This window comes from Antechinus flavipes, chromosome 3 (assembly GCF_016432865.1).
Source record: "Antechinus flavipes isolate AdamAnt ecotype Samford, QLD, Australia chromosome 3, AdamAnt_v2, whole genome shotgun sequence".
NCBI classification, from domain to species: Eukaryota; Metazoa; Chordata; class Mammalia; order Dasyuromorphia; family Dasyuridae; genus Antechinus; species Antechinus flavipes.
In genome coordinates this window covers 479,996,505-480,067,844 of record NC_067400.1, presented here as the reverse complement: position 1 = coordinate 480,067,844, position 71,340 = coordinate 479,996,505, and the positions used below count along the sequence as shown (strand labels likewise).

General features: G+C 37.1%; 4 protein-coding genes and 2 long non-coding RNA genes across 12 annotated transcripts in view; 3 read left to right on the top strand and 3 right to left on the bottom strand.

Moving 5' to 3' along the window:
* The window catches only part of LOC127554843 (uncharacterized), a 9,575-nt gene extending 8,396 nt beyond the window's left edge, over positions 1-1,179 (top strand). The window contains exon 4 of the long non-coding RNA XR_007952089.1: positions 331-1,179. This is a non-coding gene — a long non-coding RNA (uncharacterized LOC127554843). The remainder of the gene's footprint in view (positions 1-330) is intronic.
* Positions 1,180-6,084: 4,905 nt separating this feature from the next.
* On the bottom strand, positions 6,085-9,654 carry LOC127554833 (40S ribosomal protein S4). The gene is made up of 3 exons (XM_051986733.1): positions 9,569-9,654; positions 9,220-9,327; positions 6,085-7,136 (listed from the first exon to the last, which is right to left on the bottom strand). Exon 3 carries the CDS (start codon positions 7,127-7,129, stop codon positions 6,338-6,340), a length of 792 nt encoding a protein of 263 aa, XP_051842693.1. The 5' UTR covers positions 7,130-7,136; positions 9,220-9,327; positions 9,569-9,654; the 3' UTR covers positions 6,085-6,337.
* A 6,704-nt stretch (positions 9,655-16,358) lies between these two features.
* PUS3 (pseudouridine synthase 3) lies at positions 16,359-24,789 on the bottom strand. Of its 3 annotated transcripts, none has more exons than XM_051986725.1 (5): positions 24,696-24,789; positions 23,718-24,150; positions 23,044-23,612; positions 22,148-22,338; positions 16,359-22,044 (listed from the first exon to the last, which is right to left on the bottom strand). In XM_051986725.1, exons 1-5 carry the CDS (start codon positions 24,734-24,736, stop codon positions 21,755-21,757), a joined length of 1,524 nt encoding a protein of 507 aa, XP_051842685.1. In that variant the 5' UTR covers positions 24,737-24,789; the 3' UTR covers positions 16,359-21,754. The 3 variants fall into 3 exon arrangements, with proteins under 3 accessions (XP_051842685.1, XP_051842687.1, XP_051842686.1); XM_051986727.1 differs by having other exon boundaries at positions 23,718-24,389; positions 24,696-24,782; XM_051986726.1 differs by having other exon boundaries at positions 23,718-24,114; positions 24,696-24,779.
* Positions 24,790-28,394, top strand: HYLS1 (HYLS1 centriolar and ciliogenesis associated). Its single transcript, XM_051986732.1, has 2 exons — positions 24,790-24,888; positions 26,127-28,394. Exons 1-2 carry the CDS (start codon positions 24,875-24,877, stop codon positions 27,067-27,069), a joined length of 957 nt encoding a protein of 318 aa, XP_051842692.1. The 5' UTR covers positions 24,790-24,874; the 3' UTR covers positions 27,070-28,394.
* A 3,950-nt stretch (positions 28,395-32,344) lies between these two features.
* DDX25 (DEAD-box helicase 25) lies at positions 32,345-60,127 on the top strand. Of its 3 annotated transcripts, XM_051986728.1 has the most exons (13): positions 32,345-32,424; positions 33,210-33,273; positions 36,962-37,024; positions 37,266-37,310; positions 37,813-37,948; positions 39,400-39,492; positions 39,580-39,682; positions 42,862-42,976; positions 43,277-43,454; positions 47,329-47,566; positions 56,068-56,230; positions 56,784-56,972; positions 59,732-60,127. In XM_051986728.1, exons 1-13 carry the CDS (start codon positions 32,362-32,364, stop codon positions 59,791-59,793), a joined length of 1,512 nt encoding a protein of 503 aa, XP_051842688.1. In that variant the 5' UTR covers positions 32,345-32,361; the 3' UTR covers positions 59,794-60,127. The 3 variants fall into 3 exon arrangements, with proteins under 3 accessions (XP_051842688.1, XP_051842689.1, XP_051842690.1); XM_051986729.1 differs by lacking the exon at positions 36,962-37,024; XM_051986730.1 differs by lacking the exons at positions 36,962-37,024; positions 37,266-37,310; positions 37,813-37,948 and having other exon boundaries at positions 32,396-32,424.
* LOC127554841 (uncharacterized) lies at positions 59,769-70,925 on the bottom strand. Of its 3 annotated transcripts, none has more exons than XR_007952083.1 (6): positions 70,724-70,925; positions 69,756-70,065; positions 65,887-65,948; positions 65,637-65,793; positions 63,089-64,138; positions 59,769-60,199 (listed from the first exon to the last, which is right to left on the bottom strand). It is a non-coding gene; the product is annotated as an uncharacterized LOC127554841 (long non-coding RNA). The 3 variants fall into 3 exon arrangements; XR_007952084.1 differs by having other exon boundaries at positions 64,032-64,138; XR_007952085.1 differs by lacking the exon at positions 65,887-65,948 and having other exon boundaries at positions 65,637-65,836.
* Positions 70,926-71,340: the final 415 nt, after the last annotated feature.

Sequence of the window (71,340 nt, the reverse complement as noted above, 5' to 3'; positions counted from 1 at the left end):
AGCCTAAATTTGTCTCTTTGCAACTTTTAATCATGGCTCCAAGTTTTATCCTCTGGAACCAAACAGAATAAATCAATACCCTCCTTTTTTGTTACCTTTTATAATATGAGATTAATCATTTACAAACACATTCAAATAAACAAAAATTTTAAGGATTATGGTATATAAACTATAAACTGTTATTTATGTTTTTAAATGTGTATATTAAATTTAGTAAAGTAGTATTGCCCTATTTTTTCCATGTTTTCTTTATTAAATTGTTATGTATTTTTCATGTTTTTATTGATCTTTTCTTTATTTTTCACCTTTATTATCTCTTCTACAATGCAGGCCTCCAAATACTTGAAGAAAGCCATCAAGTTCCTGAAAGTCTTCTGTTTTCCAGAATAAACATGCCCAGTTCCTTCAACTGTTCCTCTTATGCCATGAATTCAAGGCCCTTTACCATTATGATTGCCTTTATTTGGATGCTCTCCAGACTATGAAAGTTCCTCCTAAAATCTAATGCCCAGAGCAAATCACAGTATTCCAGATGTGGTCTGACCAAGAAAAAGCACAATGGCCCATGATGCAGATATTTGAAATAATCACTAATGGACATTTGTATAGCATATATGAATCACTTATTTACTCACAAATATAAAGAAAGATACCATGGGTAGAGGTAGAGAGACACAGAGCCAATCTAAGGGCTTGGATAGATCTTTTATATACTATAATGTGTCCTAGCCACTCTATTTTTTAGCCAGTACTATATGGTTTCAATAACTGCTGCTTTATAGTAATAGTTTTAGGTCTGGTTCTGCTAGGACACTAACCTTTACATTTTTTTTTTTTTTTTATCAATTCCTTTGATAATCTTGATTTTTTATTCTTCTACATTAATAAATGAAATAAGATGAAGAGGAAGAAAAAAAAGATGGAGGTCTCTATAAATTGTCTCAATTTTTTCAGTGAAATATGAAGCAAGGTATTCAGATGAAGAAGGCTCTCAAGATAGGGGAGGGACAGCTGTAAAAAACTTGAGAAGGGATGAAAAGGTTTGGAAAAACCATTGTGATGAACTGGGATAGCAAACTAATTAGGAAATTGTTAAAGGATTATCTTGTCCTGTCAATAAAAAGTTATTTTTTTAAAAAAAAAGGATTGTAATCAGATAAATTTCAGAAATCATGAACATGAATGTGAAATATCTATGAGTGATGGCAAGATCAAGGATCTAATTATCTCTCTATATAGCCAATGTATGATAGGATGAAAGAACAGGTAATGGGAAATGGGTAAGATAAGGACTTGGAAGATTAGAGTATTGGAGGGAGTATCAATATATTTCTTGAAGTTTCTAATATGAGAACTGGAGTCAAGAAGGACAGAAAGACTATGAGTCAGGCACTGTACTCACTGAAGAAAGAAGAATATAATAGAAGTCTGTAGAAAACAGTTTCCAGAAATTTGATAAGATGATAACCCTATTAAATGAACCTCAAAGCAGAAGAGATTACTCTGATCGAAGAGTAGAAGAGTGGCAATGAGGAGCAAGGAGTAATCCAATTCCTTTACCACAACCAGGGCAGTCGGGTACATGAGTTTTTACAATCAGTGTGAGAAAGGAAGCCAGGAAAATTGTGTCATCAGGAAGGTGTCAGGTTTCAGTGAATGCAAAAAAAAAAAAAAAAAAAAAAAAAAAAAAAAAAAAAATATATATATATATATATATGAAGGAAGCAAAAAAGTAAAAAGTTTTAAGATGGTAATATGTTGCTTATAGTGCAGACATTCCAGAGAGCACAGTGATAGGGTAGCTTTAGAATGGGAATTTGAGGGGGCTGGTTTATGGCAAATGAAAATGTGGAAGCAGTCATTAGAGGTTCAAGAAGATTTGGACATCATTTGAGAACTCATAATCACTGGGTTGAGGCAAATAGGATGAAGTATAGAAGTATGTTAAAGTAGGAAAAGAATGCAAAATAGAAAAGAGATTGAAATGTTGGAGGCAAGACAGGCCCTGATGAAGTAGAGGTGGCCACAGACAGTGCTTGCCTGGATAGTAAAAGGAAGGGCAGACCTATAGATAAATCTTTTTTTTCCCCTAAGGCAATTGGGGTTAAGTGATTTGCCCAGCATTACACAGCTAGAAAGTGTAAGTATCTGAGGTTAGATTTGAACTCAAGTCCTCCTCCTTACTTCAGGGCCTATGCTCTATCCATGGCACTAAACAACTGCCCCCCATAGATAAATCTTAACTCAACCACTACACTCTAAGAAACTTTATTCTAATCTCCCTGACCCCAACAAGTATTCACATACACAAAAATACAAATATAAACACAACAGCTGCCAAGGTCTTCACATCAATAACTAGCAAAAAATTACCTTGAATTTTTTTAGTATATTATATATGTACAAATAAATATAAATATCAATAAAACATAATTACAGAGACAAGTAATTACATTGAAATTATCAAAAAAACTTTAAATATTTAAAAGCTTACAGACTACAGGTTAAGAATTCCTGTTCTAGAGAGTAGTATTAAAGACTTTTGAACAGGAGAATTACCTGGCCACTTCTGAATCCGAAGGAAATTATTTTGGCAGCGGCATTTAGAATGGTGCCTGGCTGGGAAGATTGAAGTCTGTAAAATTAAGAGACTGAAAGGTTGTGGTGGTTTGTCATTTTTCAGTCATGTCCAATTCTTTATGACCCTACTGGAGCTTTCTTGGCAAAGATACTGGAGTGGTTTGCCACTTCCTTCTCCAGCTCATTTTATGGAACTGATGCAAACAGGGTTAAGTGATTTGGCCAGGATCACTCTCTACACTTCACCAGGATGGCAGTGCTCTCAAAACAATAGGTGAATACGGAGAAGTGGGTTTAGGTGGTTAAAAAAAAAATGAGCTCCACTTTTGATATGCTATTTACTATTATGCCAATGGGAAATCTAGGTGGAGAATGGGAGTTTAGGAGATTAGAGCTGAATTATACATTTGAGAATCAATTTTGTTGAGATCATTGAACTAGTAACTAGAACTGAAAGTATGAAGAGAAGGCAAGCTCTAGCTAGAGCTGTGGATTAACATCTATAGCAAGAAATCAGCAAGGTCAAAAACTGCAAAGGTGATATAAAATGGGGATTAAGAAAAACCCATTGGATTTAACTGGTAAGAGATATCATTAGTAACAGGAGAGGAGTAATGAGGGTGGAAGCCAGACTGCAAAGGATTGAAGAGGTCCAACTCATGGAAACAGTGAAGTAAATAAGATTGTCAGTCACAAGACAGGAAAGATCAATTCTTTGGGAAAGATAGAATAGAATTAGGAATTTCAGAGTCCATATTGGGTGCCAATCTCCTCTAATCCTTTCCCCCAGATGACAGATATACAAGTACACAGTTTTCAAGAAATGGGTGTCCAGAATTCTCCTCCATATTCTAGATTCTCTCCATCTTAGCATTTAACATCCTTCTCTCTTGTGTATGTAACAAAATTATCTATAGCCTAAGTTTTCCTAGCCCCAACCCTTAATTTGGTTGTGACATTCTTATGACATGGTATTCCTGTGGCATTTAGAACTAGAGGACACCTTGAGATCATCTCGTCTGGCCAATCAATGAGAATCAGATTGGTTTTGGTTTAAGATAATGTCAAATTCAATTGAAAACAAGGGCTACTAAATCATACATGAGGATCCCTGTGGGTCACATATTGACTTAGAAATTCATCTTTATATAATTCTTTATTAATCTATAAATATATTAAAATCAGATAGGAACTATATTTTAATCTGATTCTGGTCACATTCAGAAGTGTTTTGGGTCACATATGGCCTTCAGGCTGCATGTCTAACACTTCTTATATAGTCCAATCTTCTCATTTTATAGGTCATATTGTTGGAAACTTAGGTGGAGATGAAGGAAAGGAACTTCAGTGTTTTAAAATACCTTCACTTCTTAGTTAAGGATCTTTCTTTTTGGAAAATGTGAAAAATGATTAGATATAATTTCTATTAAGATTAAATAAACAGAAGTCCAGATTGTCTGGATCTCCATGCCAATACCACTTTTTTCCCCCTCATTTCTCTTTTTATTATTAGGAGATACCGTTTTCCAGAGCTACTACTGGGCGTTAGCCTAGCAAGCAAGCTGTGCTCTGAGCTCACTTTTATAGATGAACTCTGACGCATTTAAATTACAGACTGGTTTACACCAGCTTCAAGTAGTCCGAGTACAGACAAGGACCTACAGGAACCAGGTTCAAATCAAAGCACTACTATGAATCAAACTTGCCTCACTGTTGCTCCGTCACCACTACTATAGGTATCAAGGCTTAGCCTCACAGCATGGGGTCTCCTAGAGAGATCCTAGTATATACTTCTGGTTTCTCTCACAGAATAAAGGTGGCTTTTTGCCTACAACGAACCTTCTGTGGACTCCGATTCTATTTTTCAGTTAACAGTTGGTATTCAACCCCTGCAAGCTCTTTAGTCACTTAAGTTTAACAAAATCAGTGAATTGACTTTCTTCTCATAAAGAGGTACAACCAATGAGGAAAGAATAGGTTTTCTCCCTAAAGGGCAATTAGTTTCCTTTGACCAGGAGACTATGAAGCTCTGGCTTTTCTTTCCAGTCTATGTATGGGGACAAATCCTTATAAAACTATAAACAAGTTACCAGCTTCATAGCTTCAATCTATGAAAATCAAAGATGGACAAAAACCCACATGTGCTTAAGACTTCATAATAATTGGCAATCATGCCAGTCTATAACATCTGGGAACCTTTTAAGAACCATTTATCTGGCATACTTTTGTAGCAGATTCTTGTTCAGATTGGAAGTGATTGACTCTGAAGTCTCTTGCAATTCCTAAGATTCTGCAAAGTCACTTAATTTCTCAGTTTCATATTCATTTGTAATGTGTACATGTACTATATCAAAAGAGATAATGTAAATGTGCTATATAAATTATAAAAAAATTCATCTTAGATGCTCCAAGTCATTAATCAGAGAAATGCAAATTAAGACAACTCTGAGATACCACTACACACCTACCAGATTGGCTAGAATGACAGGGAGAGAATGCCAAATGTTGGAGGGGCTGTGGGAAAAAACTGGGACACTGATACATTGTTGGTGGAATTGTGAACAAATCCAGCCATTCTGGAGAGTGATTTGAACTATGCTCAAAAAGTTATCAAAGTATACATACCCTTTGATCCAGCAGTGTTACTACTAGGTTTATATCCCAAAGAGGTCTTAAGGGAAAGAGACCTATATGTGCAAAAATGTTTGGGGCAACCCTCTTTGTAGTGGTCAGAAACTAGAAACTGAATGGATGCCCCTCAATTGGAGAATGGCTGAATAAATTGTGGTATATGAATGTTATGGAATATTACTGTGATGTAAGAAATGACCAGCAGGATGATTTCAAAAAGACCTGGAGTTACATGAACTGATGTTGAGTGAAATGAGTAGGACCAGATCATTATATACTTCAATACTATATGATGATCAATTCTAGGACGTGGCCCTCTTCAACAATGAGATGAAACAAATCAGCTCCAATTGAACAGTAATGAATTGAACTAGCTACAACGCAGCAAAAGAACTCAGGGAAATGAGTGTGAAGCATCACATAGAACCCGCAATCCCTCTATTTTTTTCTGCCTGCATTTCTGATTTCTTTCACAGGTTAATTGTACACTATTTCAAAGTACAATTCTTTTTGTGCAGCAAAACTATATAAACATGTATGTGTATATATATAGTATTTAACATATACTTTAACATATTTAACATGTATTGGTCTACCTTACATCTGGGGGAGGGGAAAACTTGGAACAAAAGGTTTTGCAACTGTCAATGCTGAAAAATTACCCATTCATATATCTTGTAAGTAAAAAGCTATAATAAAAAATTTTTTTTAAAATTCATCTTAGCAGATGCTTATATATAAAACAATCCAAAATTTTTTCTTTAAGTTTTATTGATTTTTGATTTTACATCAGCCATTTTGAGATGTCCTCTCCCCATCCTCCAGTGAGTCTTCCCAAGTAAGAAAAGCAGTTAAGTAAAACCAACACAGCTCTATGTTTTAACATTTATAGTCATAGTACATGTTCTAACATTTTATGCAACATTTATAGTCACAGTACCCTCATCCAAGGAAAAGTAGAGAAAGGCATTTATGGCTTACTCAATTTCACTTTATAAGACTGAGTAATTTAAGCTACTTATTTCTTATTTGGTATATTTTTATAGGGTAATCACATTTTTGGTTACAAATGGTATTGTAACATCTCAATTTGAATGAAACCCTACATATTCTTATCTGCAATCATTTAGCCACTGCTCTGCTTAGCTGCCAATCTCTTGTCTCTCTCTTCAGCAATTGTAAGGCGGATACCCTTTCCTCGGGGAAGAGAGATCCAAGGCTTATTACCTTTGCCAATAACAAAAATGTTTGAGAGCCTAGTGGCAAAACTATTGCCATTGGCATCTTTTACATGGACAACATCAAAAGAGCCAGGATGCTTCTCCCTATTTGTGATCACACCAATTCGACCCAAGTTGGCCCCACCGGTCACCATACATAGGTTACCAGTATCAAACTTGATGAAATCAGTGATCTTGCCTGCTTCTAAATCAATCTGAACTGTATCATTCACTTTAATGAGAGGATCTGGATAACGGATAGTACGGGCATCATGGGTTACCAGATGAGGAATACCTTTTGTACCCACAAAGATTTTTCTCACTTTGCATAATTTATATTTAGCCTCCTCAGCAGTGATACGGTGAACAGCAAAGCGTCCCTTTGTATCATAAACCAGACGGAAATGTTCACCCGTCTTCTCAATGCTAATGACATCCATGAAGCCAGCAGGGTATGTAATATCAGTGCGGACCTTGCCATCAATCTTGATGAAACGCTGCATGCAGATCTTCTTTACTTCATCTCCAGTCAGGGCATACTTGAGTCTGTTCCTCAGGAAGATGATGAGTGGGAGACACTCTCTCAGCTTGTGGGGACCTGTGGATGGTCTTGGAGCAAAAACTCCTGTTAACTTATCCAGCATCCAGTGCTTTGGAGCTGCTACACGCTTCAGATGCTTCTTGGGACCACGAGCCATGGTTATACTATATGTGGAGAAAGGAATTAATTTCTTTAAATTCCCAGTTTTGCAAATGCATAAAATGTACAGGAGATTCTAATAATTCCTTTTTATTTCCTCTTTGCAACTTACACATTTTAAATAGTTTCGTGTACCTCTCTATATGACTATTTTACTCCCCAGAGAGGACATTCTAAACTTGCTCATATTTCTAACCTTCTTAGCTGAAAAATGGATCTCTTACTTAGAAAACTGAGGTCACTGGATATGAGCTCTCTCTTTTCCCTTTTCTCTGTCTCAAAACCCCTTTTTTCCCCCTTAATGAAAAGACAGGTCTTCTAGCTAAGGCTAATCCCTTTATGTGTGCCCTTGACTGATTTACTTCCTTTTTCAGATCACTAACTTTAATCATCTCCTAATCTTTTTAACCCTAACTGCTGATTCCTTCAATGAAGCTGTCAAAATATACTCAAGTTTTTACATTCTTATAAAAGTTTAGCTAGATAGTCCTGGTATCAGAAGGATTTGAGTGCAAATCCAGCCTCAGACACTTACTAGCTTTTTGACCCTGGGCAAATCACTTAAATCAACTTCCTCAACCAAAATGAAGTTTCACTAGATTCTATCCCCTTCCCCCCAAAAAGACTATCACCTTTTCTTCCCCATTCCCATCCCCATTCCAGAAAAAAGCTCACAATGGCTTCCAACTTCACTCAACTGAAAGCACTCTGTCCAAAGATATCGGTGATATCTTCGCTGCCAAATTTAATGGCGTTTTCTCACTTTTCAGCCTTCCTGACCTTTTAGCTGCATTTGACAATGCTGTATGTATGCTTCTTCTCTTCACATCTCTCTGGGTCAGGTTTAATTAGTACCTTTTATGCAGTTAATTCAGATCTACTTAACCAGCAAACTATAAATTTAAGTTCTCATCCCTCCGTTTCTGTGAATAGCACAAGACTTCATGGTTCCCAAGACCCTAAATCTGACATTGTCTCAATGTTTCACTTTCCCAAATCTATGTCCAATCAAACAGAAAGCCTGTTTCAACCTCCCAAATTTCTCTGGCATGTTGCCACCTTTTTTTATTCATAAATGCTTCATCTTACTTTAGGACTTAATCACCTTTCATGGATCATTGTAATAACCTCTAAACAAAGACAAATTCTAAAGTGCTTTGTTATTGTTGTGTCCACTTCTTTGTGACATCATTTGGGGAATGGTTTGCCATTTCCTTCACCAGCTCATTAGCACATGAGATGCTGAGGCAAACAGTATTAAGTGACTTGCTCACAGTCACAGTGTTTGAGACCAGATTTGAACTAATAAAGAGGAGTCTTCCTAATTTCAGGCCCAGTAATCCATCCATTACATCACCTATCTGTCCCTTTAAATGCCACATAAAGGTTTATTCTCATTATTTTAGGTAACTTTATTCTACCTTCTTCACTTTGGTCATTCACTGACAAAATTGCCAAAGTGATTTTCCTCCTTTGATCATTTCACTGCCCTACCCATATTCCAGTGGCTCTGATAAAAACTCCCTTATTTAAAATCCTTCACAATCTTTGAGCTTTATTATCCCCTTCTCATTATACTCATTCCCCTTTCTCCTCCAGTAGCCTTTTAAGAGCTAGCACAGAGCTATTTCTCATACCCCCATCACTCCTTCACACTTTTCCCATATTCCTGGCATGTACTCACTTCTCCCTTTTCAGAATTCCCACTTTCTTCCAGGACTCTGGGCTACTACCACCGTTTACAAAAGCCTTTTCCCAACGACTATCTTAAAACTTAATTATTTACTCTACGTATATCTAAGCTTTAAAATGCCACACAAATTCTGGGACTGGGTGTAAGACTGATCTACTGGCTTAACTTTTTTTTGAGTATTTGACAAAGTTTTTTTTAGAATTAGGTACTTTCGGCTTTTTGTTTCTGTATGGCCATGACCCAGAATAGTAGTTGAGATAGAGTGCTTAATATGTTGCTTAAGATTGTGGAAGCTAAAACTCGGGAGGGAAAATAAATTCACGAGTTAATACCACTACACTATAAATCGGATGGGAGAAGGGAAGGACTTCAATTATTTAAATATTTGAACTTACTTGAGATAGAATGGGAAATTTACTCGACTATTGGATCAGAGACTCCGTCTCAAAAGCTGTGTGTGTTTGGCCACGTCACTTTATTCCTCTGGGTCTCAGTCCCTTTACCTACAAAAAGGAGGTCTGGTTATCGTCCATTTACTCACAATGCCCCTCACCCCACCCCATCCCACCCCCGTCCCCGTCTCCGGGCCGAGGGCTGTTTGGGCCTAGATCACCACCCTGCCTGAGGAGTGAAGAAGAACCATCCCTGGCGGCTGAGGGAGGCATGAATCTGCGATCTAGGTGGGCTTCTCGGCACCCCAACGCCCCCCATTTCCATTTCCAACGAACCCTCTCCCAGACTCACTAGAAAGACGACCAGCCGGTCCCAGGGCCGCGCGGCAAGAGATCACGTGTCCCCAGAAACGGCGTTCCCAGGGATCCTAGCGGGGCTCTGGGGCGGGCGTAGAGGGGAGATAAACCAATAGGAAGGAGATTCGAAGATGACTCAGACACACAACCAATGGTTTTGGGAAAAGGGCGGAGAATTAGAAGGAAGTTAGAGCGGGTTCCACATCCTGTTTAAACCCCGTAGGACGGTTAACGGCTATTGAGAGCGTGGCCTAAAAGTGCGCTTGCGCCGGGGTGGTTGGCTCCACCCTAACGGCGACTTCGTTCAAGAAGGCTGGTTGGTACTTACTGGACAGCCGCTGGGAACTGGTGAGAAACTATTCTCGAGAAAGGTCTGGGTCGGGCAGAGACAGGATTAAGTTTCTTCCTTGGGACCTTGAGGTTTCCTTTTACGTTTCCCCTGGCGTCTTCAGAATAAAGCCCCCTCCTCTCCGAGACTGGCCTTGGACCAGAAATCTCCGAAGGGCTTATTAAATAGAATCGCTCCGCAGGGAAGAGGCGGTCGTGGTGCAGCCGGAAGGATGCTGGATTGGAACTCACGACCCTGGGATTTTGATTTGTTGTAAGGGTTGGGGTCTTTTTTTTAGGTGAGAGGAGGGATGACACTAGACTTGGAATTTTGTATTTTTGTGTGTGTGATCAATTTTGTAGCCAATAACAAATTGGCAATGTAACTGGTCAAATCGCTTCTCCTTCTTGGGCCGCAGGTTCCTCATCTGTAAAATGATGCGCTTGAATTAGATAGTTTGTGAGGCCCCTCCCTTCCCTTCTAAATTTTTGATTCTGGTACTTCTGGCTTCTTTCTTGGGTTCTGTTGCTGCCAGCTAAGACCGGGAGAGGCAGCTTGGGGAGAGTAGAGACCATTGGTCCTCCCGTCTCCTCCTATTATTTGTATGGCCTTAAGCTGGTTGCTTTATCCCCGCCTTTAGCCCCAGTTAACTGCTTGCTTTATCTGACAGGGAAACGCTTTTAACAGCGCCAGGCAATACCAGCCAGGGCATTGGTCCTTTGGCTCTAATTGTCTTTTGGAACTGAGGCTGAGGCAGCCTCAGGGGACTGAGAGGGAAAAGTGAGAAAGTGTTATTGAAAGAAACGAAGTCTCTGGGGTCTTAGTGGTTTCACGATTTAAAGACAGCAACTCCCTATAAAAAAGGAACAGATTTTTTGAGATTTTATTGTCTAAAATGGATGTTAAAAGCCAGGAGAAAAACCTTTGTTGCCTCCAGCACCCACTTATTTTTGAACTTCCCTTCCCTCTTTAACAGTTTTTTCCACTGAGGATGAGATTTTGTAAGTAGCAGGTGCTTAATAAATGTTGAGTTGAATTGAATGTAAACATCTGCCCACAAGATAAAGCTAGGGTAAGATGTAAATTGAAACAAAGCTTTAATCCAGATTTTTTTTTTTTGACCTTCATTTTTTTTTAATTGCTTTTTATTTACAAGATATATGCATAGGTAATTTTTCAGCATTGACAGTTGCAAATCCTTTTGTTCCAACTTTTTTTCTTCTTTCCCCTCACCCCTTCCCCCGGATGGCAGGTTGATCAATACATGTTAAATATGTTAAAGTATAAGTTAAATACAATATATGTATACATGTCCAAACAGTTATTTTGCTGTACAAAACGAGTCGGACTTTGAAATAGTGTACAATTAGCCTGTGAAGGAAATCAAAAATAGAGGGATTGGGAATTCTATGTAGTTAACTCAGATTCTTTAATTGACATTTTCCTTTCCCAAAGAAAGGGAGACATTTTGGAACAATAAAAAACAGGATTTGCCTCTTAATGCTCTAGTTATTCAGCCAATAAACATTTAATGCTTGCTATGTGCCAGGCACTTTGCAAAGTACTAAAATACCCAAACAAAGGCAAAATGTAGTTCAATCCTCTCAAGAAACTCCGTCTTAGAGAGACAATATGCTATATTCAGGTCTTCAAATTACCCAAATCTTCCCCACAAGCAAACTCAAAACCTCCCTACCATTTACTTTGTTTATGCTCACTCTTTCCCAGATAGCTTTGTATAATTTACTGACACCAAAAAGATTAGCTATCAGTCAACATTTATTAAGCACTTAACATGTGCCAGGAAGTTTTTTTTTTTTTTTTTTCCCTGCAGTATTGCCTCCTGAATCAAAGAAAATTAATGTGATTTTGAGATGTTAAAATAACATTTTACATAACGATAGTTTGCTATGGGAATTTATGCTGTTGAAGGTGAAATAGAGGAGTCTAGAAGACCTATGCTAAAACCTAGTATTACATCTGTGACCCTGGCCAAGTCACTCAACCTCTCTTCTTCATTTATAATTATCTACCTTACTAAGCTGATATGTCTCAAATTAATGTATTTAAAGTGCTTTGCAACATTAAACCAAAGTGCTATGTACATGTCAGCTATTATTATAGAATTAGAAAGCAACAAGACTTGAATACTGGCTCTTAACATAACTTGCCTAACATAGTAGGAACTTGATAAATGCTTGCTTGTTGACTGAGTGAACAAGCCATGGTATGGAGGAAAAAAGGCCGTGGAATCAAGACCAATGTTCATGATCAATCTCTGCAACTTAGTTCCTCTATATAACTAATGGGAAAGATTGCTATTTTTCTGGCCTTCAGTTATTTCATCTTCAAAATGGAGATAAGAATTCCTTTCCTTAGAATTTGTTGTAAAAGAAGGGGGTTTTGTTGGATTTTTTTTTTTTTAGGTGAGAGGGTGGCAGCATGGTATGGAAAATTATCTAGTATGCAAACTACCAGTTTTCCCAGAAATTCTTAACAAAAAGAGTTCTTCCTAAGTTATATTTTCAGGTTCATCTAACACATTGGGTTTTTGGTTCCATTATATCTTTTAAATCTTGTCTAATTTGTTTCATTGATCTTTTCTATTTTGTAAGCAATACCAAGTCGTTTTGATGACTGATGCTTTATGATACAGTTAGAGGTCTAGAATTCCTATGAGAAAAATGTAATAATTAGTCTATGAAAATGCTTTGAGAACCATAAAGTGTTAAACATTAGTTTTTTTATTTTTAGGATCATAGGTTTAGTAGCCAAGAAAAATTAGGTCCCTGTAGTTAAATGACTTGCTCAACTTCACAGAGGTAGCAATAGTCAGTTGGTTGTCCATCATTCTTGAAGAGAAATGACATTACTGTGTTAGTCAAGTTATATAGTGTGGCTGATCAGCTCAATCATTCAAACTCAGAATGCTCAACCCCAGGTCACAGACAAATAATCTATGTGAACATTCGGAGTAGCTTCTCCGATTCTGCACATGTTGCATTTTGTGGGAGGAGGGCTAATTCAGTTCTGCTTTGCTCATGGAACACAACATTTTCTCTGATGAGGGCACACCATGCTGGGAAGTCCTGTGCCAGTGTGTCCCCTTGTCATTACAGTACTAAAAATCTAGAGACCTTCAGTGTCCTTGTGACTTTCTCTGAGTACCTCGTGAGCACTTGGCCCGTGTGAATTCTCCATAAAATAAGCTTTTTGGCAAGCATACATTTGCTATTTGAACAATGTGGCTACCCCAACAGAATTGCACTCTCTGCAGTATAGTTGGAATGGTTGGCAGGTCATCTTCAGGTTCTTCTTAAGACAGTTCAAATGGAAGCAATGAATTCATGAAGAACATTTGTTAATAAAATAGTTGACATTTACATAGTGCTTTTCAGTTCTACTTCATGATCCCATTTGGGGTTTTCTTGGCAAAGATACTAGAGTGCTTTGCTATGTCCTCCAGCTCATTTTACAGAGGAGGAACTGGGTAAACAGTATTAAATGAATTAGGATCACCCAAGCAAGTGAGTGAGTCCAGATTTGAAGTCAGGAAGAAGAATCTTCCTGTTATTTTCCATTTTAAGGATCTGGAAACTGTTTCACAAGGGACAGTGACTTATATACAAATGATCATACAGCTAGTTAGTGACAGTGTGATTCAAACCTAATTCTTGTTACTGAAAAATCATGGCTCTTTTCACTAACCTAGGACAGAAAAGACCTTAAGTATTGTCATTTGCATAGGTGGAAAAGGTGCCGATACTAATGTGAGCTGATCAAATACTTGTAGTGGCTTCTTTGCTGTCTTTGTCTCTTGTTTGCCTTCTCTTTTGTGTTCAATTTGTAATTTGTGAGGTTTAAAATGAAGCAGAACTTGCCCTTTTCTATCCTATGACATAGTATTGAGTATTGTCATGATTTATCACAATCTAATAGATGGAATTTAATGGCATAAAAAATTAAGAATGGGAGTTACTTAATCATGAAGCTGTGTGCCATACCAGCATAATCAACAAGCTTATTGTGGCTTACTATGCTTAACCAAAAAAAAAAAAAAAAAAAAAAAAAAAAGACTTACCAAGTAGCCTGAACATATCTGTTGATCCCTTATGGCAAATTTATAGAAGGATTTAAACAAGAATCACACAGTACAAGAAGCTATGAGCAGATTATAATCATATTCTACAGAAGTTTTGCCATAGAAAATGTTAGAAATTTCCTCAAACTTTTATGTCAGTTTGATATAGGTACAGTGCTTTTTTCACAACTCTCAATAATTCAAGTATTATTATCCATGTTTTAGAAATGAGAAAACATGCAGAGTATAGGCAACCTAAAACACAGCTAAAAGTCATCAGTGCCAGGACTTCTACTGTGATCATTCAATTTTTTAAAATTATTTTTGTGTTGAGGCAATTGGGGTTAAATGACTTGCTCAGGATCACACAGCTAGGAAGTGTTGTGTCTGAGCAACCTAAAACACAGCTAAAAGTCATCAGTGCCAGGACTTCTACTGTGATCATTCGATTTTTTAAAATTTATTTTTGTGTTGAGGCAATTGGGGTTAAATGACTTGCTCAGGATCACACAGCTAGGAAGTGTTGTGTCTGAGACCAGATTTGAACTCAGGAACTAAGGTTCTTCTGACTTACATCATCCCTTCTCCCTCTCCCCTCCCCCCAATCATTCAATTCTAAATCTTTTTGCTACACTGTCCCTTTGTTATTTAAAATTTCATAATCCCTCTGACTAGCTTTGAGTAGCTATATTTCACTTGTAATGCAAGACGGTGATGGGGGGGGTTGATGTACAATGTTCATAGATAATATTATATACTTATTTTTAGATCATAGCATTTATATAATGCATATTAGAAGCAACTGTTTAAATGCTACTCCAGATTCTTTTGGAATATAAATGTCAAAAGTTTATTAAAAATATGATAGGAAGTTGGGGGACAGAAGACAAATATTATTGTAACTTCAATTTGAAGATTGTTTGAAAACCTTGCTCAAATGTCTAATCCATCCCCAAATCCTCTTTAAATGATAACCTTTCCTCTACTTTCACTAGAAGAACCAAGCCTATCAATATCTCTCTTCCTTCAGATCTTTTAATCCATTTCCTGCTTCTTCAGTCTTTGTAGAAGTAGCCTTTCCTATTGTCAAAAGCTAACATTTCTATTTGTGTACTTGACCATATCTTCTCCTGGATTATAGCTATATCAATCATTCCCCTCTTCCAATCAGTTAGATGAAGCAGTAGATAAAGCACTGGGCCTGCAGTCAGGAAAACTTGAATACAAATCCAGCCTCATATGGCTTCCAATGTTGCATTGGAAGTCACTTAATGTTAATTTGCCTCAGTTTTCCCAAGTGTAAAATAGACAATAACACCACCTACTTTTCAGATTTGTTGGGAGGATCAAATGTAATATTATTGGTAAAGTAGTTATCACAGTGCCTGGCACATAGTATGTGTTAATATGAGTGCTAAATAATGGTGTTTTTAATTTCCCTATCTGTAAATAGCAAAGAAAAGGTAAACATACTCAGATCCTCATCTACCCTTAAACAGGGACTGTACATTGCTACTTCCTATTTCTCTTCCCTCTTCTATTGATAGAAGTTCTAATTATATGTCTTTAGTTACCTTTATTTCTAATACTCTGGCTTCTGATCCCTATGATATACTGAAAACACATTCTGAAAGTGATCTCATAGGTGCTGATGACTTAATAAGAAGTGAGACTGTTTTTCTTGGCCTCAAAATAGCTTTTAACATTATTCTCCCTTTTTTCCCCCCCTCAAAGATATTCTTTACATCCTTGGCTTTTATGACATGTCTCCTGGTTATCCTAATGTCTGACCATTCCTTCCAGTCTTTGCTAAAGCACTAACTTCCTCCTAAACCTTAAGTGCCAGTGTTTGGCAAAACTTGATCCCTCACCCATCTCTCTACACTTACTCTCTTGTGACTCTTGCCTGTTTCATACTTTTTTTTTGTCTATTCAAATAATTTCCAAATCATTATATTGTGCTAGATAATGGGTGTGTGTGTGTGTGTGTGTGTGTGTGTGTGTGTGTTGTGTGTATATATATCTACAGGGGTGTCCCATCATTGTCTCAAACTAAATAGCATTCAGAATTGAAATTATTACTTCTTATACTCAAATGCATATTTGATCTCATTCTATTTGATGTAGATTGTAATCTATCAGAATTTCCCTATTGTCAATTTCCTCTCAATGTGAGAACACCATTGAAGAACACAGGATAACCAATGAATCACCTCATATGCTATAGCCCCACCTTACTTTTTGCTCACATATTTCTTAGTAATTGTTTATTAATGTGTTGGAGCTTATTTGCACCTGCCATGCTACTTTCCATTGCTTTCTGAGTTTGATACTTGGGTTGCATATCTTAGAGACATAGTCATACTGGTAAATATATTGGTATTAAAAACAGAGGCTTTTATTTGGAGGGAAGTTTAGGGTCAATAAAAACTTTGCAATTTCCCAAAGACAGATCTAGCAACCATAAAATTGACAGAAAGACATGGAGAATACAAGATCCTATTGTGTTGTTTGTTTCTTGATTTTTCTAAAATTTGGTTAACTGGAACACTAACTTAAAAGCTCTCAATAATATCTCTTGTGCACCTCAAAATGATAAAAAAAAAAAAAAGATTCCCCAACAATTAGAATAGAGAAATCTCATTTTACCTTTTGAATTAATATCAGGTAAAGCAAAAAACAGCCAAATGTTTCCGTTGTCATGAAGGAGAAAACAGATCACACAGGGTTCAAAATTGGTGAGGGATTTCCGTGCTAAGTGTGGAAGTGGTTAATTGTGGAATTGAGGAATCATAATGATTCCACCTTGCAACTCAGTTCTGGATTTGCTCAGTTCCTTTTCTATTTTATCATGGGTCTAGTCCAGTGTCTGTCTTGTGAAAAAACTTTATTCACTTGTGGCAAGTGCATTGTTTGAACCCAGCCCTTTGTACATTGAGAAACTAGATGACTTCTACCTGCTGTTTATAGATCCTTAATAAGGACTTGGGTTATGCTGACCCAATCAGATCCAAAGATTGACACAAAAAGTTTTCTCACATTGTACATCTCAAGCAACTTTTCTTGAAAATTGGCCTAATACTGATCTGTCATTTACTGTTTCCATGTTCCCTTGATAATTCACAGACTCTTAAGTGGAATAGGACACCCCTTTTTGCTGAATTCAAGGAATTACATCTGTTCACTCTACTTTATCCATCCCAGCTTGGAAAATTTCTAATCTTTCCTCCAATTAGAAATCATCATAGTCTAATGTACTGTTTGTTTTAACTTATTTTATTCCGTAAAAAAATTATCTTCCCTTGTATTTAAGAACCAAGCCTAAGTTAAGGAGGTCTGATATGGGTTTATGGGGCAATTGACATTAATTATTAATAAATTATTAATTGATGTGCTTAGAAGATTGAACCCTTGTTTCCTTAATCATTTCATATTTCATCCAACACAGTGTTCTTAAATAGAACTTAATATTTACAATTGCTTAATTGTATTCATGAGTCTGCTAACCTTCCTGTAGTGAGAGTGCCTCAATTCCTAACAGTAAAAAATACTGTGCCATGAAGCTTGAGAATGATTACTATAGAGCAGGGTGTTGGCATCTGTGGATTTAGATTTGGGAAAAGGGGAAAGAGCCATATTTACTTTAAAACCTCTAAATGAAATTTATTATTTATTTCCTTTGATTAGAATAAAAATATTTGTAACATGCTTTGAAAACCTTAAAGTATAAATGCTATTATTTTTAGCAATTGATTACTTTAAAACATTATTCTGAGAAGTTGTTCATAGGTTTTAACTACCTATGGTTAACCCTTGCTGTGTCGGGTAAATTTTTCCAGATGTTCTTCTTTGGTGATGAACGATTGTATCTTGCCCAATTAGACTGTAAGCTCCTTGAGGGCAGGAACTGTCTTTCATAATTGTATCCCCAATGTTTGGCACAGTGCTTAGCTTATAGAAGGCACTTAATAATGTTTGTTGACTAAATCTGGGGCCCTGAGTAAAATTCATGATGAAATAATCAATCCATCTGTAAGCGTTTTATTAAGCATTTCCTCTGCTTCCCTGAGAATACAAATTTAAAAGAATCAGACAATCCCTATTTTCAAACAAACCTGAATTCTAAGGGCAGGAAGGGTTGCATAAGTATATATGTAATACAGAGAATAAAAGTAGAAGGGGAAAGCACTAACAGTTGGGAAGATTAAGAAAGGCTTCAGTGAGGTGTGTTACTGGAATTGTGTCTTTAAAAAAGGCAGAGATGAGAAAAAAGTTTATTGCAGGTGGCCAGAATGAGTCATAAAAATGGAAAATGAAGTAACATGAGGAATTTAGAAGGCCACTTTGGCTAGATTGCAGAGCACAGGAGGGGAGCAATGTGCATTGAGGTAAGAGAGGTTGTTGGAGCCATACTGTTTGATCTTAGTAGAAATAAAGAGCCATTGGAGTTTATTAAAAGTGGGAGTGACAAATCTATGCACCAAAGGAAATGACTTTGGCATCTATGTAGATAGACTAGAATGGGGAGAAACTAACAGTATGGAGAAATCTGGCAATTAATGAGCCTGAACCAAGGTGTGAATAAAGAGAGAAGCACAGCTTCAAATTATGCTGCAGGAGTAGAAATAGCATTATTGAGCAACAACTTGGGTGGTGGTGGGTGAGGGAGAAAGGAAGTGAGAACTAGGACTACTGTCTAGAAGACTGGTGGCGATTTCAGTAAAAATCGACTTTTAGAAAAAATGCATTTTATCAGGAAAGAAGTTTTGTTCGGGGCATAATTGAAATGGTTCTGGAACAACCCAATTCAATTGTCCAAAAGATCTTTGGTGAAGCTCAGGAGAGTGGAGATAATAAGATAGCAAAAACATTAAAGGAAATTGTCAGCATTATAAAAATTCAGAAGAGAGAATGTGACAACAATTTGTCAAATGCTGCTGTGAAATTAAGCTTAATGAGGACTAAGATAAAACCATCTGATTGGACAATTTAAGTTAACACTGGTAACTTGGAAGAGAGCAATTGTCATAAGTTTGCAAGCCAGACTACAAAAGGTTAAAGATGAGAGAGGAGATATATGTGAAGAGCTTTTTTTCCCCCCAAGAAATTTGGCTGAGAAAGGGAAGATAGAGACTAGGGTAATTTTTTTTTTTTGTTTTGTTTTATTTTATTTTTTTAAGAGGATAGGGAAAGCTTGGGCATATTTGAAAAATTGCAAGGAAAGAACCAGTGGTTGGGTAGTGAGGTGATGCCATAAGATGCAAGTGAATTGAATTTAAGTGAAGGAGGGCTATGCAAAGTAACCTGCCACACTTCCCCCTCCAGAGCCATCAGGGTCCAGTGGCCAGTCTTTAAAAGACCAGTAGGATGTGGAGAGAGATGATTAGAAGATGGTTAAGAAGATAGTAAGGTTTGAGATCGAAGATTATAGAAAGAGGTTGGCCGTGGCAAGGAAAAGGTAAACATCTTCAGTCTGAAGAAGTTTAGGGATGGGAAGATGATATCAATTTTTAAAATCAAAAGAAAGGGAGAAGAAAGAATTTATATCATATATAGCCTATTTTCTCAGGAAACGAGTTGTGGGAGTTTTAAGATAGATTAGCTGCTATAGAGAATGAAATAAGTTAACAATTGAGGAGTAAAAGAATTATTTTCCTGTAGGGGAGGGTCCAGGTAAAGTTGGATAACATGAATTTTGCTTTGCAAACCCAGTTTGCTTTGCAGTCTGTTTGGTAGCACTTGAGAAATGCAGAAAAGGAATGGTGGGAGCAATCCAAATCTAGAATTTGGAAAGGGATTGGCAATACTAAAAAAACACACTGTTAAGGGTTGATGGCAATGTGGCATTCATTCACTCAGGCATGTAAGTTACAAGATAATGATTTGAAAGAGAATTCAGAGCAGGGAATAATGACTATAGAGAAAATGCCAAAAGGTAAAGGGATCAGAGGTCACAGTTGAGAGCAAATAAGTTTAGGGAGGGCTAAGACAGAATAATGTCAGATTTTGATAAAAGAAGCTTATCATATTTACCATCCTTAAGGAGTGTGAAGAAGCGTCAACATGCACAATGAAATCCCTAGTACAAGGGCACAAATTAAGGGGGAAGATTGATCTGAATTTGAAAAGGGGGGGAAAATAATCTGGGGCCTCAGACACACCAGCCATCTTGCTTTGAATAAAATGGAAAACGTTGATGCAGTGAAGTTACCTTTAAAGTTACACCTTATCATTCACTCAGGAAAGTGACGTACACAAAAAATGTTGAGGGAATGCACTCATATAAATAACATAAAAGACATCACACATAAGTACATCTTTATGTATTTGTGTGTCTTTGAAAGTCATTGTAAATAAGTTGAGCCTAGAAATGAATAAAACAGGCTAAATTGTTTTGATCATTTCTTTTAGTTACCACCCATTCCTTATGAATTTCATCTCCTCTAAGCTTACTGTCATCTAAATTCATAATCTGTCAATTTTGCCTCTCTTTTTCTCCCACAACCCTCTCCTTTATGCAATCAATTGCCAAAACCTCATTGTCCAACCCTCTTTCTCCATTAACAAAGACCCCAACCTAAGTCAGAACCTTATTGTTGTACCCTTTTAATGTCCTGACCCAGTTTCCCAATTGTCCTACTTAGTTATTCTGCCTCAGGTTATAGCCTTTCCCTCTTAATGTTTGATGAGATAAAGGTCTACCTCAGTTGCTCTCCCCAAAACTTCAGGCTATAATCATTCCCTCTTAAATGGTTGATGAGATGAAGGTTTTATATCTTTAGGTTATAGACATTCCTTCTTAATGTTTGACAGGATAAAGGTTTATCCATTTTAGAATCATTAGAATATCAGTAACCTCCCTCCATTGTGTCATCCTAGGGGCCTCCCTCACCATTAAGTTATCCCCACCTAGGTACCTCCCCCATTATGTATCACTATTCTTGTCATCCTATAAAAAAATTTGCTGTCCTAGGACTCAGGGCTGGATTCTTTGAGATGATAGTCTCATCCAGCCCTGGTACCAAGATCCGTCTGGTCCCAGTATCTCTCTCCATTTAGTAAACTATTGAATTGGTCTCTAACTTCTGTCTTGCTCAGTTTCTTTGGCATTACATTATCTTCCTAATTCATCATCTTCACATCAGACCTTTGTCTTTCCAAACCGTTTTCCACATAATTGTAAAGATTACAGCCACAGAATTCCCATGTCATGATGCTGCTTATAAACTTTTAGTAGATTTCTATTGCCTTTCACTCCCAAAATTTAAGAATTTCCACAATCTAGTTCCAATCCATCTTTTTAACCCTATTTCACTTTTTGTGCTCTTCATTACACTCGGGAATGCTCAGATAATTAATGAAAAGTATAAACAGTAGGATTGACCTTTTTAAGAGTAATTTCCGCCCCCTTTAAATAGTTTCTTTAATGAATGTGAAAACAAAGGCACAAGTCTCTAGGTGTGGGAAATATTTCCATTTATATTGCTGACTCATCCCTGTTCCCTGTTGGTCCAAGTTGTGCTTTCATCAACCACTAACTTCATACTTGGAGCAAAGTAAGTTCAGTTTAAAAATGTAAAATTTTGATTTTGTTTTTAACCTAAAGCTTTATGGAAAACCAGCAGATAAAATTCTGAGAACATACTCTTTCTTTAAAAAAAAAAAAAAAAGTTTATGTATGCTAGCTCTTCAACGAAAATTCATTTTGGTTAGTCTTTAAACTGATTTGCCCCTTCATTTTTCATTGTGTTTGCTAAGACCATGTACCATTTTTAATTCCTAGTAACACAGATCTTCTTGGTTAGTTTTTCTGAGGTGTTTTCTTCTGCAGTATCACTGTGGTCCCTTTTGATTTTTCTTTCCTCCTCTTGGCATTCTTGTGGTTGCTTAATTCGTCCCTTTCTAACAAAGTGCCGGATCCGGGACTCTAAGCCTTCACATCTAGGACGATCCAATAATGGCTTATAGGTTCGTGTTTTCACTCCCTCTACAAAGGCACTGATCTGCTTCTGGACAGAAGGTTTGACATCTTTCCACTGGACCACTTCATTTCTTTTTGATCCTAGTGCACAATTAGCAACTTTAACATAATGAAACCTCCAGTCTTTCTAGTAATTTTCTCTTCCCCCCTCCCCCCCAATTAGTTTCAAGTTTTTCTAACCTACCTGATCCAGAGGATATGGCAGCAGTGTCAAGTCCCTGAAGCATGCTGTATAACATGTGAGTTTTAACTGCATAATTAGCCCACAGTTGCTGCAGATGTGTGACATTAAACTCCTGAACTTCCTGGTCATAGATCCATTTGATGTTCTCAAATTTACAATCATGTAGAACTAAAGGAAATTCCACTGCCATGCTGCAAAGAGAAAAGATCATTTTTTTCTTCAGCTTTTTATAAAAGTTAATATTAAGCGTCTGCTAAAAGATAGAATATTTTCTTGGATGCTATCGAAAGATACCAATGAATTTGTTCCTTGTCCTTGAAGGTAGTTTATAATCAAAATAGAAATAAATCCTTTTTTTTAGATATTTGGATTTGACCTATATTAGAAGAAAATTCCAGTATTGATCCAAGTTATATAAAAATGAGTTAACACCACAAAAGCTAATTTCTTTGAAATTCGTTTAAAACAAACACACACATACCCAAGACATCTGTTAATTGAAACCTGACTATAAAAAGTGGGACACAATGGGGAGTTCTACATGTAGTAAAGACCATTGATTTGCTCTCAAAATAAGGGATAACAAGTAGGAAGTACACATAAGAAAATGTATTAAAAGTGGCACAGTAGGACAATATAAATGAAACTCACTGAAAAAAAAAAAGTAAAATGACAAATTAATGCTTGCTTCCAGATTCACTTGAATAAATAGTACATCCTCATATCATTAATCTAGAAGTTAAAAACTTATGAGTATTTATTTGGAGGAAATTTTTTATTTAAGGTGCTTGGCCCAAATGTATGTTTGGGAACCGTTAAATGTAAGAAACTAATGAAGAGAACAGAATATCCAAATAAAAACATCTTTATGTAAAATTGTTGGAATTTTCCATTACCTGTACTGTGGTTTTTGGGGATTTTTCTCTATGTTCAGAAGTTCATCAATGATCTCTGGTTTCTCCATTCTCTGGCCAATCAGAAAAAGAATGGCCATCATACAGCGTACCTGATGGTAAAGAAAAGCCTGCCCAATCACTTCAAATTGACACAACTGGAATGGTTCCTGTTGAAGTTTCTCCCCTGAATCCTGCAAGGCCACTAGTTGTACATTAGCAGACAGGATAGTCCTTTGGAAATTTATCACACCATTGGCCACATCCATTTTACATAAGTTCCGGAAATCATGAGTACCAACATATTTTTGAGCAGCATCATTCATGGCTTCAATATCTAGATCAGCACAAGGGAAAAAATAGCGATAAGTCCGTTCAAGGCAGCTGAACCGGGCACTAAAATTGGATTCTACAGGGGCCCAAGCCAGTACCCGGATGTCTGGAGGAAGGACCCGATTGAGAATATGGGTATAGCGAATCTCTTCAATAGTGTCATTGGTACTGTCTTTCAAACTCTGATCTTCTGGCTTCTTGCTCCCTAGAAGTTGGGAGCGAAGATTAAGAGAAATCACCTATAAAATTAGGAAAAGATCATTTTACATTTACAATAAACCTAACTTCATAGCACACATAACCAACACCATGGCATCTTACAAAGATTAGAAAAAACTACCCACCTGTCCAAAGGCACTAACTCCTTTGTCTGTTCGCCCACATCGGTGGTAGTTGGATGTCTGTCTGCTTTCTACTAGCCGAGTCTTGATTAGTGCCTCAAACAGTTTCTCTTCAATGGTATTGCTTGTGTTTTCTTGACTGGCAAAACCCTGATATCCCCAGCCCAAATAAGCTATCCTTAGAGCTACATGTCTTTGGCCATATGCACTGAAGTTAAAAGCACGCTCGTGCCGTTTCTTTGGTTTCCCAATTTCAGTGGAACTTTGTCCTCTGATGTTTGGGCTTTTCTTCTTGTCAGCCTGTTCCTGTTGTAGCCTCTGTACCTCTCTCTCCAGTTCTTGTATTCTCTTCAGGAGTGTCTCAGTCTGATTTGTGTCTATGTTTCCTTCCATTGTATGACTCCGAAATGTAAAAAAATATATAGTTTGTCTCTGCCTTAAATAAGAATTTAGAAATGAAGTACTTCATGGGGATTACTCTAGTGATTATATCATAGGTATTATTATAGTCATACTTTCAAATACATCCTTAGATTTCATTATCTTCTATATTTTGAAGAACCCTGTCCTTTGCCCAGTGTACATGAATCCAAGAAATTAACAATTATGAAGTAATTTAGCCACTTGTTGACTATTTCAGACATTGTACTTCATCCTAAACTCTGCTTTCTGAACCTTTCCATTGGATATGGGGGAAGGAAAAGAAGAAACAAAACAAGGGAAAGCCCATTACTACCTATATTTGAAAGTTTGTTTAGAAATAGCTAAAATGATGTTTCGAAGTTCTCTCAATTTTATCCATCTGTTTAATTTATCTGAATTTTTAAAAATGGGTCATTGAAAACATACTCTCTTGATTTTTCAAAATTCTACTTAATTATTAAAAATGTCTATTTAGTCATTAGACCTTTTAGGATTCTACTTATAAAATGTCGCTACTTATATACTACCTTTTTCCCTTACTGAGATGTTTTCACTTACCAATATTTCAGATGAAGATTTCTGAGTGCCTTGATCCACATCTTTTCTCAAGTATTCAGCTCCATCTTCAAGGTGATAAAATAGAAGGCTAAACTGATTGAAAGAACTTATCGATGGTTATATTCCACATTGGAAGCAAAGCTCAGAAACAATTAAGAAACTCATCTTAAGTAATTTCAATGGCAGAAAAAAGGTAATTTTTAAGTTTTCTAAAACACTGTCTTCCATGTCAAGTATTAATACTAACTTTGGTAACAGCCTCTACAAAAGTCATTCAATCCTCTACTTTTGAAATTCTTCCTCAAAAATAACATTCAAATGAAAATAATATTGTAGGGATAGCTAAATATAGGGGAAGACACTGAACCTCTATCATTAATAATATCTATCATGATAGTATCAGGTGGTAGCAACACAATTGGGCTTTTGGACTTAGAATAACCTCAGTAGTGTTTTAAGATGAGCAGATTGGGTAAGACAAAGATCATGATCTTTGTGCATAATAACAGCAGTAATGTAGTGTTAAGAGCAAATTGTGAAAACAGACTTGGCTACTTTAAACGAATATAATGATCCAAGACAGTTTACAAATGACTCATGATGAAAAATACTATTAGTCTCAAAAGAGAACTAACAAATTGTTAAGTGCAGATAGAACATATTGCTTTTCGGTTCTTTTCTTGCTTTTTTTGTCAACATGGCTAATAAATCTGTTTTGCATAACTAAAAAGACAAAAATGACTATAGAAAGCTTTAAGTTACATGCTTAATTTTTCACATAAAATTTTAATATTTTTTCCTTAAACTCTGAATCTTGAGATTGTCATTTGTTACATATTCTTTTGAAAAATACAATGTCTAAGTAAACAGGGCTGTTAAAAATTACTTTTACAACCTTAAACATTTAACATTTTTGTCCTCAGAAAATTATTAGACTGCCGAGCATCATTTCTTACTCTTTATCCATTCATCCTTTGTAACAATTGTTGATAAAGGGTGATCATTGTTTAGGTAGAAAAGTGATTAAAATGTTGGGAGTATATGAAAAATCAAGTGTAGATAAATCAGGAACTAAGTGTGAAAAATAATAGCAATGAAATACATCTAGCATTGTATGCATTATAAGGTCAAAAAAGTAGAAAGTAAAGATGGTATTGTATGAGAGTAGCGTGTGAAGGTGGACAAATAACACCCCCCAAAATTTATTCTGAATATCTTAAATACTGCAGATATTTACATCTACTATAAATGTGTAAATTGTTGATTTGTCAGAAGTTCAAAATATTGAGAATGCTCACTTCCAAAGCGTTAGGCTTTTGTCTAATAATTTTTTGTCAGAAACAGGAAACTGACTAATTAGTGAATATAGCATATTAACATTAGAGCTGCTTTGTCAAATACTTAAGTGTTCTTAATTGTTATCTTTTACAGAAATGCCTACAACATAGAAGCAGCGATGGAGAAACTCATGGGACCTAATAAGCAAAAATGGGCCACTATGGATCCAGAAGAACGTATGGCAGCCGCTGCTATAGCCTTTACCCAGATCTGTGCAGGGCAGGGTGAGGGAGATAACATAAGAGAAGCCAGGTCAAACCAGTATGATCCCTATACTAAAGCTTCAGTGACCCTGGGCAAGGCACGTGCTCTACCTGTGTATCTGCGCTGTGCACAAGAAGATGTTACAGTTTCCGACATTGGTTCAGACACCTCCCAAACAGTCAGGAAGCCAGTAATGAAGAGGAAAGTGCTTCGTAGGAAGCCAGATGGTGAAGTACTAGTTACAGATGAGTCTGTTATAAGTGATTCAGGGTCTAGTATAGAAAATGACATGGAGCTCTGGGACTTGAGGCAAAGACTAATGAACTTGCAGCCCTGCCAGGAAGAAAATGAAACTGAGGCTGAAGGTATGGATAGTTCAGAAAAGTTGTACCCACAACATTCCTACCATGACATTTCTCGGGAAGAAGAAGAAATCATTTGCTTCCTACAAAGAGAAGCAATGGAATCTCCAGTTTATGAGCAAGATCTGATTGTTTCAAACCGACCTAAGTCATTCATCCTCCCAAAACTGGATCAGTTAGGCCGAAACAGGGGAAAGATAGACAGAGTAGCCCGGTACTTTGAGTACAAAAGAGATTGGGATTCAATGAGGTTGCCTGGGGAGGATCAAAGGAAAGACCTTCGTTGGGGTGTTCGAGAGCAAATGATCTATCGGTCAGAGCCCCAATCCAAGCCTCAACACATATATGTCCCCAACAACTACTTAGTACCAACCATGAAGAAAAGATCTGCCTTACGTTGGGGTGTGCGCTGTGACCTAGCAAATGGTATCATGCCCCGGAAGCTCCCTTCTCCTGTTTCTCCTTCTTAGTTCTTTACTGTCTAGTTTCCTACTAGATCCTTCAGGATAATCTGTGACTACCTAGTTTGTTAACCTTTTCCATAAAGAGAAACAACTGACTTTAAAAAGGCGAACAGTTTTAAGGAAGGACTTCATCCATCACTGGCTTTTTTCTTTCCATTCTAAACAGTGTCAGATGCCAAGTAACTTCCAAATTGCCATTCACAAACCCAGCACTCTTAAGACAAATCATGCCAGAGAAAGAACCAAGCTTGTAGTCTTTTTGTCACATTTGATGATAAGCACTACTTGTATTCTATGCCTTTTTCCCATTTGGCCAAACTGAATTGTTGTGTGATTTTATTAGTCAATTGTCACTCTGATTTTTATAGCTGCTGGGATTTAAACCTGTCTTAATAAAAATATTTTAGAAATGAATAAACTTGCCCATATCTCTACCAGGTACTTCCTAATACAGCAAGATTATATTGAATTAGAACTCCCAATTAAAAGAATTCTGTTTCTGCCTACATTCCCCATCAACCAGCTCCCTTTCCTCCAGATTCTACAAGAGCTGAGGGAATGAAGGTAGGGAATAAGAATATAAGACCTGCTTTTCCACAATAGCTCCTGAATAAAGGAAAATAGAGTAAGTCAAAGATCAGATTTCCTATTGCTAAAAGAAACCTATTAATATGTCCAGCCATTGAGACTTCCTAAAAGCAGCTTTTTATAATGTATAGATGTACTGTGTTGCAGGTCAGAACTCTAATCCAGAATTCCTTGCACAGAATAGACACTTAATAAATGTATATTGAATTTAATTTGTTAAATTGAAGAGTGTAATTTATCAGTTTGGTCACTTCAGGCTGATTAAATCTATGTAACCCTATTGATTCCTGTGGCCAATGCATATATTATAAAACAAATTGTACTTAATTAAAATTCCAGAATACTTTTGTATAATTTTGACTACAAATTGTGGCATAAGCAACTAATTGCTCTTCCCATTTAGTTACCATTTAAATGGTAACTCTTTAACCTTAATTTCTTTGGGGGTAAGGAATAGGCAAGGGAAGAAAATGAGAATCTTCATGTGAGCATCTGAAGCCAGAAGTATACTTTAAATCCTCCCTTATACCCTTCATTTTTTTTTTTTCTTAAACCAATGGCATTTTGCTTTAAGCTGTTATAAGCCTAGGCTCTAGGCTTGTCCAAATCTTTTATTAACATTCTTTTCCCTCATAAGTCTCCCCATTGATAATGTGGCCACTTGTGTTAATTAACATGGTTTGTAATTTTACTATGGAGTTGTTCAAAGGGCGAGTTTTAAAATAAAAACCTAAAATTCACAATCTAGTTTGCATTTGAATCAATTAACATCTAGAAGCTTTAATGCCAGCTAAATTTCCCCTTCACAAGATTTTAAAATTAAAAATCATGTTTCTCCCAGAGCAACATACCTCTTGGTTTTGCAGTCTTACTACTAGCCAAGTTTTAATTCTATTTCAAAATCTTTAGTCAGACCTCAGGCTTTTGGTTCAGTGATAGATTTGGTTCAGTGGTTTCACAGTAACAATTCACGGGTAATATCGGTTTTCTAGAGAATTTGAAGACTTAGAATTAACAGTATTCATTTGCCTGGCTGTAATCAGACAAAAGTCCTAAAACATTTTAAGAGCTGTAGCTCATAATGCATACAGCCCCCTTCCCTCACCAAGGTCTCCAGGAACCATCAGGAGTTCGGTGGTCTTGGGTGAAAGGAACTCCGTAAGGAAGGACTCTGCTCCTCAAAGCTGGGAGCTTTCATGGGCTTGCACCTACCGCAGCATAAGGTTACAGCCGCCCGTTTACTGTACCTCCGGCAGGGAGAATTAACATGAGGGCAGCGCGTGGTGGTTTTCCCAACCCCAATTCCCTCTCCTCCCAAGAACTAGGAAACTAGTATAAAAGACACATGCCCAAGAGCAGGCCGTAACACACTTACCTTATAGCAGCGAAAGCCTCCAGGAAGTACTCTGATCTACAGGAAGTGATTTCAAGGCTTCAGCACGTGGAGTTCTCAGGTCTTGATGGGAAATGTAGTTCGAAGAACCATAGCGGTTGGGCTGAAGGGAGGAGCTTACGTTTTTTTGCAGCCTAGGACGCATATCTCCCTATCTCCGCCCAACTCCACTCCTGAGGTAGCCGCATTAAGAAAAAACTCTTGGTGCTATTTTGGAAGGTTCTTTTAAGGGTAACATTTACAAATTCCTGCTATAAATTTTAAGACAGAGGTATTTGTACATAGTAAGTGGGGAGAATTCCTTTCCAAGATAAGGACAATGAACTTTAATCGGTGTTAAAATTAGAGTAGGGACAGTGAGGAATACTTGTGATCAATAAGTAGGGAGATTTCAGCACCCTGGAGAGATCATGTCCAAGTTCTCACAAAGGGCCCAGACACTTAAGATTTCAAAACCACAGATAAAAGAACTTAATGCGTTACAATATACTATTACAAAAGTGAACCTCTACAACACCCACTCTCCTTCAATGAAGAATCTGCCTTAGGTTATGGCCTCTGCCTTTGATTTGAAAATATGTGCAATTCAACTAAAAGATGAGCATACTTCTGTAGAAACTGAGCCAAGGAGATTGTTAAAATTCAAATTCGACTTAATTCCTGAAAATAATCTAGCAGAAACTAGGCATAGGACAATATCTCACAGCATCTACTAAGATAAGCTCAAATCTTGACATAAAAAATATAAAAAGAATGGATCAGAGAAGAAATTATCTCTCATATTGACAGGCCATATGTGTCATGTTGACATATATGTCAATCAAACAAGAGATAGGTTTACGAGAAGTAAAATGCATAATTTTGAGTACATAAATGAAAAAAAAATTACACAAAACCAATGCAGCTAATTTAGAATAAAAGCCGGAAACAAGGTGGGGGATAGGGGTGGGGGACTGTCGCAAGTTTCTCTGCTAAAAAATCTCATTTCTAAAATATATAGGGAACATTTAAATTTGCAAGAATAAGTCATTCTCCCATTGACAAATGATCAAAGGATATAAATCGTTTTCAAAAGAAAAAAATATCAATAGTTACATGAAAGAATAAGAAGTGTGAATTAAACAAATTGGTTAAGATAAAAAACAAGAAAAATGAAAAATGTTGGAGGGAAACTGAAAAAACAGGTATGTTAATACATTCTTAGTGGAGTTGTTTACTAGTCCAACTATTCTGGAAATAAATTTTGAATTCACAAAAGGCTATTAAACATTTGAACCCAGAAATACTGCTACTAAGGTTATATGCCAAAGAAAAACAGACCCTATATGTACAAAAATATCTATTTTTGTGATGACAAAGAAGTGGAAACTGAGAAACTATCCATGGCTGAACATATTATGGTATTCAAATGTGATAGAATACTATGCTGTAAGAAATGATAAAAGAGTTTCAGAAAAGCCTGTGAAGAACTTATGCAAAGTGAAATGAGCAGAACCAAAATCATGTAAATAGTAACAGCAATGTTGTAATGATAATCAACTTTGAAAGGCTTCCTAATATAATCAACATTGATCTACCATAGATCCAAAAGATTTGTAATGAAACATGTTATACACCTCTAGGTAGATAGATGGATGGATAGAACTGATGGAAATGCAAACAATATTTTTTCTGCTTTTTAAAAATATAGCTAATGCAAAAATTCATTTTGTAACATTATATATACATATATATATATATATATATATATATACACACACACACATATATATATGCAAATGTAATAGGTCTTGTTTTTCTTGTTTTTTCCTTCAGTGAGGAAAGTAGTAAGAAGAAAAGAATTTGGAAGTTAAAAAATTATGTTTATGTGCTGTTTTTAAAAATTGCATTTCCCTCTTCAACCAGCTTCTTTTTTAAAATTTTTGTAGTTGTCTTCTATTTTTTTTTTTACTTTTAAAAAATGTATTAGTTTTTGACATTTACTTTTGTAAAATTTTGGTTTTTTTCTCCCATCTTCCTCTTATCCCTCCCCAAGACAGCAATCTGATATAGCTTATACATGTATGTACAATTATCTTGAATGTATTTCCATATTAGCCATGTTGTGAAAGAAGAATCAGAACAAAAGAACAAACACAAGAAAGAAAAAATAACCCCAAAAGTGAAAATAGTATACTTTAATCTGCATTCAGACTCCATTATTCTTTCTCTAGCTCTTTTTCATCATTGTATTGTTTGTTGCTGTGTAGTGTTCTCTTAGTTCTGCTCATTTCACTCAATATCAGTTCATATAAGTCTCTCCTGGTTTTTCTGAAATTTATTTGCTTATCATTTCTTATAGAACAATAGTATTCCATTAGCTGTTCAGCCATTCCCCAATTGATGGACATCCCCACAACTACCAATTCTTTGCCACCACAAAAAGAGGTCCTATAATATGGGTCCTTTTTCCTTTTTTATGCTCTTTTTGGGATACAGACCTAGAAGAAGTATTGCTGGGTCAAAAGGGATGCACAGTTTTATAGTTCTTTGGTCATAATTCCAAATTGCTCTCCAAAATGTGCAACCAACTTTTGATCACCTTGATCCTTTTAAATTCCATCCTCCTTTTTTACAGAGCAAACTTTATCACTCTTTTTTCTCTAAGTTCCTTACTGGCTGTTTTGCATTTTATGCAGAAATTTAGCTACTGGCAGTCTGAAGTGTATGTGTGGGTCCTAATAACCCATTTAGTCACAGATCAAGGTCATCATCTGGTTCTAGGTTTGGCTTTGGAGAAAGTTTTCTTTAGAGCAAAATCTATCACACTCCTCAACCTGTAACGCTTAGTGCCCAATCTTGTTACCAATACCTCTGAGACTTTTATTTTTACATAAACATGAAGAAATCGGACTACATCAGGTTTTCTTAATCTTTTTTTATGTCGTGGATCCCTTAGGCAATCTGATGAGACTATGGACTTCTCAGAATCATGTTTTGAAAATCCATAAAAGAAAATACATAAGATTCCAAAGGAAAGGTCATTATTAAAAAAAAAAAAAAAAGACAAATTCAAGGTCGCGGGTGAAGAGTGTCTGGTCTACCTACAATCCAAGGTCCAACTCTAAAAGCGTAGGAGACGACCAAGAGACACAGGTGAATCCTCCCAATCCACGTGTGGCGTCGCGCATGCATCCTAGTGAACTTTCTCAGGCGTCTATCCCTTCAGCCAGCTCATTGGTCTAGGCGCGGGGGCGGGGCACGTCCTCGTGCCAGTGTTGGAAGCACGTGCTGGGGGGCAGGAGCCGCAGCGGGAGCAGCGGCAAGCGGCGGGAGCTATGGCGTCGTTACTTTGGGGAGGCGACGCCAGCGCAGCGGAGAGCGAGCGACTCAGTAGCCACGTAACGGCCCCCCACCCCTGAGGCTGGGGCAGACGCGGGGCTTGAGGTTGGGCGGGAATGTTAGAGCAGGGATAACCACCTAGGGATTTGAGGGCATAGTGTGAGCTGGGGGAGGGGGACTAGGAGAACCCTGGAGGGAGAAGGAAGGGTTCGGGAAGAGGAGGAGGAAGCGAGAGGGATGGGAGGAAGACTGCCCCGGAGGCGACAGAAAGCACCTGGGGTGTGAGGGAGACCTTCCTGGAGGCAAAATGGGATGGGGGAGTGAGGAAGAGCGGTTCCAAGGAGCCGACCTGGGACAGTATCTGGGGAGGAGACAATGGGAAGGGGAGACCGAGTCTGGCTATCCCTGTGAGGAATGACCCGGAGCCCTTGCTGGAAAGAAGCTGCTTGTCTTAAGAACCCAGACCGTAGGAAAGGGGTGCAAAAAGGTGCACGTTGGAATCGCCCCGACTTATCTGCGGGTCTCATCCTAGTTCCACCTTGTAAACCAACGAGCAGCAGCTACCTGCAATGATCTGTCCTACCCCCCAAGGGAAAGATCCCCTGCAGTTTGGGAATAATGACTAGAAGAATAATGACTAGAAGAAAATATGTGAACAGCTATCTAGTTCAGCAGAGAAATTCCGCCTGTTAGGACAACCATGACCACAGGCCACTCTAATTAAATTAGGACCGCATCAGGGTCATTGCATCCTTGTTGATTTTTAAGTACAAACCCTTCCAGCCCTGAGTACTGAGCTGACATTCCCTAGTTGAGACTGCTTGAAATTTATGTTTTTCAATAGTTATCAAATCTCATTCCCCGGAAGAGTCTTCGGGGTCTTAAGAGTACCACAGTCCCTGGACTAGGTGAGTGGTGCTAGGATAAAGTTTAGTGATAAGTGTAGGCAAATGTATTGGCTATTTGATGTGTGTCCCTTCATTTACCATTTGAGAACTTCCTTCTTGTAAGACACTGGAACTCTAGTTAATGTCCTTATAGCTCTAGTCCATAAACTCTAGTCTATGTCCTCCAAGATATCGAAGCTGTTGTTGAGAGGGAAAAAAAGAATGGCAATATACATGAAACAAGAAAAAAAAACTAAGCAGCAAAGTATCTGCAAGAACATGGATATGATGCAGACCAAATTGGGAACAAGGGTAAAACATTAGTCAAAAGAGGTAGGATTAATTAACATTTCCTAAAGAAAATATGAATGAATGAAAAAGTATTTACTAAAAGGCTAAGCACTGAGAAAACAAATAGAAAAATAAGACAGGTCTGTGTATTTATATACATATGCGTAAATATATATATGGTTTTATTCTATTATATAACAAAATATATCTTTTTATAATTGTCATATATATGCTTTATTATATATTTTGTTATATATTTTTCTGTTATATGTGTGTATCAGCATATCCACATATATATAACTTTAATATTTTTAAATTGCATTAAGACTTTTGAAAAATTTGTATATTTATATATACATATATGTTTTTTTCTATTTGTATTATAGATGTACTTGCATTCATATATAAATATATGTTTATGAAGGAATTTATATATTTTCATATAAATTATATATTTTAAATATGTATAAAGGCATACATATGTGCATCCATAGGAAAAATTCATATTATAGTTGAGAGGCAAACATAGTAAATAAATGTAGAAATAGACTGGGGAATGGACCTGTGATTGTGATTTCACTGATATAGGAAACTCCATGGTGAGAAAGCTCTCTCTACTAATGCAGGTTGGTACCTTCTTTGCCACTTATAGTTTTAGAGAATTTCCTAGAACACTGAACTGTTAAGTGACTTGCCTAAGGTCACACAGCCAGTAAGTGTCAGAGGTGGAACTTGAACTCATATCTTACTGGCTTGGAAGCCAGTTCTCTCTCCACCATACCATGATTCCTCTCCAGTTAGGAGTAAACTGTTCTTTCATGGAATTAGTACAGTTCTTCTAGTTATTGTTTCCACTTGCACAGCTACCAAATGTTTTTTTTTTCTTTTTAATCACATTCATGCCACCTATCCTGTGTATTTTCCCAGAGAATTGAAATGTATTATCTAATCTGAGTTAAATGAAGATAAATTAAAATTAAATAATGTATTAAATTCTCCTTTGAAAGTACTTTGAAAGTGCTACATGGGAGAATTCAAGCACAAATGACTATAATGCCACTCTAGTACTTCATTCCCACATGGAGGTAGCTACGTTTTCAAACTACACCATTGGAGTACAAGCCTCTAATGAAGGATATTTGTCTGAGGACCAGCATAGCTAAATTCAGAAAGGCTCGTTACTAGAAGGCTGGCAGCAGGGTGATGGATATTTTGGCCAAGGTATTTCATGAAACAAGAGAAACAACTGTCTGGTAAGGTGCAGAGGAGTTACAAGTGGAGGGAATATCCACCTTGACAAAAAAAAAAATGCATCCTTTTAAGTATTGAATTAAATATTCAAGCTGATCATATATTTTGTTAGCAAAACGTTAATTAAATAGCTTCAGCTTAAGTCATTTTGGGGAAAGAGGAGAAATATCTCTCATTCTTTGCTATATCGGCATAGCAGTTATTTGAAAGTACCCAAGGAAATAGACCTGCTGTAAGCATTTGGGGGCTGGGGGTGGCGGGGCGGGGCGGCACTACAAAAGATCACAGTTTACCTCTCTGTAGCAAAGTAGTCACAGCTTTAGTTCCATTCAGGAACAATTGCTATTATTGTCAGTGAACCGAAAGGGGAAACAAAATAGCAATCCTAGCTAAAAGAAAACTTGAGCCTTGGATAATTACTCTGCTTAGGCAAACATTTTTGGAGATGGCTCTATGTTTGAAGATGAATGTTAACTTTAAATTATGCCTAGTTGCATAAACTCTTGTTGCTAAAATAAGAAATAAACTTTATTGCTTAAATGATTAATCCATGACAATGTAGGAAGGCCTACAAAATCAGACAGTAGACCAAAATAAATTGATTTCATGTTATATAGGTTTTTGTGGGGAAAGGTGTTTCTGGAGAACTTTGTTGTGTTCTTAAGGCAAACATTTGCCCAAGTTCTAGAAAAAAGGAAAGGGATAAAGATGAGGGAAGCAATTTTAGCAAATATAAATTTTACAGATGAATGAACTTTTCTGGTTTGGAGTTTTTATGTGAGTATAGGATTCGTTCATGAGATGCAATGTGGTAAACAAAAAATACTAGATTTTGACTAGAAAGTTTCACTTGAATCCTGGCTCTAGAACTTATTAGCTGTGTACATGGTGTCCTGTACAGTGATAGAAAAGTTCAGAAAAGAAGGGAGGATTTGGGGGGAAAGAGAGTGAGTTCTATTCTGAACATGTTGCATTTGAAGTGGCTAAGAAGCATTCAGTTGTAGATGTCCTAAAGGCAATTTGTGATAAGGAGCTATAAAAAAATAATTCTGTATATGTTGAGATGGAATTCCTCTGCAGAAAGATGAATGATGAATTGAAGGATACTCATGGGATTACCATGTCAGATAGTATAGAATCATAAGAGAATAAGTATAGAACTTTGGGGAATACTCAGTTAGTGGGCATAACGCATTTGAAAATTGAGCACAGATAACTGAAGAAAAGTCATCAGCCAGATAGAAGAAAAACTAAGAGAAAATAGTATCATAAAAACCTAGATAAGAGAAAGTATGAAGAAGCTACCATATCAAAGGCAACAGAGACAGCTAAATTGATGGAGACTGGAAAAGAGCCATTAGATTTGTCAATTAAGAAATCATTGGTAACTCTGGAGAGAGTTGGATATAATGGCTTATTAGGTGGGATATAGACATTCCTTATGTTACATGTAAACCAGGAATATTACTTACAAAACTCACAGGATTGATGTATACAAAGTGCTTTATATCCCTTAAAGCATTATATAAGTGCAAGTTATTAATTCAACAAAAATTTGAGTATTCTTTATGTATAATGTCCAAATGAACAAAAGGAATGTTCCTGTGAGAAATTAAATAGTAATAATAACAATGCAGCATGTTATAAGACAGTTGTGATAAATGCTAAATGTAAGCCACAAGTAGTAAATGCCATAAGAACAAAAAAGAAAATATGGTAATCAGATGTGATTTCATAGAAGGGATTAGATTTGAATGGTGTAGAATTTGGATAAGCAGAGAAAAAGCAGGAAAATGCTTCCAGCAAAGATACAGAAAAAGGAATGTTCTTAGCATGTTCAGAGGATATTGAATAAATCAATATAATTGGAGTACACAATTCACAGAGGATAGCAATAGAAAGTAAAAAGGGAGAGTAAGGCCAAATTAATGTAGGTGTTTTGCTTCTGTTTTGTTTCGAGATTGTATCTCCCCATCTCACCTAGGCTGGAATGTGCAACAGCCACTCACATGCCCAATCCCCAAACTGCTTGGCACAGAAGTTTTAACCTCTCTTTTTCTGATCTGGATCAGTTCACCTTTCCTTAAACAGCCTGGTGCTCCCAGGGGCCCAATATATTGGTGTTGGACTTAGTGTGGACTCCTGATCAACTTTAGCCCTCTTGCAGCTCAGAACTCCCAAACTCAAGCAATCCACCAGCCTCCTCTTCCCCAAGTAACAGGGATTACAGGTATATACAACCTTGTCAAGCCCAAATGTAAAGTGATGAACTAAAGAATTTAAATTTTAATCTGTCAGTAATGGGGAGAGATTGCAGATTCTTTAGTAGGAGGGTGACATGAAAGCAGTGCATTAATTGGCTTATAGAACACATAATAGAGGGGAAGAGGCTAGAGTATATCCCTTCCCAACATTTATATATCTTACCTTCCCTTTTTTGGGGGGGTGGGGGGAATATTTTTTCCTTTCAGGTGCTTCCATTAATATTTCTGAAGATGATGAAGAAGAGGATATGGGTAAAATGTTTATTTGCATATATGTATTTGGCATTTTGATTTTAGTCTATTTAGCTTATTCTTCACAGCTTTTGTGTGAGGTTAATCTCCATTTAAAAATTCCTTTTTGAATGAGAAGTATTTAGGAAGAGAAAAAGAAAAGAGTAGGGAAAAAAGAAACAGGAGTGGCCCAAGTCTGTTTGGGGGAAGAATAGAGTAACAGTGAGATAAGCAAAAATAGGTTTAAGGATTATTCATTAAGGGATGAAGGAAAAAAGAACTGAGTCTCAGGTGGATGTGGGTTTGCTTATGGTGGGGATCAGGTATAAGTAACACAAAAGAAGGAAGACAGCAGCCTCCTAATTCAGTATCATCCTTTCCAGTCTTTTCCAATTTTAATTAAGAAAACATGACCACAGATGCATCAAAATGTAAATTCTCAATATGGATGCACTCTGTGTAAATAGTTCACCAGGTATACTATTATTACCACAGTGTCCCATTTTTATTTTGTTTCCCCCAGTGGATTTGGCTGCCAACTCACTCTTGAACAAACTAATCCGGCAGTCCTTAGTAGAGTCCACTCACCGTGTGGAAGTCTTACAGAAGGATCCTAGCTCTCCCCTCTATTCAGTAAAGACATTTGAAGAGTTGCGACTGTGAGTATTTTATTACTGGGTCAGCTTTGGAAAATGCCCCAAATAATAGCTCAGGAAATATTGTGTCAGTAGTGTGAAGGGGAAGGGCATCAAGAAAGGAATTCTTTGCTTTCTGACATTTTTTTCAATGTTGAAATGAGATATGTATCAAAATACATAGTTCAAAATAGTTAAGATACAACTAAATTAGAAACATTTAAAAATATTGTTTCTAAATCTGTTTTTAATAGCAGTTGATGGGGAGAAAATCTTGTATCTTGCTTTGCTCTTAAGATTATGTGATGTGCTGGAAAGAAGGCTAGACCTAGAATCAAGAGAAAACCCGAGTTTGAATCCTGCCTCTGATGCTTATTCAGTGTATATCCATGGATAAGTCACTCTCTAATCATTAGTTTCTCCATCTATAATATAAAGATAATACACATAAGTTACTGTCTCATTAATTACTCCGGCATAGTGGATAGAGGGCCAGCTGAGGAGTCAGGAAGATCTAGGGTTAAGTCCTGCCTCTGACACATACGAACTGTGTGACCATGGGCGAGTCACTTAACTGGTTAGTGTCCCAGGGAACTTTCTAAAGCTATAAGCCACATATATAGGTGGAATGCTGATCTGTATTGGTACAGAGAGTTTCCACACAGGGAGTTCACCACACCAATGAAATCACAAGTCCAGTCAGAAGGGGAAAAAAGCTTCCTCCCCAGTCTGTTCAGAAAAGCAAATGGATAAGTATGTAAAATGTTCTGTAACTCTTACAGTCCTATGTCAATAGTGGTTATTGCTGAGATAGAATTTCAATTATGGAAGGAGATTGTAGCATTGATCATTCAGAAATCATTTCTGTTGAATTTTGGAATAAGATCCTGGAACAGATGGAATTATGTTGATCTTCCCAACTTGTTTGTCTTGACTAACTTCAAATGAGTAAATAAAATGAGTTTTCATATCCTTGTGGGGTCTGCTGAATTGTTGGCAAGGAAGCCTTTCTCAGATTCAAAATTGATTTTTGGTAATCCAAGTGAATATATTCAAGTAATTGAGAAAGTGCAAGTATTCTGGTCCTCTGCATTGAGCTATGTTTGTGTATACTTGTATCATCAAGAAAGTTAAATAATTTTTAAAAGATAAGTCACAGTCCATAAGTTAAGTCCATTAAAAATAACTTGGCAACATTTAATTATTGTTCACGTCTTTCTAAAGTCTTAAATGGCCATGTAAGTCAGAGTAAGGAATAACAGGGGAGCAGGCCATGTGCTTCCCTCCTCACCATTCAGAAGATTTCAAGAATGTTGGGCAGATCCTCCATGAGGGATTTGTGAGAGAATAGGAATAGAAATCACACAGAATGAGAAGGAATAGGTAGATTTCCTATATTCCAATGTAGGGAATGCCTACAATTCATTAGCATAAATTAGCCACAGACCTGTAAGTCTTTGATTTATTTTTAATAGAAAGGAAGAGTTACTGAAAGGAATTTATGCAATGGGATTCAACAGACCATCAAAAATCCAGGAGATGGCTCTCCCCATGATGCTGGCACATCCGTAAGTCCCAAGGGCTGTAGTAAAAATCTTGTCTTATTTCATTTCTTAGACTGGCTTCAAGTTTAATGTTTTCCTATTATCCTGTAGACCCCAGAACCTTATAGCACAGAGCCAGTCTGGAACAGGCAAAACAGCTGCTTTTGTCTTGGCGATGTTAAGCAGAGTTAATGCCTCAGAGCTGTTTCCACAGGTAAGAAAGAGGTGAGATAGAGCAATTGACCCTTGGCTAGCAGGGGAAAATAGTGTAAATCTTCTTCCCCTTCTCAAACTGCAGGCACTGTTCATTTTCTTCTCTCTCTACAATCTCCCAAAATCTTGGGGATTTCATCAACTCCTGCAGGTTTAATTATCATCTCTATACAGATGACTCTCAGAATTACATATCCAGGAGCAGCTAAATGACACAGTGGATAGAGCACCAGCCCTAGAGTCAGAAGGACCTGAATTCAAATCTGGATTCAGACACTTAACACTTCCTAGCTGTGTGACTCTAGGCAGGTCACTTAACCTCAATTGCCTCAACCCAAGAACTATTTATCCAGGATTAGTCCTCCAGAACTTTAGTCTCACATCACCAACTGTCTATTGGTTATTTCAAACTGTATATCCCAGAGACATCGTAAACTCAGCATTCCAAAGTAGAACTCCTTATTTTTCCATGCAATTTCCTCATTTCTATCAAGGGCATCACCATTTCCAAATTTGAAACCTTGATATTGTCCTTAATTCTCTTTCATCCAATATATCCGATTAGTTACCAGATTTATACCACCCCAACATTTCTTTCATCCAGTTCTCTTTTCCCTAGTCACACAGCAACCATCTTAGTTCAGGATTATCTGGGTAATTCTATTACATAATTGATCTCCTACCTTCAAAGCTCTCCCCACTCCTTTTCATCTAATACACAACTACCAAGGGGATTTCTAGGACATTCTTTCCTACTTCTGCTACTTGGATAACCATTCTTTAGTAGTTCATCATTATCTACTTATCTCCATGAATATAATTTTTCCTCATGGTTCTTTTTTTGGCTCTTTATTTTTCTCTCTACATTTTCTCCTTTGATAATCTCATCTAATCCTATTTATGATCTCTTTGTAAATGGACTTTTAAGTCTGTATATTTACTATTAATCTCTAGGGTAGTTAGGTAGTACAGTACATAAAGCACTAGCCTTGGGAGTCAGGAAGACTCATCTTCCTGAGTTCAAATCCAACCTCACACACAAGCTATGTGACCTTGAAGCAAATCACTTAACTGTGCCTCAGTTTCTTCACCTGTAAAATGAGTTAGAGAAGGAAATGGCAAACTTCTGCAGTATCTTTGTCAAGAAACCCCAAATGGGGTCTTGAAGAGTCAGATACTACTGAAGCAACAACAGGACATTAATCTCTCTATAGCATTCCAATCCCCATTGTCAAATGCTTCATGGGTATCTCCACTTGAATGTCCCAGCAACATTTCAGGCTCAACCTTTCCACTACAATTTATCACACATTTAAATGTGCGTGCTCTTCTAGGCTTCCCTATTTCTGCTGAGAGTATCCTTTCTTCCAGTTGCCAAGGTTCACAGCCTCATAGTAATTTTAGATTCTTCCTTCTGCCTTATGTCCAATGTCCACTCAGTCACCAGGCCCTGCAGTTCTACCTCCACACCATTTCTTGTCTTCATCATTTTCTCTAATATCCATATCACCTGGTTACTGTAATAGTCCCCTTAACTAGTTTGCCTGCTTCCTCTCTCTGACCTCTCCAGTTCATACACACAACTGTCAAAATGATCTTTCTCAGGCACAGGTCTGAGCATGTTATTCCCTGGTTCAAAATCAAGCTATAGCTCCCTAGAAACTCCTTAGCCTAGTATTTAGGGTCCCCTGTAGTATAACTGCAAACCAACTTTTAAACTTTATTTTATTAATTCTATCATTTAATTAGACAAGATTGCTGTTCCCTAAATTTGGCATCTTAGTGCCCATCTTCACTCATTCACATAGCTTTTCAGATGCACTCCTTCCCAACACCTAGCTTAGGTGCCCTATTCTTTATGAATCCTTCCTGAGCCCTTCCCACCTCCGGTGTTTAGTACTCTTGCCTACTTCAAATTATCTTGTACTTATTTTTGTTCACATTGTACCCCTCTAGGAGAACACAAAGTTCTTGAGGGCAGGAGCTGTTTTGTTTTTATCTCTATAATACCTTGCACACAGTAGAAAAATTAGTATTGTTTTATTGCTTTAAAGTTAAGACATAAATATAAAATATTTTTCAGCATCTTTATGGTACATTTTTCCTCTTTCAATCTAAACCAGTTGATATTAGGATCATAAAACCCTGGCTATAATAGCCATGGATTTACACATCCATTTTTCTCCACCACCATCATCATTATTCCTCCTAAACCTAGTCTGTGCAAAGTATTATAGTTGGTACTGGGGAAATGAACCTAGTGTTCTTTTCTAGCCTCCAAGCTTTACAGTCTTAATTGAGAAGGTAGGACATAAATGTTCAAAAATCAACAATAATAAAGAGTAGAAAAAGCTAAGTTCTAAATGAAACAGAAACAAGGGGCTACAAGACTAGGAAGGTTGAGAAAGGGTCTCAGAATCTTAGTGATTTTTAGTGGAACAGTGCAACTTGAATTTGATCTTGATGTAAGAGTAGGATTTAAATACATAGAAAAGGAGGAAGCCACTCCAGGTAAGAAAACTATCATAGTAATAATGGATGGATGTCTATATGCTATGTATGAGAACAATGAGAAGATCATATTAGTTGGAATGGAGGAGTCATAGAACATAACATTGAATCCACATTTGGAAGAACCTTGAATGCTAATCTAAGAAGCATGGGACTTTATTCTGGCATATGGGAACCATATGCCTTAGGCCAGTAGAATGATTTACAGAGCTATGAAATAGGAAAATTAAATTGGAAGTAGAATGTTGGGAATAATAGATTTGGGGGAGGGGAAGGGAGGAAGATTAGAAGCAGGAAGACCAGTTAGAAGATTGTAATAATCCATAGTTAAAGTAATAAGGACTTAGAGTTTTATTGTGACTTCTTAGTATTTCCTTTTTGCATTTCTCATTCCCATCTACAAATATAGTAGTACTTAGTGGTTATATTGCATTGGATATTCTTTTTTGTGACTTTTTCTAAAGGAATATATGAAAAACAGCTTGTTCCCTATCTTATAAATCTTCTCCCAATAAGCCAGCCAAAATGCCTTCAATCAAGGTTGACATTTTAAACTCAAATTCTACAGCTAGGCATTTCTATTCTTCTTTCTTGCCTCAGTCCCCAGACACGCTGCAGCTCTAATTGTCAAAAAATTTGCTCATATTTTTTTTTCATTTCACTTTAAAGTGTCTTTGCTTAGCTCCAACTTATGAATTGGCTCTGCAAACTGGACGTGTGGTTGAGCAGATGGGAAAATTTTGTATTGATGTGGAAGTGATGTATGCTGTTCGAGGAAACCGAGGTATGTGTCAGCTAAGGAAATTAGATGCTCCTAGATAGTTGATTTCTTTCTGGTTAGCTTTTAAAATAGGCTTAGTACTACACACTGTTCTTTTGATCGATATTAATGCAACTGAGTTTCCAGGAGTTTATCTGGAATGTTTATAAAACCAAAAATGGAAACTTTTTTTTTTAACCTTTTAGATTTTGGAACTCATTTAATTAAGTTTCAGTTCAGAACTGTGTGCTCTGAGAGTTGGATATTAAGAAAGGTGAGACTCTGCATCTAAGGAAAAAAATGTCATCTTTTTTTCCCCTCTAGCTCCGAGAGGCACTGATATAACCAAACAAATTATAATTGGCACCCCAGGGACTGTCCTAGATTGGTGTTTTAAACGAAAAGTAATAGACTTGGATAAGATTCGTGTATTTGTCCTGGATGAGGCAGACGTGATGATCGATACCCAGGGATTCTCAGACCAAAGCATTCGAATTCAGAGGTAATCCCGCAGCCGTGCGTCTCCCCCTGTATCTTCTGTCCCAGAACTCGATGGATGTGCTGCGGACTTCATCTTTCTCCAGCCCTCCCTTTTGGCGTTCCCATTACCTTCTCATTATTTTCACTTTATGCAGGGGCTTTGTCGAGTCCTGTGACTCTTGAGATGTCTCATTCTATTTTCACTCATCCAGAAAAAGGTCCCGCGAGGCCATTCCAGTTTTGCTTTGCTGACACTAGGGGGCAGAACAGGCTTGGGCTGTGGCTGTGGGGATTGGGGATTTGGGCTTTGTCCTGAGTTTGTGCATGTTTCCTCCATTTCCTCCGGCAAATATATGGAGAGAGTGCTCTGATGCCGGTCTGCAGCAGGGATACTGTGAGGGCCCACATCAGTTAAAGCTTGTCTTTGAGGCAGGGAGGGCCTGGGGCCCCGCTGTGTCTGACAAACATTTAAAACACACTCAGCCGGCTTCCCCCTCTTCCCCGCCCCCCCCCCCCCCCCCCCCCCCCCTTTGCAATTTACTCAGCCTCTCAATGGTCTGGGCAAAGTTCTAGGACTACCACATTATTATATGTGAGTCTCAAGTCTGCATTGGTGGAGTTTATACCCCAAGAGTTTCCTATATTCATAAACTTAGAGTTCCATATTGAAAAAGTTATAATGATGAGAAAATGTGATCCTGAAAAGAGCATTGAAGAGGACATCGGGAGACCTAGGTACTAGTCAGGGCTAAAGTTCTAGCTAATTTTGCCACTTATGGCTTCATCTCTAGAATCCGTTTTATTTGATAAATGAGGGGATTAGACTAGATTGGCGCTTGAAAAGTTTCAGGTGCCAGCCAGCATCATGGTCAGTCCCTACCCAATTTTGTCATGTACCTGAATGTTTCTGTACAGTCTTACATGAAACTGTATAATTATATTATGCTCTTCCTATTCATTCATGTGACTATTCTGTCATCTGGATAACATAAAATAAATTTTTTCTAGGGGACTAGACAGTACCCAGGATATATACAGTTGTTCTGAACTTCCCTGAGCCTTTTCACAAGTTTTTTTCTAGATACCTCTTAGGACCTTCAATCATTCAAATTTTTTTCTTCACTCTTATCGTCACATTAACACCTTTTTTCTTTTTATCTTCCTTTCTTTGAAAGCTAAAAAATTTATCTTGCTTCCAAAGCAAGTGTGTTGAATATTGGACTACATTTCTAAAGGTTATTTCCATCTCTTAAGATTCTGTGATTCTGAATTAAGAGCTTAGAGTCAGAGAAATAAAAAGGAATAATTTTACTATAATTTTTACTTCATTTACATTCCTAATTCTTATGATCTTCCCCCAACATCCCTCCCCCCACTTTGTTCATCTTTTCTAAAAAAGAAGGAAGGAGGGAAAATCTATGAACAATTAATACTTGTCATTATTTAAGTCTGAATTTAATTGTTTAAAATGATTATGTTCATATTGTCGAATTCTGTTTTTTAATTCCTTTTGCTATCCATTTCCATAACATTGAAAGTTATAATTGCTATTTTTCTCACTTTTATCTTTCTCTTCCTATCTTTTTACATTATCCCTCCTCAGATGTCTCAATTTATTTCTGACCATTGCCTTACTAATTTGCACTCTTATTAAGATTTCCTCCCTTATCCTTTCTCCTTGCCTTCCTGTTCCTTATTCTAGCCATGTTTTATTTTTCAGTTTTATTTTTAAGAATCATCCTGTCATACTCAATTCAATTCTAAGCCTTCTCTGTAAGCTTTTTCAAACTACTTACTAAGGATAAAATTCTTAAGAGTTACATATACTGTTTTCCCATTGAAGAAGTAAATAGTTTGGCCTTAATAATTCCTTTATAATTGGTCTTTTGTATTTATTGTTTTATATTTCTTCTGATTCTTGTAGGTCAAATTTTCCATTCAGTTCTGGTTTTTTTCCTTACAAATATATGAGTCCTAATTCATTAAAACAGTAATTTTCCCCATGCAAGATTACACTCAGCTTTGTTGGGTAAATTATTCTTTGTTTCAAACCCAGCTTCTTTGCTCTTCATGTTCTATACCCTTTAGTGTTTTAATGTAGAAGCTACTAAATTTTATGTTATCCTGACTATAGTTCCATAGTATTTCAATTGTTTCTTTTTAGTTGCTTATAGTATTTTCTCCTTCAAAATTTAGCTACAGTGTTTCTGTGAGTTTTCATCACCATCTCTTTCAAATGCTGATCAGTGAATATTTTCCATTTCTGTTTTACTCTTTAGTCTAAAATTTCAATTTAATTTAATTTTTTATTTTTTTTTTTGCTGAGGCAATTGGGGTTAAGTGACTTGCCCAGAGTCACACAGCTAGGAAGTATTAAGTGTCTGAGGCTAGATTTAAACTCAGGTCCTCTTGACTTAAAGGTTGGTGCTCTATCCACTACACCAACTAGCTGGCCCCTTTAATAATTTCTTGAAATATAATGTCTAAGCTCTTTTTTGGATCATAACTTTCAGGTAGTCCAGCAATTCTTACACTGTCTGTCTTTGATCTATTTTTTCAGTTTTTATAATGAGATATTTCTTATTTTCTTTCTTTTGATTTTTGTTATATTTCTTGATATCAGGGTCTTTAGCTTCTGCTTGCCCAGTTTTAAGTTTTAAGGAGTTATTCTACATAAGTTTTTAAATCTCTTTTTCCAATTGGTTGACTTTTCATATTTTTCTTGATTTTCTTGCATCTTTTTCTCTCTAATTTTTCCTCAATTTCTCCTCTTTGATTTTCAAAGTCCTTTTTAAATTCTTACAACAACTCTTTTGGGACTTGTGGACATTTTACATTTTTTTCTTTGAAATTAAAGTAGCATTTTTGACTTTAATGTCTTCTGAGTTTGAACCCAAATCTTCTCTATCACCATAGATAACAACCAACTATGGTTGGATGCTTTTCCTTTTGCTTACTCATTTTTAGTGATTTATGTTTTGGCTGTTAACTTTATGTTAGAGTCCAGCTTTCATCACAGATGTGGAGAATAATGCCTCAACCTTCAGTTTTTATGCTATTGTTCTCTGAGTTCTACCTGAGGGCCTAAAATCAAGTACTCCTTTCTGCCCCAATCACACCCAGGGCCCCCAGCAATACTGCCACAAAAAATGTTCTTACTTCCTAGTTCTCTCCAGAGGCTATAAGCCCTTCTGCCCTGGAATCCAAACCAGGGACTCTTCTCTCTTACAAGTGACGGCAGACAGCAGATTCTTCGTTCCTCTGCAACCACACATTCCAGCGTGTGCCCACTTCTCACCTCTAACCATAGCCTAGGATAGGGTCTGGTCATCACATGTACGTTCCAAGTCCAGTGCCAGCAAAGAGCCCTGCAGTCCTATTCTGATCAGCCATCTAACCCCCACCCTATCCATGGGTCAGATCAAAAATATCTGAAATGGGTATGGGGGGAGAGGGGCACTAAGTCTGTCCTAATGTCCTCAGAATTGTCTTAAGCTGGACAACTGCATTATCCCAACTTTTAATTATTTTAGCTGTCATAAAGTTCATTTTGAGGCATTATTTTAAATTATTTATGGGGGAATTTGGGAGAGTCAGATAATTTCCTGCCTTATTCTCCCATCTTCCTAGAATCCTTGGATTGACATTTTCTCAACCAAAACTTGTTAATGAGTTTAATGGGTCTTTATATAAAGAAATTTGATCCTGTCCCACAGTGCAGATGAGACCTATTGATTCTCTATAAGGTATTTCTTGGCAAGCTTGTTACATTCTATGGGACATTTTTGGAAAGAATATTTGTTGAAAAGAGGGTGAAGGTGGAACTCGGCCTTCTCCAGGCTGCTTCTAAAAGATGAGAAAGACAATACACAGGTAACTGGCTTCTTCTCTTACAGAGCTTTACAGCCCGAATGCCAAATGCTACTTTTCTCAGCAACTTTTGAGGATTCCGTGTGGCAGTTTGCTGAGCGAATCATTCCTGATCCTAATGTGATCAAGCTACGCAAAGAAGAGCTGACTCTGAACAACATCAGACAATATTATGTTCTATGTGATAATAGGAAAGACAAATATCAAGCCCTGTGCAACATCTATGGAGGCATCACCATTGGTCAGGCCATCATCTTTTGCCAGGTAACACTGGCTGGGTTGAATCCTTTCTGAAGGAGTGTGAGCAGATTTCTCTAGTTCCTCAGCGTTGTGCCATGTATAGACATACCTGGCTCAAACATATTTACTAAATCTGCAATCTTTCTGGAATTGAAGGTAGGTCAGAACTGGGGCATTTTTCATCTCAGAATTCTTGCTCAGTTCCACTTTCTTTCTCCTTTCCCATTCTGCTATTCTGTGGGTTGGACTATATCTTTCCAACTAGTTTAGTGCTCTCTTGTTCACAGGAAAGAAAAATAGGCTGATTTGATCTTGACCCATTTTTGCTCCCTATGATGCCTGGTGAGACATTAGATTTTTTATCTCCAGGATATGCAACAACATACTGAATGGTCTGGTGTCTCAAGGTCCTGACTGGTCTATAAGTGTGGGAAAATAGGATGGCAACAGGATGCCCAGGCAGCTTTTGAATAAATAGAGCCAAACCAGCATGGGAGAGTTGAATAGGAAAGTCAAATATGAATCCCTTCAAAGTGTTGGGTGGCAGGAGAGGCAGTATGATATATAATACATATATATTTTATATATAATACATATATATGTATACATATATACACATGACTGAATCCCTGAATGGACCTTTTTACCCAAAATGTACAAATGAATTTGTATCTGTGAATTGCCTCACATGCTGCATGCAGCATTACAGAATATCAAAATTGGAAGGCACCTCATCAGCCATATGGTATCTAAACAGACAATAAGTGGATCTACCAGCCTTTGCATGAAAACCCTTAGTTTGATAAAATATGCAGTACCTCTCCTTCATCTTTTGAAATCCTCTGATGGTTAGGAAATTTTTCCTGACATCAATCCTAAAAACTACCTCACTGTAGCTTCTATCCATTTCTGTTAATTCAAGTCCCTTTTCCATATAACAGCTCTACCTGTTCTTGAAAACAATTTGAGCTTCATCTCTTCCTTAGGAGACTTAAATCTCCCAGTTATTTCAGCTGATCTTAATGATGTGATTTTAACCCTTTCATGTTCTTAGTCACCTTCCTTGGTATCTTTTCTCCTTTATCAATGTCCTTTCTAAAATGTAGTACCCAAATTATAACTTGTATAAACTTTTGTTTGGTTTTCATTTGCCTGCATATGCTCAGTGATGAGCCCAGGCTTTACAGGGAGCTTGTCAAATTGCAATCGTGCCAGACTAATCATTTCCTTTCTTTGACGGAGTTACTAGATTACCAATTTAAGGAAATTCTCTAGGAATTGTAGTAGAATATAAATAGTATATGAAGAGACTGAATATTCTTTCATGACAGGATAAAAACTACAATTAATTGCCAGTCTTAGAAGCAAGCAGAGTCTGCCTGGTTCTCTTACACCCATACCCTATTAGGGTTCCCCCCGGGTCTCTTCTCTGTAGGTACTGAGTTCAGTCCAACAAGCTGTTGTGGAATAGGTACTTTAGTTAAGGCTCCCTGCCAGAGATTGGAAGTAAGACAGGCACTTACCTTCTACTAGTTACTACCTCTGTCTGACAATCTCCTTCCCACCCCCATCCCTGAGGCTTGCTGCTGTGCTTCGTACCTGCCTTATATCACAGAATCCAGTAGTCCACATCTGTATTTGTCCACTGGACCCAGATGGCCCTGGAGGACAGAGTGAGGATAGTGACCTTGCACAGCCCTCTCTCATTTAAATTCGGTTCACTTACAAGTTGTGACATCCAACTTCCTAATGTCACGGTCCCTTTCAAGATTGAAGGACAAACAACAATCTGTGAGTAATAGTAGCTGCCCCATTGGGAACCCAACTGGCCAGTTTTTGTTGGGCAGTATGGTTTCTTTTCTCCCTCCCTCCCTCCTTCTCTCCCTCTCTCTCTCCCTTCCAATCTTAATTCCCTCTTCTCCCTCTGTTCATATAAGGAATCATACCCTTCCCTACAGTTGCTCTACCCAAAGGAATATACACTTTGATTACTGAAACCTCACAAGTTATCTTGATGTTTACAGATCACTCTGTCTCTAATGGCCAACAATAGGTTCCACCCAAGCCTCACTTGCTCATTGTTTGGGCTCTGATGCCTGAGAGGGAGTTAAATAGCAATTGTTTCTTTGACCAGAAATCCCAGATTGATTTTGGCTTTTTTGTTTATTTTGGTTTATTTTCTTGACTTGGTAAAAGGGGCCATTCTTTGCCTCCTTTCTTACCCAGCTTAATCACTGAATGTGTGTTGCCTCAGTCAAACTGAGTCCTGTTAGAAGACCTTAGTTTAAAAAGGCCAAGGTCTTCCATTGCTTCAGGGCCATCTCTAGTAGTCCTCATCTATAACTTGCCACTGGACTCAGATGGTTCCAGAGGAGAGTGTGAGGCTGATAACTTTGCACAGCACAGCCTTTCCTAACTAAAATCTAATTCTCTTGCAAGTCATGACATCACCTTCCTGATATATGGTCCTTTTCAAGAATGAACAAATGATATCGCAGAACCATGTTTTCCAAGCCTCCCAAAATGACAAGTAGTTTATCTGATAATTTGTGTAAAGTTGTGCCAATGGGAGAAAGATAAAGTTGTTCCTCAGGAGTCTCCCTCCAGTTCCAATGTTATATATGTGCATTATAACAAGAACCTCTGGGAAATTGTATTTGGCCTTCATATTTTATCATTTTATTCTACACATAAAATAATTAAAATCCATAAATCAGTACAAATAATTCATTATACTTACATGGCATTTTTTATGTGCGGTATCTTATTTGAATCTCACAAAAATACTATAAACAAATTTTATCTCCCCCTCCATTTTAAAGAGAAGGAAATTGAGGCCCAGTGAGGTCTCTTAACACAAATTCATACAGCCAATAAATGCTACAGTCAGTATTCAAACCCATGTCTTATCATAAGTGAGGAGTCTCTGAGGTATGGCAGGACTGGAGTCAAAAGATCAGGCACTTGGCCTCTTCTAAGGAATGGATCAGTTAGAGCACCTTTAAAATCTTCAGCTCTAACAACCCAATATATCAGTTTCAAAGACTTTTTTATAAAGAATCATGGGTTATCAAGAATTAGTGTTCTTTCCACTACACCAAAACTGCCTTTAAATGAAATTAATATAAAATCTTCTGTGAGATGAAAAAATTATTAGGTGTATTTTCAAAGTTTTCTATTCCAAAAATATCCCTATATCTTAAAATTTGCAATTCAGTGTGGAGAATATCAAATGTCAACTGACCAAATGAGAATGTATGTACAATGTTTTGCAAACCTTAGTGCTATTATGATGCTTACTGTGTGAGGAGCATTGTGCTGCTAGGTGTCAAAAGACATATCAGGTTTAACTAAATTATGACCCTGCTTTCATTCAGTTTCCAGTCTATTAAGGGGATAAGAAACACTCTGATCTTGATACATGAAAAGTACACCAGAGAGATACAAATAAAGAATTCTAGGAGGTTTATGAGAGGAAGTTGTTATTAACTGGTGGGGACCTGCAAACGTTTAAAAAAACTGACTGCCCTTGGTTGGAAGAAGATTCTAGATGTGGACTTAGCTTTAGTGTTTACTAGTCACTTCTCCCAAGGCCAGGTGTCAGGATGTCAGGTGTAGGATGTGGTACCTCATACTGAAACTGAACTTTAGAGGTCAGGAGGCCTTATTGGACCGTTCCTACATGGATAAATTTCTTTGATTCTAAAAGAAGAGAATTTCACAAGTCTAATGCCCTCTATACCACATCACCCATCATAGTTCCAGGAGATTCTTTTTTTTTTTAAATTCTTCAGACAAGTTCTGAGCATAAAATAACATCCAGGCATGGATAAAGTGCTGGTTTATAGATTTCACATCTTTCTATCAAGGAAGCGCATAATTAGGTACGTTCTTGGACTCATAAGTAGCAAAAGGCAGGACTTGAACACTGGGAATTAAAGATAAATTTCCCAGCTAGGAGCTCTTGAGGGACCTTAAAGGAGAAATGGTTTGAAAAGCTACACAAAAGGAACATATTCTCTCTATATCTCTGTACTCTATGATGGCAAATCAAAAGGTATTTCTCTTAAAAAAAAAAAAATTAAGGTCCTGAAGCAAAAACAGCCCTTCCAGCTTGTTCTGCCAAGACAGAGGGCAGGTGAGGAAGCCACACAGGAGGTGAGGACCTGCCTCTGAGCAAGTCGTGCTTCACCTCTGGAAGCCTGTTTCTTCACCCTGACCCTCTCCCTCTATTTCTGGGGAGTTGTTGTAAATGAGGAGTCTCTGAGGTATGTCAGGGCTGGAGTCAAAAGATCAGGCACTTGGCCTCTTCTATAGAATGGATGAGTTAGAGCACCTTTAAAATCTTCAGCTCTAACAACCCAATACACCAGTTTCAAAGACTTTTTTTATAAATAAGTGTAAGAAATTATTTTTATTTCTTCATTAAAGTTCTATTCCAGCACTATATGGAGGTAAATCTGGGTTCTCAAAAACTTTACCAGCAGAGAGCCAAGTCTCGCAGATTCTACCAGGCAGGAAGAGCCTTAAATACAGACCTAGTGATAGATTGAGAATCTCACTAACAGTTCAACCTTTATTACATGCCTTCTGTGTGCACTAGGCCCTAGAGGTACAAAAGCAAACAGCACAGAATTCTTGACCTCATTAAGCCCAAGTTTGACTCCTAAGTGATGCTCTTTGGGGATGCAGTAGCTAGTGAAACTATTAAAAGTATGGAACAATTAAGATTCTCCTGCAGCCAAGCTTCTGGATGCTTTAAGCTAGGGCTGAAAACTCAGTGCAGAGTAAGTTAACAGGAGCCAGAGTGTAGCCAAGAGAAGAACACAGCAATGATGAGTAACAGCACTACTACTGTATCACAGCTGAGGTGTGTTATATATCCCGTTGCCCGAGGACCACTAGTCTCCCTGCATCATTGTGTGCAATTAGACTACGAATGACCCCACCTTGGTCCTGGTCTACAAGACCTGCATGTCGACAAGCATCACCAACAAGAAACATTCTGTCATTGTGGAGTTCACTGATGTAGAAGATGACCGTGGTAAATGGTGGTCCTTAGTATAATCTTACTGGCTGAAGCAATTCCATTTTCACTAGATGAAAAACACAGTTTATGCTTGGAACACATAAATTCTTCTCCAGGGAGTTTTATTTGATGCTCTTCAATGAGAAAAAGTACAAGACCTTCTCAGAAGCAGCCACAGTTCTGGATGCCTGGCTTTGGTCAGCATCCTTTTGGAGATGGGAGATAAATATACTAGCATGAATGTATTTACAGATGCAGGAACCAAAGCCCAATTCAAGAGCTTCCAACCTTTGGGCCTGTACTACTAGACCTAACTAGGATCCCTGATCATACCACTCCTGTGACATGGATAGTATTCAAAGAGCCCATCACAAACTCAGTGAAACAGGTTGGAAAAATTATAGAGGTTCTTCTGGACTGCAGAAGAGGATGAGAAAGTGAATAATTTCCAATAATTTTGGAAGGGAATAGTGGTTCAGGCCTTAAGGGGGTCATGCTGTCAGTAGTTGACATCAGTGATGTCCAAAGAGCATTTCAATTATGATCAAGCTAGATATACAGTTCTTTGGTCATAGATCGAATTCTCAGAACCATTTGGGAGTTGGAGTTAGAGGGGAAGGGTAAATAGTCATTTTAACTGCACTGTTAATTGCCTCCAATCTTTTTCTAATTCACTTTGGTGAGTACTTCTCACCAGATAAGGGCAATAGATGATAGAAATCCCACAGGCAAACTCCTCTATTATCCCTTGATTTTTTTTCACTAGGCTTTTTCAAAAAATCCAAGCTTCAGCTCTTTTTATGATATCCAAGAATTTGAAATTGAAAGGATGTCCATTATTTAGGGAAGTGCTCAACAAGCTGTGGTATATTATTGTGCTATAAGAAATGATGGGATGGTTTTAGAAAAACCTAGACTTACATGAACTGATTCATAGTGAACTGAACAGAACCAGGAGAATGTTGTACATAGAAACAGCAATATCATATGATGAAGAACTGTGAATGACTTTACAATGATCCAAGACAGTCCCAAAGGATTAATGACACATACTATCTGCCTCCAGAGAAAGAACTGATATTCTCTGAATAGAGATTGAAACATGCTAGCTTTCACTTTCTATTTTTTAATGAAGTCTTATTGTACTACATAATATGGGAATGTTTTACATGATGGTACATGTGTAACCTATATCAGATTGCTTACTATCGAGGGGAGGGGGAAGCAAGGAAGGAAGAGATAGAATTTGAAACATAAAACTTCTTAATAATTTAAATATTGTTTTAAATGTAATTGAGGAATAAATAAAATACATATTTTAAAAATCCAAGCTGGGGGGGGGGGAAGAGTTTTAAATCTGCCTGGATTAGAGCCACCAAAAGAGGCCAGAAATATAAGTGAGAAGGTAGCTTCCTAGTTTCTGGCTGATGGAGAGAGAAGTGGTTATTAATAACTATAAGGAACAACTCTTGGAGTTTGGCCTGCCTGCCCATTTGCAGAGGACATTTCCCTATCCTTTCTACAATATAAACTCTCTACAATATAAACTAGGGAAAAAATCACATTGTTTCTCCTTTCCCAACAACTCTGGCTCCTTCCTGAGCCCTCTTCTGTGGCAAGTTCCTTGTGCTTCAGGGCCATGTGCAGCTGTTAACAAAGACAAAAGGAAACATTATAAAGGAGGGAGATTCCTTGCTGGTGTTAACTTACCTCAAATATTGAAAGTAGGCACTGGCCACAACTATAGAGGGTTATAGTCTAACCATTTCATTGCCAACAATTAAAAACAATGATGTAATGCCACTTAAAAAAATTAATGCTTTATCCATAGAAGGCTACAAAATATTCCTTTGGATTATTAGAGTAAGAAATTTTATCAGTCTCATGACTGTTAGTGCCAGCTTTAATGTTATAGGATCTTAGGCAAATGATTTAACCTGTATATACAGCCATTTGTCCAGGTGTAAAAACGAAGATGATAAATTATACCCACCTTGCCAACCTCACAAAGTTATAGTAAGACACAAATGAGAGAACTTTTTAAAAATTTTGTGATAGCATATTTCCTTCATTTCCAAAGTTGTCCATTTTCCATCCATTGTCCTCTTTATTGTGATACAACATGAAAATAAGGAAAAGGAAAATAAAAAGGTGGGAGAATGGGGAGAGAAGGCAGCTTAGCAAAACTAACCAAGACATTAACCAAATCTGATAGTGTATGTAGTGTTCTATATCCACAATCATCCACCTCTTCAAAGCTTCAAAAAGGTTTAGAAGTATTATATTTTCTCAGTTCTTCTGGGTTAAGATTGGTCATTATAATTACACAGTGTTCAGTTTTTTTTTTTTAATTTACATTTGTCACATGTTTTCTAGATTGTACTTATATTGCTTTGTTTCAGTTCATAAAAATGTTCTTGTACCTCCCCAGATTCATATCTATCATTTCTTATGGCACATTAATATTCCATCATATTTATGTGCCATTTATTTGTTTAATTATTCCCTAATCAATGGGTATCTACTTTGTTTCCAGTTCTTTGTAACTACAAAAAGTGCTATCCATATTTTAGTGTATATGGGACTTTTTTTTCCTATCTTTGACCTTCTTTATACTGGCATATGCCTAGCACTAAAATATATAAATTGAAAGGTATGGATATTTTAGTTAGATTCTTCAGCATTACTTAAAAATTACTTTCCAAAATAGTTAGACCAATTTATAGCTTATCCAAAGTATATTAGTGTACTTCTCTCTCTCTCTCTCTCTCTCTCTCTCTCTCTCTCTCTCTCTCTCTCTCTCTCTTTTTATTATCCCTCCAACACTGTTCTAATCATTATATCCTCTGGGATATAATTTTCTGGGCATGAGGTAAAGCCTCAGAGAGGGTTTTTAAATAGATAAGATAAATTTCTCTTCTTAATTATTTGGAACAATCTTTAAAATAGTTTGTTGTTGTTTTGTTTTTTTGAGAATTGATCTTTTATATCTTTCGACCACTTATTCATTGGTTCTTGATCTCATGTGTGTGTATATGTGTGTGTGTGTGTGTGTGTGTGTGTACATATACACATACATACGTATATATTACATTTTCAAAGCATTTCTACATCTGTAAAGCTCAGGACAAATGTAAGATGTTATCATATTGAGCCTGTCTTTTGGTCTTTGATGTAGGAGAAAGGTAAATCAGTAAAGCATATACTTTTTTTTTGTTTGTTTGTTTTTTGCTAAGGCAATTGGGGTTAAGTGACTTGCCCAGGGTCACACAGAAAGGGTTAAGTGTCTGAGACCAGATTTGAAGTTAGGTCCTCCTGACTTCAGGGCTGGTGCTTTATCCGCTGAGCTACCTAGGTATCCCAGTAAAGCATATTCTAAAGGGTTTACAAGAATTAATGGGAAATGAAAGGATCTTTTTCTCTCTCTCATTCCTCATTTTATACAGCAACTATGCCTTAACCTTATGGATGTATTTTTTGGTTTATTTTTCAACAGACTCGTCGAAATGCAAAGTGGTTAACTGTGGAGATGATGCAGGATGGCCACCAAGTATCTTTGTTAAGTGGAGAGCTGACAGTTGATCAGCGGGCTTCAATCATCCAGAGGTTTCGTGATGGGAAAGAGAAAGTCCTTATAACCACCAATGTCTGTGCTCGAGGTGTGGATTTTGATCCTTTTTTTGGTTTTGTTTTATTTTTTAGATATAGAGATATTGGCTATTTTGTAAAAGCTTCAGGTTCTCATAAGCATTCTTTCCAGGTTTATCCTCAAGGTTAAATTCTTCATCTTTGTTATCTGCAGTCTTCTCATTCATCCCTCTGAAACCACTGTGGGCCTAGAAGAACACAGATGGATGCATTTTTTGAGAAAGGAGAATTTAAGTTGATGGCTTCATGCTTTTCACTTCAGCACCGGAAGGGAATATTTTAATGTATTTGGCTTTATAGGTGTGTTTAGGACTTCCCCTCCATACATATTTACCTTATAGACAGATTTAGCAGTTATCTGTTTCTAATCCAGCTTTGTTAAAGATGCTAGATCCAAAATAGGTATTTCATTTATTTGAAAGCAAACTTGGCTTCCCCATTGAATAATAATTCCATAAAATATTTGGTCATTTATCAATTTTTTCTCCTGGGAAAAATAGTGGGACTTGTTAGTCAGAATCACTTGTCAATATTTTTTCTCTTTCTTTCTTTGTCTCTCTCTAGGCATTGATGTGAAACAAGTCACAATTGTTGTGAATTTTGATCTTCCTTTAAACCAAACTGGTGAACCAGACTATGAAACCTACCTCCATCGAATAGGACGAACAGGCCGCTTTGGGAAAAAGGGCATTGCCTTCAACATGATTGAAGTGAATAAGTTGCCCTTACTTTTTAAAATTCAGGATCACTTCAGTAAGTAACATATTCTCCATAAAGTAAATTATATCTTTTTTGGTCATAGTTCAAATATATCCTCCTTCTTCTTGCCTCATTCCTGTCCCCAAACATAGACCACAATTGCAAAATGAAATATTGCTGAAAAGAACAAATATATACAATATATACACTTATAGATAATATCATTAGCAAGACCCAGGTATGTAACTTAGAATCAAGAGACTTACTTCACAAAAGATTGTGAAGATTCAGATTAGTTTGCCACCAAAAAATGTTGTTACACTATGGAACTCTGGAGTCAGACAGCATGTGTGGATTTTGCTGACACATTCCTCAGACAGAGCCATTGTAACTGGCTTTCAGGATCCTTAAGTGACAAGAGTTTTAAAGTTAAGAAGCATAGTATTCCACAAAGTCAGATGTACCCAGGCACTGACCCACCTGTGTATGTATCATCATTCTTCAGTTATACAAAAATGTATGCTTTTATTAGTGTGGACACATCCTGCACTTTTTACCTACTCCAGCAGATTTTTATCACTTTCTATGGCCAAAATAATGCAATACCTGATGACCAAATTTTTGATGACAAGATGTTCTCTGTGTAGTTCAGATGATTCTCATATAAGTTTTTATTCAAGACCTTTCTAGCTTGGTAGGACCTCTAAGGTTTTCTGCCAGTAGTAGCTTTGAGAGCCAGAGTGAGACATTGCAATAGGACTTTAAAAGAAGCATATCAATACCAATACTAATTGACCTGAGAACAGGGATTGTTTTTGCCTTTCTTTTTGTCACCAGCCTTAGGATGGCACCTGGCGCACAGAATGTGCTTAACAAATACTTAGGTACTGGTTGAGACAAAGTAACATTTAGTCATAGTAGATAAATATTGATTCATTCACAAAGCACTCTCAGTCCCATTGTATAGATCTTGACTTGAACTTTTAACATTCTTTTAATTACATTTTTCAGCTCTCAAAACATTTATTTTTTCTTGATGCAACCTCACCATCCCCCCTGGGGAGGAAAAAAGGGAAAACTCTTGTAACAATTATGCATAATCAGGCAAAGCAAATTCTTACTTTGGCCATGTCCAAAAACACATGTCACATTCTGTATCTCCAGTCCATAACCACTGTTAGGAAGTAGGCAGAGTGCTTCATATACTAGTCTCCTGTAATCTTAGTTGGTCATCTCCTTGATCAAAATTCTTTAGTCTTTCAGAGTTTGTTTTTATAATGTGCTTAGCAGGAGCAGTGGATAGAGTCAGTGGAGGCAGCCCTGCAGTCAGGGGAACCTGAGTTTAACGCCAGTCTCAGATACTTGACACTTACTGTGTGATCCTGGGCAAGTTACTTAACCCTGATTGCCTTGGGCCTCCCCCCACCAAAAAAAAAATACGTAGTTAGAGCATATATTGCTCGCTGGTTCTGATCCCTTCACTCTGTATTAGGCTATACAAATCTTTCTAAGTTTCTCTGAAATTATCCCTTTCTTAATTTCTTCTAAAATTGTATATGAATATTATAAATATTATATGAATACATAAGTTTGTTAATCTATTGACACGAGTTGAATGGTCTCTGGTTCTGTCACCTCAAAAAGAGCCACTACAAATATTTTTATACATAGGGGTCTTTTTCTCTCTTTGATCTTTTTATGGCATAAGATGTGTATGTTTGAGTCAAAGGTCATGCATATCTTAGTAACTTTAGGGGCATAATTCCAAATTGCTTTTAACAAATATACTTTTAGGAAAGATAAGATAGTCAGTTGAAATAGTGGACTAGATATTTTGCAGTAACCTTTTTGGCTAATTTATCCAAAGTTCAGAAGTACCCAAGGTAGTATCAAGCAGCTGGTCAGGGACTGACTATTTTTACTTAATTACTAAATCTTAGAAGTGCCAAGCTTAGTAGGAAAGAATGAATTCTTTTCTTTTTGAGAAGATGGAGCTTATTAGCGTTAATTGAGTTGGCCAGGATCACACAGCTAGTATCTGAGACTAAATTTGAACTCAGGTCTTCCAGACTCTGGGGCCAGGATGCTATCCACAGTGCCACCTAGCTGCCCCACAGAGGGAATTCATTTGAAGGATATTGTATATACACAGAGATACATATGTGGATATAGATCTATACTGTGATGAAGGTAGAATAATTACTCAAATTAATGTAAGGGAATCTGATTTTTATGTACTGGTTCTAATTCCATAACTTAGATAGATGTTCATGGCCTTATAAGGGAGAACAGATTGAGGGTGTCGTCCATCTAAGCTGGGTTTGTCTATGTGGATTATGTGGTTGTCAGGAAGATGTGAATAGGTACTTTTAGAATATCACCTTACTTTAGTTACTGCAATGGCACCATCACCCCAGGCTCAGTTCATAAACCTCTCTGCCTTAACAAGCTTTAAGAGTTGCTGTGGCCAGACTTTTCATCACTGCAATCCAGGTGATGAGCATTTGCAAATTTATTCAGCTAGCCCGGACCTCAGGAGATTACTTATAGTCCGTGTGTAGGCCCTGCCTTAGCGCCTTTCTGCAAGAACCCAGGGTCACCTCATCAGTACAGTAATGGAGCAAATCTCATTGCCGTCTCTGTTATTTCTAGTCGTCTTTGCAAAGTTTCTGACAAAGAAGTTACTTTAAGTGCATCTTGTTGATTAAAAGTGCTATCACTGTGTAATTCGGAATGGTTGGATAGAATTCATGGATTTTCTGCCTACAGAAATGGTATTGACTTGCCCACTGTGTCCTTTTACATTCTTTCAGACAGCAAGATTAAGCAACTGGATCCAGATGACATGGATGAAATTGAAAAGATTGAATATTAAAGTGAAGATTTAACAGGGGGTTTACAAAACACATATGCGTTTATGTGTACATAAACAGGTTCCAGAAAGCTACAATTGTAATTTGATTGTTGAGGCTTCTTCAGAAGGAAAACTCATGTTTGTCATGCAGCAAAATAAAGTTCCGATGGTCTTAAGTTTTAGTCCCTAACTCTTCTTCAAAACAGTTAAATATGACAGCATTGGCCAAAGACTGAAGAGCACTTTCTGACCTGGATTTGTCTTCATCTTTTTACTAGTAAATATATTTTTTGGGGGGAGGGCTTCCACATATTCCACAGTGCACTGATGAATCTAAATAAATAAATCCCTTGAATTTTGCCAGTAGATGGCTGTAGAGTCTTACTAGTCTTTTATCCTTGTGACGACAGCACCATGAGCTTCGGAGCTGAAATGAAAAGATTAGTCAGTATAACAAACTGGGAGCTTATCTTTTGTGTGTCGTTTCCTACTCTCTTCCCCTTCCCCATCACCATCTTGGGTACCCTGCTCTATTTTGGGAATACTTTAAGTCATTAATTTTAATTAACAAAAATAATTTCTATTTATAGAGCACTTAAAGATGTGCAAAGTACCTTTCAGCAGACCTCTGAGTAGAATTCAAATCTAAGTACTCTTTTTAAAAATGTCTAAACAGAGATCCTGAGAGGATAAAGAAGTGATTTACCCCTGGCCACACAACTAAGCATGTTATCTTGGTCAGGATTCACACCAGCAGCATCTAGAGCTGATTATAGTGCTCTCTCCACCATTTCCTGTTGCCTCTGCATTTCCATAGATTATTACCAAGCCCATACTGTGTGTGGAAGGCTATGAATTATGACAATCTACTGTTCCAAATGCCATAGCAAACAGCAAAACTTTTTTTCTCTTTTTGCCCCAATTATTTGATTGAAAAAAAAAAAAAAAAAAAGGACCAGTCAGGTCATTCAATTGAGGGCTATAAAAGCAGAGATATCCTAGGTCCTCTCCCGATACCTATAAAAGGTTAAGAGTCCTCTAGCATGTTGAGCAGATGTTCTGTGAACATGAACAAGAATCACACGGAGTGAGAGAGATTCAATCTGTGCTGGAAAAGGAAGCCCTAAAGAATCAAAGAAACAGTGTCTGTTCTCACTGGCCTTCAAGTTTTAGTGAAGATACAGTGATAACTCACAGTTTACAAAGTACTGTCCCAAACACGTTCTCATTAACAAACACAACTCTGTGTGAAACAAGTCCATCAGATATTTTGTAGATGATGCACGCCCAGGAAGTAAATGACTTGGCAGAAATCCCACAGCTATTAAAGCCAGGAGGTCAGGGAGAATTCTCACCTATTAAAGGACCACTATTCAAGAATTGGATTTTAAGTCTGAGATTTTTATTTGGAATTCCAGGTGTCTTCTTGTACCCTCCTTTGGAATCATTTGTTTCTTGAATACATTTACTATTTAAAATGAACCCCCCTCCCCCAAGTTCCAAAAGACAGGAATCCTCCCAGGGTAATTTGCCAGCTTCCCACCCCAGCAACATGCCTTCCTTCACATCCTCCTGTCCTTTCCACTTACCCATTCCCAATGCAGGTGCCATAAATGATCAGTCCTTACCCTTACCTGGTATTATGACTAATGAGGAAGGTGATATCTTTACACTCATGTCAAAATGGATTTTTGTTTTATGCCCATTATAAATATTTCTATTTTAAAATATTTGTAATTCTTTTAATTTATCTTCCACTCTCATTGTTATGAACAGATGGGAAGTGGTAGGTATTTACCTTTCCCACAATTTATGAAAAATTAAATAACATGTCTTAGTCCTAAGTAGTTATCCAGCAGAGACAGCAGCAAATAATGCAGAAAGCCCCAGACCAAAGCTATGTTTTTTCTCTTATTGTCAGCTTCCACTATTTGTTACCATTTTCATTAGTAAAATGGGCATGATAATATTTGCATGATTTACCTTGACTTCCTCCCATCACAGGTTGGTGGAAAGACTTAAATGATAGTGCTCATCAGTTAAAGGTTCTGATAAAGGCCTCATTTCCAAAATATATAGAGAACTGACTCAAATTTATAAGAAATCAAGCCATTCTCCAATTGATAAATGATCAAAGGATATGAACAGACAATTTTCAGAGGATGAAATTGAAACTATTACCACTCATATGAAAGAGTGTTCCAAATCATTATTGATCAGAGAAATGCAAATTAAGACAACTCTGAGATACCACTACACACCTGTCAGATTGGCTAAGATGACAGGAAAAAATAATGATGAATGTTGGAGGGGATGCGGGAAAACTGGGACACTAATGCATTGTTGGTGGAGTTGTGAACGAATTCAGCCATTCTGGAGAGCAATCTGGAATTATGCCCAAAAAATTATCAAATTGTGCATACCCTTTGATCCAGCAGTGTTTCTATTGGGCTTATATCCCAAAAAAACACTAAAGAAGGGAAAGGGACCTGTATGTGCCAAAATGTTTGTAGCAGCCCTGTTTGTAGTGGCTAGAAACTGGAAAATGAATGGATGCCCATCAATTGGAGAATGGCTAGGTAAATTGTGGTATATGAATGTTATGGAATATTATTGTTCTGTAAGAAATGACCAGCAGGATGAATACAGAGAGGACTGGCGAGACTTACATGAACTGATGCTAAGTGAAATGAGCAGAACCAGGAGATCATTATACACTTCGACAACGATATTGTATGAGGACATATTTTGATGGAAGTGGATTTCTTTGACAAAGAGACCTGAGTTTCAATTGATAAATGACGGACAAAAGCAGCTACACCCAAAGAAAGAACACTGGGAAACGAATGTGAACTATCTGCATTTTTGTTTTTCTTCCCGGGTTATTTATACCTTCTGAATCCAATTCTTCCTATGCAACAAGAGAACTGTTCGGTTCTGCAAACATATATTGTATCTAGGATATACTGCAACATATCCAACATATAAAGGACTGCTTGCCATCTAGGGGAGGGGGTAGAGGGAGGGAGGGGAAAAAAAATCGGAACAGAAACGAGTGTCAATATAAAGTAATTATTAAATAAAAATTAAATTAAAAAAATGATAGTGCTCATAACAATGAAGCACTACATTTGAAGAGGGAGGGATTATTTTTTGTTATAGGATGAGGCCTTTTGGGGAATTCAAAACCTGTTAAATTTACAGTAAGTTTAAAAATATCATTCCTATATATATAAGATGAGAGTGGCCCAAAAATACACAATGTAACTAACTAGGAAGGCAGGAATTGAAGTGCAGGGACATCATTTGGATTTACCTTCTTCCTAGGTGTTTCTCTTCTTTTTCATGTATTATTTCTGATCTCCCAGCACAAAGTAGAAGTCGATGTACGTTGGTATTTAAGAATTACAAAAAAATTCAGAGGTTATTCATTCTGCATCTTCCCAATGCAGAAATAGTTCCATTTCCAACTAGTCATCTAGTCTTTGATGAAATATATTAGTATAGTGCCTCACAGCATAGCCAATTCTATTGTAACATAGCATTGTTTTTTTTCAATTAACAGTATTATCTTTTCTCCTTATAATATCCATAGGCACATTTCTCTTATCCAAAAAGTTTCAATCTTTGCTGAAAATTTCTGTGACAAAGGTCTCATTTCTAAGATATATAAAGGAAGTGATTCATGCTTGTAAGAATAAAAGCCATTCTCTAATTGATGTGGTCAAAAGGATATGAATAGGCAGTTCTCAAGAGCAGAAATCCAATATATTAATAGTTACATGAAAATATTCTTCAAATCACTAATAATCAATTATTGTTAAAATGTCAAAATGTAATTGTTAAAACAGTTCTTAAACCGAAATGAGTCGCCAAGGGATTTCCCACACATTGAGTATCATTCTCTGCTCAGAAGAGGGTTGAGTAGGACTCTTTTTTTAACTAGACTCCATCAATCTTATAATGTCCTAAACAAAATTTTATTTGGTTTGCTTTCCTCCCTCCATCCCCACCCCAGTTTATATCTCTGAGAAAAATCTGCTACTGGTTATCTTTAGTTAGCCCCCAAGCCTCCTAGTAACTTCTGTTTAGTGACAGTTCTCACAGGGTCTGCAAACAGTGGACATTCTTCTTACTTCCCCTTTGCCCTTCTCCTTATATCCTTTTGTCTGGCCACCTGGGAAGCAGCAAAACCATGCTCCTCTCTGTGTGCAACCCAGCTGTCTTAACATTGGTTGTCCAGTTTGGTTAGTCAGTACCTCTCTGGGCTGTCTCATTCAGCTCGGATCACTGCCCAGAACTGGAAGCAATTTTCACATCTCCACCGATTCCATAGTCAAGGTCATCCCCCTCAGTCATTGAAAACCTGGAGAAGAATTAAATAGAGAGAGGAGAAACAGCCAGATGACTTCAGTACATCTGTGAGTTGGGTGAATCAGCTGTGTGTTGTTTGGCATTAACCATTAGAAATCAGTCCATTAAAAACCAGTAGGTGTTTCTCTTGGCCAGCTTAATGCTGTTAACATATTGGAATTCATTATTGTGTTGGGCAGCAACAGGGATTTCTAGCGGGGGTTGTAAGTGAGCACCTAGCAAGGGGCTGAACATACCATGGTATTAGGAGCTGGAGCTAAGTCTTCTAATAGGAAAGGCAAATATATTGGCCATAGTCTAATGGTGTGGCGGGAAAGTCTTGGACTGAGAAATTGTTCTTGGTTTTTAGAAAGTGTCAATCCTCTTCAGCTGGGTGACCATGAAAATTTCTAGCTGTTGGTCTCCATGTGGTCAGTGATGGAAAAGGTTAGGAAACTGTTGGGGGAAAATTAACAGTTCTTTTCCAAAAGAGAAGAGTGTGAGAAAGAAAGATATTTTTTCAAAGTTCAAAGAAGTGTTTCATCTTTTGAAGAGACCTTTTAAGTCACAACCTTTACCCATCATACAGCAAGCAAAAAAAAAAATCAGCTAATTAATGCCCAAACTTAAGTATTAATTTACTCTGCTCTCTTTCACCCCTATGACAGGGTCTATTGGTTCTAAATCCCAGATTCTGTTCCCTGCCAGTACTTTTCAGAATTCACATGTTGCACTTTGGTGACACATGTTAGGAGCATTAATGATTTTCCCAAAAGATCAGCAAAGAAATCACATCTTCAATCCATCTATCCACACACCTTTTGAGGAATAATAATATCTAATGATTTGTGACCCCCCTAAATGAAAGCAAATTGATGAACCTACTCAGAAATATAAAACCCCAATAATTTGAATTGTATCTGTTGTAATATCAGATCAACTCTTAGAAAGTGTATGTTTATATAACTAATATTTAGTATTGTGCCTGCTATCTGGAGAGAATTGTGCTTGGTAGTATGGAAGATAAAACAATGGATAAAATTAATGTTTCCTGCCTTCATGGAACTTATAGTCTAATAAGGGGATAAGACAAAAATAAGGTAATTCAAAGTAATGTAGAATAAATGCTTCTAAGCAAAAAGAAAGAAGAAAAAGAATCTAAAGAGTCAGAGGGTTATCTAAATTTGAATTGGAAATTGGAGGTTAGAAAAATGTGTCAGGGAAATCCAAGCTATCAATTTTTTGTTATTGTTATTATTCATTCATTCAATCATGTGCCTTCATGACCCTATGGACATAGCACACATATAGTCCATGGAATTTTCTTGGCAAAGATATTGGAATAATTTTCTATTTCCTTCTTCAGTGAATTAAGGTAAACAGAGATTAAGCAATTTGCCCAAAGTCACACAGCTAGTAATTGTCTAAGGCAGGATTTGAATTTAGGTCTTCCTGACCCCAGACCTTTCACCCCACTGAAAATGACCTTTCCTGAAGTCCTTCTAACCTACCTTGAGCTGGAAAATTGTTTCATTCCATCTTTTTTTAGGTTTTGTTGTCCCAGACTTTGTTCAGAGATTTGGTTTCTTTTGGTTCTCAAGGGAAACTGAGAGAGCTTGAACTGCTTCCTGGCTTCACTCTGCCATCTTGGCTCCATCCCCGGAATGGCTGAACAAGTTGTGATATATGAATGTAATGAAATACATTTGTTCTGTTAAAAAATGATGAGCAGATGGATTTCAGAAAAACTTGGAAACTTACATGAAAGGATGCTGAGTGAAGTGAGCAGAACCAGAAGAATATTGTACACAGCAACAGCAACTCTGTGAGATGACAATTATGAATAATTTGACTATTCTTAGCAATACAATGGTCCAAGATGATTTCAAAAGACTCACGATGGAAAACGCCATCCATAACCAAAGAAGAACTGATGAAGTCTGAATGCAGATCCAAACACACAATTTTCACTTTTTTGTTTATTTGTTTCTTCTTTTACAACATGACTAATGTGGAAATATATTTAACCTGATTGTACATGTATATATCAGATTTCTTGCTATCTTGACTAGGGGGAGGGGAAAAAGGGAGAGAGAAAAATTTGGAACTCAAAATCTTCAAAAAAATTTTGAAAACTATCTTTACATGGAATTGGGGTAAAATAAAATATTACATATAAAAAAAGAAAGAGTGAATAAACATAGCAGTATTAATAAAAAATAAAAATAAAGGGATGACTATAAACTGAGGAACTGATGGACAAAGTATATGAAGTAATGAAATACTATTGCATAGTAAAAATGATGAAGAGGTCATTTCAGAGAAGCCTGGTAAGATTGAAGCCTGCAGATTGAAGCAGGCAAAATCAGAGAATAATTTATACTGTGACAACATTGAAAAAAGGAATACATTTGAAAAACTTAAGAACTCTGCTCAATTTAACAATCATGATTCCAGAGGATCCGTGATGAAAAAAAAAAACTATATATTTTCTTACAGAAATGTGATGTACTCAATGAGACATACTTTTTTGGATGTGACCAATATAGAAAATTTTTTTTGTTTGATTACACCTATTTGTCACAAGGATTTTGTTTTTCTTCTCCCTCTTCTTATCTTTAGAATGGAATAGAGAAGGTGGGAAGGGAAAAATAATACAAATTTTTAATGAAAACTTTAAAAATATGTTAGAAATAGAAAGGAAAAAAGATAGGCCATTGAGTAATTGAGACTTCCCCAAAATGGTGGAATTGGGCCCTCTTAAAAGGAAATGACTTCTATTTCAAAAAATGTTTACATGCAGGTATCACAAAAATCATCAAATTTTGAAAGTAGGAAAGGAACTATTGTGGTTTTGTGGTCTATTCCACAAAGATCTATTATGATCTATGCTTACTCTAACATACCCAAATAGTCATGCAGCTTTTGCCAAAAGACCAAGGAGAGAATTCACCACCTCTCAATGCAACTCATAACACTTTGGATATCTTTAATTGCCAGAAAATTCTTCATGATATCAAGTCTAATTTAGTTCTTTTGTAACTTCTACTCATTATTTTTGTTTTAACCTATGGTGCCAAACAGAACAAGGTTAATCTCTCTTCCACATGACAATCCTTCTCATATTTAAAGACAGTTATCCTCATTCCCAGTTATCTTTTCTTCAAGATAAACATCCCATTAACTGGTTCTCATATGACATAGGCCAAAGACCCCTTGAACAACCTGGCTGCCTTCCTCTTAGTGCCATCCAACTTTTCAATATAAACTGTGGCTCCCAGATCTAAATGTAATTCTCCATATAAGACCTGTCAAAGACAAAGAACAGAGAAACTTTTTAGTGTCAGAGGGAGGACAGAAGTAATGAGAATTGGTGACACCCCAAGTGAGAGCTTTTTGTCAAGCTGATGCTAACAATAGAGATCCTTGATATATTCCTCACATACATAAATAGAACATACTCAAGGACCTTCCATACCTGATAGCTACTACCCATTTCTGTTAATTCAATGGGCACAAATGATAAAACCAAAAAACAATATGAAGTATATGAGATCCTAGGCAAAAAACTGAAGACCTTAGGGGGCATTTTAATCTCTAGTTACAATTTAAGGCAAAGGCTTCAAAAAAAAAAGAGAGTTATAGATTAGGGAGGAGAACAGCTAGAAAAGATTTCTTAGTATGGCTTTTAGATTTTTAAGCCATGATTTATGCAGATATCTATTGACATTCCCTCTCTCAGACACAAAGAGAGCAGTAGGTAAGTTTTAGGGTTTGATGATAATTACATTCTTTCAAAGTTGGAAAAATATATTTTTTTAAAATATATTTTTTTAATTCTAATTTTTTAAAAGGTGGAAAAAGCAGTAAGAGAAGTTGCTAAACTAGACAAATACATGACCAACAATTCAGACCTATTCCATTGAAGTAGATTAGAACTGATTGGAGATTTGGTAAGGAGAAAGGGAGGAAAGTAATTCCTGCCAGGATTGTTGTGAGGATTAAACAAGATATTTCTACAACTCTTTATAAACCTTAAGGTACTATAAACATACATACACAGACAGACATATACACATCATTTCATTTCTAGGTCTGCAGTAACTGCATTTGTGATGGAGAAAACATAGGTAGAATCTAACATCTCACATCAGATTATGAGAGAATAAAATCAGAAAAAGGACTAATAGGGTTCCATATCTTAAAATTCCACAAAGAAAGTGGGCCAAGGAGGGATAGGAGGAAGCTCTCTGGAAATATAATCCTGAAGATACAGAAACAATTCCAATAAGGAAGAAATAATAAGAACAATAATTGACTTTGATATATTACTTAGATTTGCAAATTGCTTTCCATCCATAACATCCCTGGGTAGGCAAGGTAGCCTAATTGTAATAGCAGGGAAGGCATCCTGAGGTCACAGAAGTAGCATGTTCTAGGGAGTCAAAACCCCTAGCCCTGATCTTGATCATTACCTCCCCTGAAAATGCAGGAGAGTTAGCCCAACATCTGAGAATCCCAGGAATTATGCACCCCCTCCCCTAATTACTGTCCCTACTCTAACGCATCTCCTGCAAGGAGTGAAGTGAGCAACCCTAGTAGAGAAGAGCCCCTCCATCTCTAGGATTATCAATACCAGCTGCTGACCAGCTGCCACAATAGGAAGTTAAACTTAGGAGCCCTGGGAACAGCAGTACCCTCCGATCAACACTCCTTACTAGCTTCTCCATTGCTGCTGCCATCATCAAGAGAAGCAAACCTTGGAGAGTTAATTTGTCACCTGCAGGTTCTATAGCTGTTCTGCAGCCACAGTTACTGCAGACCTAGAAATGAAATGATGTGTATATGTCTGTCTGTCTGTGTATGTATGTTTATAGTACCTTAAGGTTTATAAAGAGTTGTAGAAATATCTTGTTTAATCCTCACAACAATCCTGGCAGGCAAGTACTGTTATCTCCATTTTACAAATGAAAAAAAACAAAGCTAAGTTCCCTCTTTAGATCATACAACAAAGAAGAGATGAAATTAGCTTTGAATCCAAGGTCCTCCTGGTGCCAAATCATCTCATTATGCTGTGCTGCTTCTCATCTTTCACATTCTGCAATCCCATTTGGAAGTCAGACATATAAGATGAGACCAATTGTACTATAAATGACCTACTTAGAAGAAAATGGTTGTCAGTGCCTTGGTCTCTGACCCTGTAGGATGGGGTGTAGTGATGGTGTATATGTGCTAAAAATTCCAAAAAGTGGGATGAGTGTGTACTAGAGATATTGGACACAAATTATATGAAGGAAATGGGTCTTTTAATTTTTTTATGAGCTTAACAATTGTCAACAAGAAAGAACTAAAAATAAGTATTTGCTTTTTTTAAGTGAATGCATATAAAATTTAACAAGGTGATAACAAAGCTACCTTGTTTATTTAACCTTTTGAACTTTCTCTTTTTCCCTCAGTATTTTTTTTTAATGTTTTAGGGACTTATCTCTGTTACTTCCCATTAACACCTTCCTTCCACATAGAAACAAATTCTTTTTTGTGACAAATAAGCGTAATCAAATAACTAAAAAAAAATCAATGCATTGGTGACATCTGAAAATGATATCTCATTCAAATCTCTAGTCCATTACCTCTCTACAAAGATGCAGGAGACATGCTCCATCATCATCCTTCTGAAGTCAAGGTTGGCCTTAAAGGAGTTCTGAAATATTTCCAAGTTGTTTTCCTTCATGTTAATGTGGTCATCATGGAATTGTTCTACTGCTTCTTCTTGTTTCCTTCTATATCAATTCACACCAAATCTCAAGATGAAGCTTTTAGAAGATGGGTAAAATTTGGGTAGGTGAAGAGGAGGGAATATAGCATTCCTTCCATGTTGAGGGCATTTCAAGAATCTTTATATCCTCAGAGCCACAAGGTGACAAGCTTGCCTGGAGCTATCTAGAAAGTAGCAGGAAATAAAACTGTATGGCCAGATAGTGAAAAATATTAAAATATTATCAATTATATTAAGTATTAATAATATTAAAATATTAAATACTAAGCTAAGGAGTTTGAGAAAAATTTGGATGTCTACATACCTCCTATGTATTTAATTTATATTTGCTATCAATTACAGATTAGAAAGATACAATTAGACCTATATAATACATAATCGATCATAATTGCTATCATAATATCATAATCATAATATAATCAGTAATAATCAACATTCATCACAATGCCAGGAATCAAAACACATTAAACACCTACTATGTGCCAGGTACAGGACTAAGTATTAGGGATACAAAAAGGGCCAAAAGACAATTCTTGCCCCCAGAGGGTTTACAGTCTAATGGGAGAGGGAGAATCCAATGATTGCCTGATAAATTATCTTTAATCATGTGTCACTCAGAATTTTAAGAAGTTTTTCTCTGGTGAGAGAAAAAGCTTTAGGTTAAGAACCTTTATAGGTTATCTATCTTTAAGAAAGACAGACCAATTCAAGTGTCTCGTTATAACCCCATTAGGTAGGCTTGAAAGCAGCTGCAAAACACACTCACTCACACACTCACACACACACACACTCACTCACTCACAGTCACACATACAAACTCACCATCAGCTCTTTGGTGCATGTTTTCAGCTCCTCCTAATGAGGTAAGTTTTCTCTCTGGCCGGGAGGTTTTCTAAATGTTTTCCAACAGCATGTGTGAATGTCTCTGGTTCAGAAGAGTTTCAGGTTCTTAGCCACACCCTAGAGGGTGAGATGTGATGGACTATCTCACCTCAGAGTTCAAATGTCACCCCTTGGAACTGAATGCGGGGGGAGGGAATAAAGGGGACTGCAGTCAACTCTATATGAGGGCAAAATCCTCCCACGGTACCACTGGCCCTGCTCCCTTCCCCTCCCCATCCACCCCCACACCACACATGGGAGCACACAGCCAGCTAGCTCTTTGAAAACTTCTAATTTACTAGTTGCCTTTCTTATTGGAAGTATATTTTTAGGGCAAAGTGTTGACAAGTTTGTCATTTGCAGACTCAGCCAACACACCCCCACCCCACCCCCACCTTAGTTATTTGGTATTTTTTTCCTCCTGTCTTTCAAAGAAAGAAAAAAAGTGAGTTGTGCAGGCAGCGTCTTATCCAAGGTGTCTGGCAGTGGCTCAACACTCTGGGAAGGAGAGATTTATGGTCCTGTGCTCTGGCTCTGTTTTGCCTTAGCTCACTTAA

Bases quoted from the DNA above. Each gene is read 5' to 3' on its own strand.
- LOC127554833 (XM_051986733.1), bottom strand. From the start codon at position 7,129: ATGGCTCGTGGTCCCAAGAAGCATCTGAAGCGTGTAGCAGCTCCAAAG.
- PUS3 (XM_051986725.1), bottom strand. From the start codon at position 24,736: ATGTGGATCAAGGCACTCAGAAATCTTCATCTGAAATATTG. The intron at 23,613-23,717 runs GTGGGTAGTTTT...CTAATTTTATAG, and splicing joins GAGTTAGTGCCTTTGGACAG to GTGATTTCTCTTAATCTTCG. The intron at 22,045-22,147 runs GTAGGTTAGAAA...ATTGTGCACTAG, and splicing joins TGCCATATCCTCTGGATCAG to GATCAAAAAGAAATGAAGTG.
- DDX25 (XM_051986728.1), top strand. From the start codon at position 32,362: ATGGCGTCGTTACTTTGGGGAGGCGACGCCAGCGCAGCGGAGAGCGAG. The intron at 37,025-37,265 runs GTATATACAACC...TTTTCCTTTCAG, and splicing joins CCAAGTAACAGGGATTACAG to GTGCTTCCATTAATATTTCT. The intron at 56,231-56,783 runs GTGTGGATTTTG...GTCTCTCTCTAG, and splicing joins CACCAATGTCTGTGCTCGAG to GCATTGATGTGAAACAAGTC.